General features: G+C 45.8%; 1 protein-coding gene across 1 annotated transcript; it reads right to left on the bottom strand.

Moving 5' to 3' along the window:
- Positions 1-45,793: 45,793 nt before the first annotated feature.
- Positions 45,794-71,123, bottom strand: TRIM29 (tripartite motif containing 29). The gene is made up of 9 exons (XM_058041310.1): positions 70,278-71,123; positions 62,104-62,199; positions 60,732-60,965; positions 60,079-60,277; positions 55,274-55,357; positions 51,833-51,892; positions 49,798-49,899; positions 48,268-48,347; positions 45,794-45,856 (listed from the first exon to the last, which is right to left on the bottom strand). The coding sequence occupies exons 1-9, from the start codon at positions 71,121-71,123 to the stop codon at positions 45,794-45,796; spliced, it is 1,764 nt and encodes a 587-aa protein (XP_057897293.1).
- Between the last annotated feature and the right edge of the window lie 332 nt (positions 71,124-71,455).

Below are 71,455 nucleotides of genomic sequence, written 5' to 3'. Positions count from 1 at the left end.
ATATTGACTCCATGTTTCAGAAGGCTGATTTATTATTTTGTGATATATATTATATTAAAACTATACTGAAAGAATAGAAGAAAAGATTTCATCAGAAAGCTAGAAAAGAAAAGAACGATAATAAAATCTTGTGATTGCTCACAGCCTCGGTACAGGTGGCTGTCATTGGTCATCAACTAAAAACATTTTCACATCATTTCTCCAAATCACATTCCAAAGCAGCAAAACATGGAGAAGCTGAAGCTTCCCAGCTTCTCAGGAGAAAAGATCCTAACAAAAGGATTTTTCATAAAATATGTCCGTGACAGATAGGAGGGCGAGATAATTGATATTCTCATCTCCCAGGCTAAATGATTTAATGCTTTGTTTTTTAAAGAGCACTGAGATTCATAAACTTGCAAGGCCGGGCTGTGCTGGGGTGTAAATTGACAGTGCTATTCGGGTTTGCTCAGCTGTGATTTTGGGTTTTTGGAGCTCATTAATAGGCTCTGCTGCCTGGCATCATTTGCATGAAGCAGGAATTCCCAGCTCCCAGTCCCCACATCTTGAAAGCCATTCCTCACCTGGGGCTGTGTTGATGAAACTGATTAGCAGGAGGCAAGGCAGGCAGGGAGAAATGTGTTCCTGGTGAAAAGGGCACTACATCAAGCTGAAATTCCGGGGAAGTGCTGAGCGCACAGAACAGATCAGCAGTTATTAACCTCTGCATGAGAACCGTGCTGCACAGGGCGAGGAAATTGGTCTGAGCTGAACTTCAGCATCTCTCTGAAGCTGTTTGGAAGTGCTGCAGCAGCGCTGAGATCCTGATTTTCACTCCACAGCTCCATGCAAGGATGTCAAAGCACCTTTGCCTGAATGAATTTATCTGTGCAGCAACGCTTGGCCCTGGGTAAATCCTCACCAGGCGAGGAGCTGTGGGTGAATTTAGGAGGGATTTGCACTCTGGAAATGCTGCTGGACCGGGGTTTGGTTCCTGTTGAATGCTTGGAATTGGAGGCACTAAAACATCTCCTCTCTGATTTACCCTGAGCATCCATCAGTGCAGTGAATAATCCTGAATTTCCTGTCACAACCCTGGACCTCACCCTGGCCAGGGCAGGGTGGAACAGCCCCAGCAGGGAAATCATCAGCTCTGGGAACCTCAGGCTTGTGCAGACCTCAGCTCTGCCATGGAAATCCCACTAAAATAAAATAAAACCAGGACCCGGGCTCCTCTCTGGAGCCAGGGAAAGTTGGGATCCTTTTCAAGTGCAATGCTTTGAATGGCCTGGTTTTGCTTCTCCAGAAAGAATGTGACTTCCTTACTTACATCTTCCCCTGAAGCTGCATGATTTAGTTCAATTAAAACCAAGAAATAATAATAGTAATAGTAATATGAATAGTAATAATAATAAATAAAATATAATAATTTACTATATATAATATACAATATATTATTAATAATAAATACTAAGATAATAATAAATAATCATAGAAGATATGATATGATATAATATGATATAATATGATATAATATGATATAATATGATATAATATATGATATAATATAATATAATATAATATAATATAATATGATATAATATGATATAATATGGTATAATATAATATAATATGATATAATATGGTATAATATAATATAATATAATATAATATAATATAATATAATATAATATAATATAATATAATATAATATAATATAATATAATATATTTAATAATATAATATAATATATAATATATAATATATAATATATAATATATAATATATAATATATAATGTATAATATATAATATATAATATATATTATATAATATATTATTAGTAATTTCTTCTTCTTCTTCCGATGATGATGACGACGACGACTACTACTACTACTATTATTATTATTATTATTATTATTATTATTTAAAAGCCTTTAGAAGAAACACTCTCCCCAAATGCCCTGGAAATGGAATAGCAGCTCGGCAGTGCAGGTTTGATGGATGTTTGGTGGACATGCAGGGTGCAGGCAGCTCCCTTGCTGTGCCACATCTGCCTGAATCAGCTGCTGTCACTTCTCTGAATATCCACTCACCAAAGGTTACATGCTCAGTAAACCAGAGCTTAATTACTCTGCATCACCATCTAGAGAGCAGAGGCAGAGCTGAGGCTGGGAGAAATCAGCATTTTGATGGGGATCTTTTCTGCTTTAGTGCTGTTTGCTCTCCAGAGCAGCCCCTCTCTCTAATTTGTGCTCTGTTGCCACATCTGCTTTGTTGCATGGAAGGAAACTTTCCATTTTTACTCCCATACAGCAAGAGGCGTTTTTTTGGGTGAATTGGGACAAATAATTGAAAATCCTTAGTGACAACCACCCTAGAAATGAGAGATTCTGGCCTGGCCTTTTCCCAGAGGGAGCTGTGATCCCCGTCTGGGCAGGATTTGAATATTTCCAGTGACAGGGCAGGAGCTGTGCTCTGTAATTCCCATTGTCGTGCCTCTCCCCTGGCTCCCTACAAGAAACGAGGATGTAAGTGACAGATGCTGAGCTTTGTTCCCTCTCTCCACCAGAGCTCCTCTGAGCCTGGCAGCAGCAGATCACAAGATTGCTTTTAGCTCCTGGGGTGGAAAGTCCTGTGGGCCAAGATTTCTCTGCAGCCCACTCCTGCCTCTGCCGCGATCGCCCCGTGAATAATGGAACGTTTTCATCTCTTAATCAGATGCAATTTTCCAAATGGTTTTTATGATTTAGCAAGTCCATTAAAAATGACATTTGTTCTGCTCTGACACTCCTAAGGAGCTCCACAGAGCATAAACACTGGAAATTACTTGTAAGGGGAAGGAGATATTAAAATTCCCCGGCCCTCTCGTGCTTGTCTGTGAAACCCGGGAGTCTCGTGCCGTGCCAGCTTGGAGCGGAGCCACTTGATGTGCTCGGAGTTTTGCTGTGATTAGGGGCAGCTCCAGGCTGCTGCAGAGACAAAACGTTGCTGTTCCTCGTGCTGTGCCTCTCAGATGCTCTACAGCACCAGATTTTAGGGCTGGAGAAGAGGCTGAGCTTTGGATGGTGTGGAGTTGTGACGCTGGGGCGTTCAGAGCAATGTCACTGTCACATTTTCTGCAAAAATCCCCTCTTTGTCCAGGATTTCTCTCCTGGGAAGCTGAGAAGGCTCAGAGAGAAAGAAAAACAATAATTATCTGATTTGCTTCTCCTGTGTTTTGCTTCTTTGGAATGTGTTTACCCACAGGTGATTGTTTTATTGGTTTCATGAAAATTATTTTGACTTTTGGCCTATCAGTGCCAAGCTGTGTTGGGACTCTGGAAAGAGTCACGAGTTTTCATTTTTATCTTTTTAGCCTTCTGTCTGTATCCTTTCTGCACTCTTTAGTATAGTATTCTTTAATATAATATAGTATAATAAAAAAATAAATGAGCCTTCTGAGAACATGGAGTCAGATTCATTCCTTCCTGCTACGGGGCACCACAGAAAATACAACATCCTCCAATTTCCAAAGAAATTCCTGGGGTTCAGCTCCCTCCCGTCCCTGCAGGGATGCTCTGCAGGGTGATCACCTGTTACACCACATCTGAGCATCAGCAGGAGGCTACAAATGCCTCTTCAGGAGCTCTGAGGTGATGGATTTATTTATTTATTTAGGGGAGAATCACAGAATCTTTACAGCCTTTCCTCTCCCTCCACCCCAGAGAGGCAGGAGGGCTCTGTCATCCCAAATTTCTGATGGGATCAGGAGTGCCAGGCTGGCTTTGGGCACTTTCTGTGCTGTCTGATCACAGGGTCTGCAGCTGAGGAACCAAAGTCTCTGCAAACCTCCTCTGAGAGGAGCCTTTCAGCTGGAGCTCACGGCTGGACAGCTCTCAGGAAGCTTTTTCCCAGCCTTGCTTCCATATCCTCTTCAGGCACTGATGGGGAACAACTTTCTGGAACTTGATCAAAATTGTCAGCCTTGTTTTGTGGGTTTTTTGTTTGTGGGTTGTTTTTTTTTGGTTTTTTGTTTTTTTCACCTAAATTCTGGATTATTCCAGGCCACACCTCTCTGGGCTGCTCAGGACCTGCAGCTGTCACCATGGGCTCTGCCGGGAAGGGCACCAGAGTGGGTTTTAGGTAATTTAAGCTCCCAGTGATTCCTCTGAAGCCCATTCCAAGCTGGATTTGAGCCTGCATGGACTTCCTTTTATTTTCCTTCCCCTCTGCAGCCACACACTGGGTACCCCTGATGCTACTTCAGATAATTTTTTTTTCCAAAGTTGAAGCTTTTACTTTGCTAAAGTGAAAAACCTCAAATCAAGGACCATCCAGAGGGAGCAGGAGATCCCCCAGGGGAAACCTGTGCAGGGGAAATTGGTCACCACTCGCAAAATTACTGCTCCAGCCCTGATTAGCCATTAATTAGCCAGAGCAAGCCGCTCTTTCCAGCCTGCAGAATGTGTTCCCTGCTGGCCCAGCTTGGGATGTTATTCCCTTTCTCTCCAGCCCTGAATCAGGCATTGATTTAACCCCACAGTTGGCCAGGCAGGAACTTTGCTGTTTGCAGAAATGCTGTGTTCAGTCCAAATGTGAAGCCCAGCCTTTCATCCCGTTTTTATCTCTGACTTCCCCTCTCCCTTATGCAGGAATTAAGGTTTTTTTTTCGCTGTAACAAGTGCCCAATCTTCCTGGGTGTGGAAATAGCTGGAAATCAGATTTTCCCTGCTAGATTCCACCTGTAAGACCAGAGAGTTCTGGCTTTGTCCTCTGGAATATTCAACCACACCCAAAATGATGAAAAGAAATCCCTGATTGCTGCTTGTGGAAGGTTTTGGGGGGAGCAAGAAACACACCTCAGAGCAAAAAGTTCTTTATCCTCTGCCCTGATGTGATTTTCTCTCTGTTTCTGCTGTCACTGGAGGGTTTGTGGGGTTAGGAAACCCAAACAGGGACAAGGGGCTGTGCAGAGGCATTCCCAAGGGATTGGGACGATTTTTCCTCCTGGAACAATTGGAAAAGGGAGAGAAAGTTCAGGAGCTGCAGAGGGAGCTTGCAGTGCCATGAATGAAACATTATAAAAAAATATCTGCAACTGAGGGAATCTGTTATCAGGGAGCTGTCAGTCAGGCAGGGGAGAAGAAACAATTTAAAAGAAGAAAGGCAGAGCACAACTCGTTTTATGAAACCCTTATTTTAAGTAATATTTGCTGAATTACTTGGGTTTTTTTTTTTTTTCCTCTTTCAAGCTCGAAGAAAAAACAACATCGATTCTTCTTTTTTTTCTTTTGATTCTCAGATCTGGAGGATGTTTGTTTGAGGAAGGGAGATGCACCCAAAAGGGTTGGGATCCTAAATCCACAGCGTTCCTTATTCCCTGCCCTGAGCTAATGGACCTGTGGAGTTCAGAGCCTGGCAGGGAAGATAAATATTCAGCTTTTATCTTTAATCCAAAGCCTGTGAGCAGAGCTGATATTTCCTGTGTGTTCTCTGCACGTTCAGCTCTGCTCTGGGTGAGTGTAAACACCAAAAGAGCCTGGGCTGGCACAGAGCTGACCCCACCACCTTCCTTTTTTTTAATCCAGGTTTATTCCAGCCACTGAAATTGCCTGGTTTGAATGTCAGCAGTGCAATAACTTTGATATTAATCATCACAGCTGCTTGGGAAATCAAAGGAGAGATCCTTGCACAGCCCCTCCGTTTCCCCAAACCACCCCAAACCTCAATTTTTAACCCCAAATCAATCTTTAGTCTTCTCCATTTCCCCAAACGACCCTGAATCTCAATTTTTAACCCCAAATCCATCCTTAGTCTTCTCCATTTCCCCAAACGACCCTGAATCTCAATTTTTAACCCCAAATCAATCCTCTGACTTCTCCCTTTCCCCAAAACCTTGATTTTTAACCCCAAATCTATCCTCAGGGAGGCAGAGAATGACTCAGAACATCTCCAGGTGTCACAGGAAGGGTTGGGAATGTTTTTGTCTCTATTTTTCTGGTTTTCCCTTAAATATTTGCAGTATTTTTTGGGGATCTCTGGGCAGGCACTGAGTGTTGATGGATTTGTCCTTCAGCCACTGTGGGATTTATTTCCTGCTCTCTCATCTGTGTCCCCATCCTGAGTGACACTTTTCCATGAATTTTCTTAAAATTTTCCAGTGCTTTTCATAGGAAAATCCTCTGGTGGCCTCTTCTACCTTTGATTTCTGCTTTTTCTTCAGATAAATTCCTGGAAAATGCAGCAAAGCAGAAACTCTTGGGGGTTAGAAGGTGGACTGAGGTGACTTCTACTTCATGCTTTCGTTCCAAAATCTGGGAGGAACGAAGGAAATTGCGAAAGAAAACGCTGTGATTGCTTTTTCAAAGCTCTGTAAAGCTCCAGTTCCCACGTAGGAGCTGGTGAGGAGGTTGGAACATTTCTTTTATTTAATCCAATCCAATCCCATTCATTCTTGGGTGCTGATTTTCTAGCCCAGCATGAAAAGTCTTTGATGACTCTGGCACAGGTTTGTTATTATCTAATTGCTTTTCCAGAAGGCTTTCACCTGATAATTTGGATATTGTTATCCCTGCTGAAGCCTGATCATTCTGCTCTGCCAAAATCTGGGTCTATTTTTCATTAATCGTGGTTTGGGAACAGCTCAGGGCTCCCCAGGTCCACCATAAAGGAAAATTTGGGCAGGAGAAGTGAAGGGAAGGAATTGTGCTGAGGGGAAAAGGAAAATCAGGGGCTCATCAAGGTCACTCCAAAATCCCAGCAGAGTTTAAGGCAGGGCCCTGCTTGCTGCAAAAATCCTAAAAATTCCAGCTGGTGTTTGATCCCAGGCACCACTTTTGGCATTTCTGGTGTTTTTAGGTCCTGTGGAGCTGCCCTGGGTGTCCCAGGGCTTTGTGAGCAGAGGATTTCTGTGCAATCCATGGTGACTTTCTGAAGGATACACCCACGGCTGCTGCAGTTCATTAAAGAATTTGATAATTAAACAGAAGGATCCTGAACTGATTGCTCAGCAAATCCCTTCCATTTCTCTTTGACCTGCAGTTAATTCACATTTTCTGAAGGCAGCTCTGCCTCAGATTTTTTTTTTTTTTCCCTTTGTATCCATGAATGGTGCAGGGATAAAATCCAAAAAAACCCTGAAAGAACAAATGGCAACAGCCACAAAATTCTGGGACAGAGAAGAAAATGAGGCTGAGCCCTTGGGCTGTGCCAGGAGTCAGATTTGGGCAGCAATTTCACAAATCCTGAGTTACAAATGCATGGCACGAGAGTGGCAGCAGCACTGGCTTCATGTTGGCTTTGCAGTGACAGAGATTTGTGCAAACCCTCACATTTAATGCAAATAAATCCTCACATTTAATTCATATAAATCTTCACATTTATTTCATATAAACCCTCACATTTATTTCAAATAAGCCCTCACATTTATTTGATATAAACCCTCACATTTAATTCAAATATCCAACACAGAGCTGTCCTTGGAACCCTGACAGATTTCCCAGGGCAATTTTTAATTTTTGCCCTCCTTCCACAGTGTCCTCTGTGTTCACCCCCAAAAAAATCAGATATTTTTTTTTTTCACTTCACAATCAAAATTTAGCAGCACAAGGCTGGAGGGCAGGCCTGGTGTTCCTGAGACTTGAACAAATTACCCTCCAGAACACGAGCTGGTGTGCCATGAAATATTATCATAATTAATTACAACTCAACTGCAGTTGTCAAATAAATGAACAAAGTACATTTGGTGATGCATTATCCTTGCTCTTTTATTGTTTGTCCTCTTGCTGTTTAAGCCAGGGATAATCACTCATTTGCACTTGAGCTCCTGGCTTGTTACAGTGGAAGTTCCACTGCAGCCATGGAGGGGTTGGTGCTAAAAAAAAATGAAATTATTAATGAGGAAATTTTTTTAGGGTTTTAAAGGATAACAGGCAGCCAGGAGTTGTTAAAAATGTTTGCATTGCTGGAGAATTTTGTGTCTTCTTTTCTCAGAAATAAAAAAAAAAATTAATAAATTAAATTAATAAATTACATTAATAAATTACATTAAAATAAAGAAATAAAATTTAAAATATTTAAAAATAATAATTTATTAAACAAACAAATAAATATAAAATAAATAAATAAATATGAAATAAATATAAATAAATAAAATTAAATAAATAAAAATATATAAAACTATAATAATAAAACATAATGATAAATAATAAAAATATAATAGGAATAAAAGTAAATAAAAATAAATAGAATAACAATACATCAATATAAAATGAATAAAATTTAAAATAAATAAATATTTTGAAATATTAATAGATTATTTAAAATCAATCAATATAAAAATAAATATGGAAAAATTAAAAATTTAAATCTAAAAATAAATATGGAAAATTTAAAAAATTAAATCTAAAAATAAATATGGAAAATTTAAAAAAATAAAAATAAAATTTAAAATAGTAATTAAATTTTTAATTTAAAATTAATTTCATTTAAATTTAAAATTTGAATGTAATTAAAATTAAATTCAAATGAGCAAAGTGGGGGTGGAGTGTGAAGAAAAGCAATAAAATGGAGCCTTTGGGGTACCTCTGGCACCTTTCTCCGGGTAAAGGAACCGAGATCTTTGCAGCTAATGTGGAAATGTCCTTGCCAAGGGCTCTGAGCTGGATCCTCAGCTCCCAAAGATTGGCAAAGCTTCCCTGGAGGGGCCTGGATTGCCCTGATCTCCTCCTCTCCCTCCCTGCTGATTTCCCCACATTGGCCAAAATTTCATCCCTCAGCTCCTGACAACTGCTGGACGAGCCCCAAATCCCTTTTTCCTGCATGGCGCTGAGTTTATCTCATTTAAAAACAAAAATCAATTTTTGCTTTTTAAATAACCCAAACCTACCTGAGCAGGTTTTGTGCAGAAATTTTCAAGCCGGACACCCAAAGCTCTGATTTTTGAGCGTGTGAATGTACTCAGAGCGGGCAAACAGTGGATGTGACCACGCAAAAGTGGAATTTTTGGTATTTTTGCCACGGGGAGCGCTGAGGGAAGGAGCAAGGACACCTGGCTGCTGCTCCATCGAGCATCTCGAGGTGGGCACTGTAATTCTCTGCCTGGCAGATGCTCCTGTCAGTTCTGTTGTTTCCCTGCCAAGATGAATTTTACCTCTGGGAGCCCTCAGGGGCCCATTTAGCAGGGATAATTAATTAAATTAACAGGCTTTTTAGGTTGGTGTAACAAGTGTGCTTTGAAAGGGAAGCTGGATTTCCACAGCCTTGGGTAAACAAGGTGCAGGTCAAAACTCCTGGCAGTGCCTTTCACTGGTATTAATCAGAAAAAAAAAAAATCAAATTTTGCCTTTTGGAACCCTGGTTAAAGTTTAAAATTCAAATTTTAAACTTTACAGAGTATTTTAAACTTTCTGTACTCTCTGCTCTGTAGAAAATGGTACATAATGGGATGAAACTTCCATTAATTAGGGAGCTGCTGAGACAGAGAAATAGCTGAAAAAAAGTTTTGAACTCTCACTTCTTCCTGAGCTTTGAAGAGCTCATTTGGCTGTGGTGCCTTTCTGGAGCAGAAATGATTGCAGGACTTGAGAGCTGTGGTTTATCAAAGCAAATAAAGAGAGTTTCCAATGGAGGATTTGAGCTGGGATGTTGTTCTAAGAGTCCCCCAGATGTTCTAAGTCTCCCCCAGATGTTCTCTCTCAAGTCCAGGTGGCAGGTTGGTGAGAAAAAAAGAAAAATTGAGGAGATTTCAAACCTATGAGAGGTCCCTTTCTGCCTGAGCACTTAATTGGAATGTGTAATTTAATTTAGTTTAATTGGGATGGCAGGGTGGAAAGCCAAGATTGTGAAACACCAGTGGGAATGTTGTCATTGTGGAGATTCCTGAGAGAAATAAATCCTCTCCTTCCTCCCTAAATTCCATCAAATGATGAGCTGCAAACACCTGGGAGCAGAGCTGAAGCAGGATTTTGGTTTTCCAAGGTTCAGGAGCCACAGTTTGGGGCTTTTCAGCATGAAAATTGTGTTCTCAGCATCCCTGTCAGGCCAGGGCTTCCCCAGCTGAGCTCCTTTATTTTGGATTTTCCCTCATTTATTTTCATTAAGGAGTCAAAATTTGATCTCCAAACCATCAATATTTCAGGGCTGAAGCAGGATTTTGGTTTTCCAAGGTTTAGGAGCCATGATTTGATGCTTTTCAGGATGAATGTTGTGTTCTCAGCATCCCTGGGAGATGCTGAGGCTTCTCCAGCTGAGCTCTTCTATTCTGGATTTTCCCTGACAGCCTGTGAGGGATGCTACAGATATGGACTAGGAAAGATGGACCAGCTTAAGGATGGGTTTGTTTTTCCTTTCACCACTTCTTACCCCACTCTCCCCTCTCCACAAGCCTTGATGAAAGGGTAGAAAGTGCAGCTGGGCCCTGTCTGACACGGGGTTCATTTATTTTCATCAAGGAGCCAAATCTTGATCTCCAAACCATCAATATTTCAGGGCCCAGCGTGGGGGAGGAGAGCTCCCTCAGTCTCCAGGCTCTTCTCGTAGTTAAAAGTTCACTGCAGAAAATTTGATGCTTAATAAATTGGAGCCTTCTCTGCTTTAAATCATTTCCACAGCAATTGCAGAAGAAAATATAATTATTACAAACTGGTCGTTTGTTACAGAGAAATCTCATTAAATTGACTCGGCGCTGGAAGGTTTGCTGGGGGTGGAAGGGGAGAAGAGGCAAAAACCTGACAGAGGGGTGGGAGAGGAGTCTCTTAATTACAGATTGATTCTTTCTGGTGATTGAATGTAGAACATAATCAGCTCATCCTTGCTGCTGGGGCAGATGGGAGCTACAGGGACCTTTTTGTCTTCCCTGAGCTGCCAGCACGGCTTGCTAATGGCCTGGGGCTGCAGGGAATAGCCTGGAGAAGGTGGAGAAAGCAAATTTAGCTCTGTCATGGATCAGGGCTGCTCTGCTCTGACTCCTCTGGGAGTCAACCTGGGCCGGGATTTAATTCAGGGCTGTCTCCTCAGCACATCTTCATTTGGCGCTGGAGGAATCCCACAGCCCCTGGGCATGGCGGGCGCTGTCCTGCAGCTCCGAGGGGAGGTTTGGGAGCCCAAATCCAGGCTTGGCTGTGGTCACCAATATTTGGGGTGTTGTGAGGGTCCCCGGGATGAGAGATGAGAATTGAATGCAGGTTCTCAGAAGGCTGATAGTGTATTGTACTGTATTGTACTGTATTGTATTGTATTGTATTGTATTAATAATATAATATTGCATTATATTGCATTATATTATATTATATTGCATTGAATTATATTGTATCATAATTATATTGTATTATATTATATGAAAATAATATACTAAAACTATACTAAAGGAAGGAGACATCAGAAGGCTAAAACAAGAATGAGATTTATATTATATTATATTATATTATATTATATTATATTATATTATATTGTATTGTATTGTATTATATTATATTATATTATATTATATTATATTATATTATATTATATTATATTATATTATATTATATTATATTATATTATATTGTATTGTATTGTATTATATTGTATTATATTGCATTGTATTGTATTATATTGTATTGTATTATATTTTGTATTATATTTTGTATTGTAATTATATTACATTGTATTGTATTATATATTGCATTGTAATTATATTGTATTGTATTATATTTTGTATTATAATTATATTATATTGTACTGTGTTATAGTTATATTGTATGAAAATGACATACTAAAACGATACTAAACAAAGTAGACCTCAGAGGGCTAAAACAAGAATGAATAATAAAATCTCATGACAGACCAGAGTCCCGACACAGCTGGACTGGGATTGGTCATTAATTAAAAAGAATTCACATGCTGGGTAAAGAATTCTCCAAATCACATTCCAGATTAGCAGAACATGGAGAAACTGAGGGTTCTTATCTGGTTCTGGAAAGGGCTCTGAGCTCTCCTTGGAGCCTTTTTCCTCCCAGGATTTTGTGGGATTTTGTGGGAAGTTGGGAAAGCAGCATCTGCTGAAATCTCCCTGTCCAATCTCAGCCAGCTCCCAGCAATGCATGTACATTAAATAAAATATCATCCTTAATATATTAAACAAATAAAAAACTATATCAATATAATTATTTTAAAATCTAGTATAGTAATATAACAGTATAAAATAAGTTAAAAATGTAAAAGTTGCAATAATATATGCAGGATAAATAAATTTACAGGAATGTTCTGAAACGGGCGAGGATTTAAGTTGGAGCCTTTAAAAAAAAAAAATCAAACAACAGAAATTAAAGCTCTGTTATCACTCCCAGGAAAGTTATCCATGACCACAAAGTGCCAGAATCACAGGGGGGAATGATTGCTGCTGAGGGGGATGATTTTTTAGAAAATGTTCTTTCCAAGCAGGAGAATATTGTGTGTTTTGACATCCAAATAGAGCAATTGTTTTTGCGAAATGATTTCTCTCCAGTTTTAGGCCTTTTTAGTGGCTTCTCATCCCAGAGCCTTAAAGGAAGAAATTGCTGAAATCTGACAAATTGATAGACCATAATGATCTAATGGTGTGTGCTGTGATTGTGAGAAAGGAGGGGAAGAGGAGCAGGAGTTTCTGCAAGCATTTTATGGAAACGATTCCTGGACATTTAGATTGTCTTTTCCCAACACTAAGAACAATAGCAAGCACTTACCCAGTGGATTTTCCTCCATAAACTTCCTGCAATGCTGGGTGGAGAAGGTTATCCAAATATTGGAATATTTATTTCAAATGAATCCAAATATTATGGAAATCAGCTTTTTAATTTTTTTTTTTTTTTTTGGTCCAATTACCAATGCACGCTCAGGATCTTGGGCAGCAAAGCCCCAGTAAAAAATTAATAGAGGCTGAAGCACTCAGGCAGCCCCAAGGGAGTTGTTATCTTTCACTCATGGGTTAACACCACATTTGGCTTAAGTTGGAGCAGAATAATAAAAAAAAATATTTAAGAGAAGAAATTAAAAGTGATTGCAGTGACAAAAATAAATAAATTTTTGGCAGTCCTGAATTTTTTACAGATTCTTCTGCTGACTGCAAAGCTTCCCTCAACTCAGCCTGATTTTTGTAGTTGCTTCCTGCTGGTTTCAAACTGTTCCTTTTCTGGTTCTGGATACATTTCACAAGGAAACTGAAATGTCACCCAGCTCCAGCATTGAACTTTTGCTCCCTTTTTACATCTGAAGTCACTGGAATAGAGAAGAGATTTCGGCCAGCAATCTGTGAAATGAGGGAGAAAAAAAAATAATTCCAAAAGAATACAACCCAGCAAAAGCAGAATTTCCCTTATGGATATCAGAGCCTCCAGGATTCCCCCTGATTGTCTGAATTTCTTGGATTCATCACTGAAAGAACTTTAATATTTAGGAGCTGTTCCCCAGCCCACATTCTGCAGCTTGGCAGGAATTCAGCCCCCTCTCCTTGGGTGGGATCAGGCAGGATCAGGCTCAGAATGGGGCTGGAGCTGCTCATTTTGGGGAGAATCCCAGGATTTTCAGGGCAGGGTGAACCCTGGCTGGGCGCAGCCCCAGATTCTTTTGGAAGCAGCTTTTCCCTGCCTCCAGGGGTGGATTTTGGAGGCAGAGCTGCTGCTGGAAGGACACGGTGACACCTGGGCTGTGTCACCACTTTGAGCTGCTTCCAGCTCCCCCTTCTCATCCCTGATGGACCCAAAGCAAAGGAGTGACCCCCGTGCTCTGTAGGCTCTCCCCATCCCAGAACACCACGAAACAAAAAGCCATGATCCCCAGAAAAACCCTTTAACAGGGGAAGAGAAGGTGACAGCCCTGAACACCACAAAACAAAAAGCCATTATCCCCAGAAAAACCCTTTGAGAGGGTAAGAGAAGGTGACAGCCCTTGTTCCACTGAATGACCAAATAAAAATCATCAGCCTCAATGACCAAACCAAGAAATAACCAAAGACATGGAAGACAAAGCCTGGAGAGCACCAATCTTCCAGAAAAACCCTTTGAGAGGGTAAGAGAAGGTGACAGCCCTTGTTCCATTGAATGACCAAATAAAAATCTTCAGCCTTCAATAACCAAACCAAGAAATAACCAAAGACTTGAAAAACAAAGCCTGGAGAGCACCAATCTTCCCAACTATCCAAAAATATCATCAGGCTGGCAGAATTCCTACAGAATAACACAGCAAAGCACCAATAAACATCCAACCCTTCTCCCACCCCCCAAAACATTGGTATTCACGTTGTGCTGGTGCAGCAGCAGTGCAGGGGATGTGTCAAGGCAGTGTCTGTGTGCTCTGGCTCTGTCTGATGTTCAGGTTTCATCTCAGCTGTGACAATCCTATCTGATCATTAATAATACAATAATGAAATAGCGACTGGAGAGACACTTGGATAATCATCTGAGCAAAGGCTCATTAGTGCTGCAGAACAATCACTGCCGTGTAATAACAGATCCCAGGAAATTTCAATTAAAGCTGGAACTCTGTTGCAATTTCATTTTATTTCCAGCCAGCCGGCACATGGTGTAATTGCAATCAGCCCAGGCAACGCAAGCTCCTCAAACTCAACCCTTCCCATGGGAATGGAGGTGGTGTTGGGAAGGAGGAGAGTTTGACAAGAAAGTCTCACAGTTTTGTATGCTTGGCAGAAAGATTTTTAAATGTAGAATCTGAAGAAGGAACAGAAATAAAAGCAAGTTTTGATACAGAAGAAAAGAATTGCTGAGCCAGTCTCACTGGATAACCAAGGAGCCAAAGGGTGTGTTAGTTAGAAGGGGATTTTATGGCTTAGAGCAAAGGATAAACCCACCAGAAACCAGAAGATGTTTTTACCAAGCAGAAAGAGAGCACAGGCAAACAAGGCAGCAAATGTGGCAAGGAGAAAAAAGTCTCAGAATTTTCCAGTGCAAGAAAACTGAAAAACTCTTCTAGTTTAACCTGTAATGTACTGACTTTTAGTGATTGGAGAACAGTAACATGAATATGGTAATTACAGCAGTTATGATAGGCTAGAGGTAAAAGTTAAGGTATAGATTGGTTCTGCTGCGTTAAGATGCTCAGCAAAGAAAAGTATATAATGCATTGTGACCAAAAGAAAAGTCTATAATGCATTGTAACCTAAACTCGGGGTCTCCGGGCCTGCCTGCAGCTGGAGCTGACAGCTGTAGGCACAGCTCTGTCACCCTGGACTGCTGTGACATCTTGGACACAATAAACTGCATTTTGGAGAGCTGCCTGGAGTCCCACATCTCTCATTTCAGCTCGTACAAGGGCTTTTCACCCAGCATTTCATTTCAATTCCACCTTAACAGAGCAGGCAGGAGTAGATATTGCTCCTTGAAATACCAAATGCTCTCCTTGTGCTGCTGGGCTGAGCTGGAATTGGGATAGAATCATAATCCCAGACTGGCTGGGGTTGGAAGAGACTTTAAGGACCATGGCAGGGACCCCTTCCACTCAACTCCAGATGAAATCTCTTGGCTCTCCACAACCCATGGAATAATTGTTTACCTGTTGAGTTCCACGGTACTTGATGGCATTTTGGGATGAAAAAATGGCTCAAAGGGCTCACGGCCTGACCCAATTCAGGGATTTTCATGTTGATGTGGAGCTGGAGGGGTCAGCAAAGGCACCCTCAGGGTTCCCCTGCCCATCCATGAATCTCCTGGAGCTCAGATGGTCAAGAGGCAGCACTGGTGTTTGTAGGGACTCAGGACTGATCTGGGAGAATCTTTCCATGAAGGCGAGCACCAGCACATTCCCTGAATTCCTGGCTTTGCCCTCCTTTCCCTTGCCAAAGTCCCTTGGGGAGGATTCCTTCAGCTGCACCCTCAGATCCCGGGGGCAAAATTCCATCCCATTCCTGGGTGATTCACTCCCGAGCTGCTGGACTCTTCCCAGCTCTTCCCACCCACAGCCTGGAGCACTCAACCCTCCCAAAATGTTGCTCTCAGATGGGTGCAGAGAGAGCAGAACCCATGGGTGCCCCTTTGGAGAGGCTCTGGCCAAGGTTTGGAGAAACTCCAGCCAAGGTTTGGAGATGCTCTGGCCAAGGTTTGGAAAGGCTCTGGCCAAGGTTTGGAGAAGCTCTGGCCAAGGTTTGGAGAGGCTCTGGCCAAGGTTTGGAGAGGCTCCGGCCAAGGTTTGGAGAGGCTCTGGCCAAGGTTTGGAGCTGCTCTGGCTGCAGAGGCAGCAGGAGCACACAGGAATGTGTGATAGCTGAGGAGCAAACACACCTCAGGGCAGGGAGGGATGTGCTGGAGGCAGGAAAGAGCATTCCAGAACAAGGAAAGGTGCTCTTGGCATGGGATACCCAGTGGGTGCCAGGGATGAGGAGAGCAGGGCTCCGCCCCAGCTCAGCCTGGCACAGAGGGTGACTCAGGGCTGCTTTTCCCACTTTTTCTTCCATTTCCCCAATTTTTCTGCCATTTCCCCCTTTTTCTGCCATTTTCCCCTCTTTTTCTCCCATTTTCCCCCTTTTTCTTCCATATCCCGCCTTTTTCTGCCCTTTCCCCCCCTTTTCTACCATTTCCCCAATTTTTCTGCCATTTCCTCAATTTTTCTGCCATTTCCCCCCTTTTTCTGTCATTTCCCCCTTTTTTCTGCCATTTCCCCCCTTTTCTCCCATTTCCCCCCTTTTTCTGCCATTTTCCCCCCTTTTTTGCCATTTTCCCCCATTCCCAAGGCAGGTGAAGGGCTGCACGTTCAGCCTGGCTTGCTGAATCCTATCTCCCCCTGCCAGGTTTCTCCCCTCGTGTTTTGGCAGCGCTTGTAGTGCCTGTCATGTCAATAAAGCCTTTCCCCTCATTTGAATTTCTCTGAGCATTTGTGCAGGTTTATCCATGTGTGAGAGCAGCTGTGAGTGAGATGGATTCATTTCAAGAGGGACGTGCCAGTGTTTGCCAATAGCCAGGAGTTGCAAACACCTTGGAGCAGCCTTGCCCTCATCCTCATCTTGTTCTGCTCATCCTCACACAGCCCCCAGAGTGCTGCAGGGACACAGTGTTCCTTGTCCTGATTTTTTCTGAGGTGGCAGGAGCTGTTTGGCACCTCTGAAAGGACCAAAATTGAACAAATGGCCCTAAAAGCACAATTCCCTTGCAGTGGGGTTCTCCTGGCACATCCCAAATGTCTCTGGAAATGTCTGATCCCAAAGCAGGGATGGGTAAAGCAGCTCTGAGGGCAGGGGAGGCTGAAATTGTGATTATTGGTGGGAATTGGAGCAGCTTTTGGATCTGGAATTGTCACATTTCCTGTTGTCCAAGCTTTTCCTGGTGCAGGATTTAGGATTTAGGGCTTGGTTTAACCTAGGACGGGGTTTAGACTGAGATTTTGTTCTCAGCCCAATGTTTGCTCCCTGCAAATGCTTTGCCCTCTGTGAGCTGGGCTTGGCTCTGTCCCCATCTCTGTCAGGCTTTTGTCTTCTTTCCTGATTTTTATCTCATCTTGGGTCATTTCTTTAATTAGCTGAAGCTTTTTCCTCTCTCTCTTTGATCTTGCTGTGGTCTGAGACCATCAATAACCTTGATGGAGAAAAGGTGCTTTTTTTATTTTAGTTTTGAGATTTTTCCCTTTTTTTTTTTGAGAGAGGAGAAGGACAAGGAGGAAGAGGAGGAGGAGGAGAAGGAGAAGGAGAAGGAGAAGGAGAAGGAGAAGGAGAAGGAGAAGGAGAAGGAGAAGGAGAAGGAGAAGGAGAAGGAGAAGGAGAAGGAGGAGAAGGAGGAGGAGAAGGAGAAGGAGGAAAGAGAAAGAAGGACAAGGAGAGGAATCCTTTCTGCTGGGGGCTGCTGGGTGAGGAGGATGAGGAGAAGGAAGTGGTTTCTCCATGCTTGTTAACTCCAAATCATCCTGCTCTAATTATTATAATTAGGGGCTTGATGAGAATCTGTTGACATAATGTTCCTCAAGGGAGGAGCTTTGCCCAATTCATGAAGCTCCAAAATCTGTTACAAAACAGAATTTTCTCCATCCAGGGGTGAAGGAATGACTGACCATGGGTAGGCTGGGCATTCCTGGCTGGAAAAAATGCAGCCTGGAAGCCAAATGTGCACTGAAATATTAATGATGAGGAGGGTGAAGGAGGATTTTGCATCCTCACCCGCTGAAATTGTCACAGATTCTGTGATTTTTGGAGTTTTACTACAGCTCCAGTGAATGCTGCAACTTCCAGCTCCTGATGTAATTCAATCAAAAAGGAACCGACAGGGAGGTGGGAAAAAAAAGACACAAATCCTTAAATTCCATATAAAAATAGATAAAAGCAACTGGCTTAAAGGATTTGGTTGAGCCTTATTTAAGAACTTTTTTTTTTTTTTAAAGGAGAAGAAAATGAATTTAGCACACACAAACTCTTTTACCTTGCTCATCAAAGGGTCACAAATTTTCGCTCAGATCCAGATCAGAGCAAGATTATAAAAGTCACAGAGGGGAAATAATCTGGGTAGGAGAGGTGGGAAGGAAGGGCAGCTGCACAGTGTCCCCAGCACCCCGTAATTCTGCTTCCCTCTGCTTGCCAGCTCCAAAACAGAAGGCAGCATTTGAAATAATACATCCATTAAGACACCTTCAGTGCCTGTCAGATTTGCTCTAAGAGGATTCTGCCTATTACACACTGGTAATGTTTTTATATTCATAAAATTCCGTCAGAGAGAGCCAAAAACAAGAAAAAAAAAAAAAAAAAAAAAAAAAAAAAAGAAGAGGGAGGGAAAAGGGAAAGCTGCCCTGGAATGGGGCTGGGTTGGCAATTAAAATCCTGCCCTGTGCTGGCAAAAGACACAGGTGTGGACAGGTTGGGCTGGGCCTCTTTGAAGTGAGGTTTTCACCGAGTTTGGGCATATCCAGGGGGAGCCAGGCAACAATCCTGAACAAATCTGGAATTGTAGGGAAGGAACGTGGCCATGCCAGGGGTGTTTGGGGTGTTTGGAGCCATCCAAGGCAGCAGAGCCAGTTTGGTGTCAGAACCTACCACAGATGTTTCCCCCAGATCCTTCAGAGGACGATTCTGTGTCTGGTGCAAATCAAAACCCTGAGCATGCCCTGAAAATCAAAACCCAGAGCAGGCTCTGAGGATGAGCAGCAGTGGGGAAAGGGGGCTGAATTTCTGCTGGGGATGAGTGAAATGCCTTTTCTGTGTGATTAACTCTGTTTTCCCTGCCTCAGAGCTGCACCTCTGTCTCTCTGGACAGACACAGGAGCCACCTCTCCCTTCTCCTTGCTTTGATTGTTTCACTGTGAATCTGTCAACAGAGGAGCATTAGCAGCCTACATGTGCAGCAGTTTTATTTAACATGATGCCTTTTCCTCCTCACCACCGTTTTTCATTTAATCTTTCAAAGCCATAATTATCTAATATTAATGGTCTCATCATCACGACGCTCACAGGAAGACAGTGGGGTTTTTGTCCACAGAGACAAAGATCTCGCAAATTAATATAACGCTTGTACAGGATTGATTTCAACCTCAGAGTTGCCCTCAGCCAGAGGGACCAATCTGGTTAAAAATATCTGCTGCTAATTATCCAAAGAGCCATCATTCAGCTGGAGGATTGAGTGAAATTGTCCTTCACATGTCACATCCACCTACAAACCCTGCCAGCCTTCATTGTTTTTGTGTGGCTCCAAAAAACACATCGTGGTTTAACCCCAGGCAGAAACTCAGCTCGGCCCCCAGGGTGGGATGAGGTGGAGGAGGAGAGGTGAGAAAACTCGTGGGATGAGTTAGAGATGGTTTAATAGGTACAGCAAAAGCCAGGAAAGCAAAGGAAAACAAGGAATTAATTTTGCACATTCCATCGTCAGGTGTTCAGCCAGGATGGGCTCTGAACATCCCCTGTGTAGTTGTTGTTTTCTTCTTCTCCTTCTCCTTTTCCTTCTCCTCTTTTTCCTTCTCTTTCTTCTTCTCCTTTTCTTTCTCCTCTTTCTTCTCCTCCTTTTCCTTCTCCTCCTTCTTCTTCTCCTTCTCCTCCTTCTTCTTCTCCTTCTCCTCCTTTTCCTTCTCCTCCTTCTCCTCCTTTTCCTTCTCCCCCTTCCCCTCCCTCCAGCTCCATGTGTTGAGAGAAAATCAACTCCATTCCAGCCAAAACCAGACCAAAAAATTAAGATATTTTCTCTCTGTTCCAGGAGGGAAGGGAGAACCTGGGAGCTGGGATATGCAGAATGGGATCTATTGTTGCAATGAGGAATCTGCCCCATCCCTGGAGGTGTTCATGGACAGGGTGTGGAGAATCCTGGTTTAGGTGTCCCTGATCACAGCAAGAGGTTTGGAATGAGATAAACTTCCAGGTTCCCTCCAAGCCAAACCATTCTGGGATTTGGGAAAGTGGGAATTGGTTTCATCTCCACCTTCCTTCAGAGCCTTGAGAGAGGGTGGAGGCCACATTTGAAGATAATAACATTAATTAATTAAAGGTACAAAGCGTGGAGCTTTGGGTGTGCAGGGTGAAGTTGCCTTCCTGGTGCAAGTGATGCTCATGACCACAGAGCTTCAGTCTTGGTCTTGTTTTTAACTCTCCTGTGCTCCAAGAGAGTGGGGAAAGCTGGCTGGGACACTGTCACTGTCACGTTTTCTGAAAAATCCCTTGGATTTCCTCCTGGGAAGCTGAGAAGCCTCAGAGAAAAAGGAAAACAATAATTATCTGGTTTGCTTCTCCTGTGTTGTGCTTATATATGGAATGTGTTTGGACATTGTGATTGTTTCAGGTGATTGTTTCATTGGTTTTATGTAAATTGTTTTGACTCTTTGACCAATCAGGGCCAAGCTGTGTCAAGGCTCTGGAAGGAGTCACAAGTTTTCATTATTATCTTTTTAGCGCTGAGTAAGTATCCTTTCTGTATTCTTTAGTATAGTATAGTTTAGTATCCTTTAATATAATATAGTATCATAAAATAATAAATTAGCTGGTGATTGTTTCATTGGTTTCATGTGAATTGTTTTCACTCTTTGGCCAACCAGTGCCAAGCTGTGTCAGGGCTCTGGAAAGAGTAACGAGTTTTCATTATTTTTTTTTAGCCTTCTATAAGTATCCTTTCTGTATTCTTTAGTATGGTTTAGTATAGCATTTGTTTAACATAATAGAAAATCATAAAATAATAAATGAGCCTTTGGAGAACATGGAGTCAGATTCATCATTTCTCCCTTCATCTGGGCACCCCACAAACACAATATTTGTATTTGCCACCACGAGCTGACCCAGGGAAAGATCTGGGGCAGGGAGGGGGAAGGAAGAGGCTGAGTCCTGCTCAGTGCAGCCCTGGGTGGATGTTTGTGCCTGGCTCCATATGGCCCAGCCCACGCAGCCTGGCTGGGAGCTGTGACAGCCCCGGGGATGTGAGGCACGACAGAGGAGCCAGAGCTCCCTCCTGAGCCCTGCCCTGCAGGGGAACAGCTCAGGGACCTGTGTGCTGGAACACAGACCTGCCTGCACCGAGATCTCACTGATCCCCTCCTCTCTGGCCTTGCTGCATCAGCAGCCAAACACTTCCCATCCAACTTCCCCAGACACCCATAAAAATCCAGAGTAACAAACCTCTGGCTTTTATTTTTCACCTCATTCTTTTCTTGTGTTGATGAAAAAGGGTTTTACTGGAGGAAAGCATCTTTGATGGAAAAAATATCGACTTCTGTGCTCTTTCTTGCACATCATCCCTCTTCCCTCTCTCCCTCAAGGTCGTGCATCCACCACAGTCAGTGGGATGAAAACCAAGGGCAGGTAATTCAGGAGATTTACCTGCACAGGTAATTTTAGGGCTGGGTTTTGCATCACCAGCTCTATTTTAGGGCTGGGTTTTGCATCACCAGCTCTGCCCTGAACTTCTGCAGCTCTGCTTAGGTTCATTTTCCAGCTGTGATTTTTTTGGAAGGCTCCTGAGAGCCTTTGCCATGTCCCTCTCAAGTGCTGGTCGCGTCATGCAGCCAAATCTCCATTTCCCTGCCATCCCCCAGCACAGCAGGGTCAATAATTAAAGCCCTTTCTTCTTCTCCCTGACACAGCCCAATCCTGGAAGTCGTTGGAAGCTCCCACAGGCCACAGGGAAGTCTGAAATGGCTGCTGGTCCCATTAATTTCCTTCACGTGTCATCAAGACAGGTGCAGAACGAGCCTAATTAAGCTCAAAGCTTCCAAAAATGAAGGAGCTGGGTTGGGTTTTTTTTAGGAACTCACTCCCAGCAGCATCTGTCTGATACATTTGGAGGGGAGAAAGCTGGGAAATGCTGGATAAGTGGAAATTTCTTGCTAAGGACAGGAGGGAAGGAATGTCCAAGCCCCTGATGCCTGAAAGTCCCACCCAGGTGACATCATGTCTGCTTTTGGGTTTGCAGCCAATTTTACTGCAGAAAAGGAGGGAAAGCAGCAAAAAAATAAAAAAATAAAAAATAAAAAAAAAGCATCCCTGCTGTAGGAGGGAAGGGAGAGATCCCTGACTACCCCAAAATTGCAACTAAAAATCTGATTTTTGTGAGAGGGCTTGGAAAAAAAAAGAGCAGCACTGAGAGGAAAATCTAGGAGCGTGCAGATTTTGGGCTTGGAATTGTGGCAGATGAAGATTTGCCTTGCTCTGGGGATCTATATCTCCAAACCCAGGCTGTAAATGCCCCAGCCTGGTATTTAGGGACTTATTTTTACCTCAGTATATAATCCTAAATGGAGCACCATCACGGAAAATTACCCTTTTTTTGGCCTGAAATGCTCTTTTTAAGGGGATATTTCTGCCTCCCCCTTATTCCTCCCCATCCCCAGCAGCAGAGCTGCCTCTCCCCAGCGTGACTCAGCCTCTGAATGAACCAAACATTCCCAAAAAAACCCCGCAGTGCTCGGAGCTGCTGCTGTTTGATCAATCAGAGGGGAGGGATGGCAGTGAAAAAAGCAGATTTGCTGCAGCACTGTGAGCTGGGACGTGCTGGGGCTGCTCTCCCACATCCCAGCAGCTGCTCATGGCTCTGGGAGCTCAGGAAGAACCCTGGAAAAGCAGCAGCAGCTCTGAACAGCCCGGGCACCATGGGAGAGAGCCACGGGATGCTTTCAGATGAGCCCTTAATTAATGAGCCCATGCAGAGAAGCAGCAAGTCCATGTGGCCTCTCCAGCACTTTGTCTGAGTCAAATCCTGGGAATTCCTGTGGAAATCCAGCTGCTGTCTGTGAATCCCTGGCTTTTGGCAGGCACTTTGTCAAGGCACGGTTGCCACAAAGTCATTTTTTTAGCACAGAGATCCTCCTGGGCTGTACTGGGCCTTGTCCCAGCCCTGAGGAGCTGCCAGGGTGGGATTGGGATCCAGGAGAATCCCAAAGCTGCAGCCAGCCTTCCCTCACCCATCCTCAGTTCCCTGCTGTCCAAACTGGAGGATTTTTGGTGGGATACTGGAGAGGAATCCTTCCATGAGAAGGATTTTGTCTGAGTCAAATCCTGGGAAATCCTCCTGGGCTGAGCTGTGCTGGCAGCAAGGCAAGGCCTTGTCCCCGTCCTGAGGAGCTGCCAGGGTGGGATTGGGATCCAGGAGAACCCTAAAGCTGCAGCCAGCCTTCCCTCACCCATCCTCAGTTCCCCACTGTCTAAACTGGAGGGTTTTAAGTGGAATATTGGGGACGAATCCTTCCCTGAGAGGCTGGGGAGGCCCAGAATGGATTTCCCCCATCCCTGGAAATGTCCAAGGCCAGGTTGGACAGGGTTTGGAGCAGCCTTGGGTAGTGGAAGGTGTCCCTTCAGAAAGGAAATCTCTGAAGTCATTTCCAAGCCAGGCCATTCCCTGACACCAGCAGGGGATAAATGGATGCTTGTGTTTTCCAGAAGAGCTGCTTTGATGGGATTTTTTTTCTTTTTTTTATTTTTTTGGAGATGACATTAGCACAACCAGTCAGCTGTAACCTCTGGGCAGATCAAAACCCTGCTCGAGCAGCTGGCTGGGAAAAAACAACCACTGAGGTGTTGCTAAATGCTTTTATTTCCTGCCACTCTGTTGTTTGGAGATCCTTGTCAGTGAGGAGAGGGAAAAAAAAGTTTAATTTGCTCGAAATCCTTGTTCAATATCTGGGGCCTGGTGTATCTCACCAGCACAGACGTTGCTGCGTTGTTGTCCCTCCCTTGAATGACTTGGTGAATTAAATTGGGAATTGGGTGATTCACAGCGTTTGGAGCCTATTTTGGGAGGGAATGAGCAGGACTGGCTGTGTGGGCTGAATTCACACCTTTGTGTGGCTCCTTCCTGCTGTCCCTTGGAGCATCCCATCTATCCCAATCCCTCTCTAGGATCCCTCACAGACATTCAGGCACTCAACACATAATTTGCTCAATAAATGCCAAAGTTTTGCCTTACTTTTCAAAACCCAGCTCCATTTTTTTTTGTTTCCTCGTTTTCCCAATCCCACTGAGCAGCAGAACAGAGATTTTCTATTCTCTTCCCTAAAAATGATCCTGTTCCCTGATCTCTGCAAGGTTGAAGGTGCTGTCACACAGGGAGGGACATCCAGGACACATCTCTGCACACCTCCACCTTTTAATTTGGATATTCAAGGGCAACAGAGATTTTCCTTTTGGAGTTTATGGCCTGGGAATATTTCCTGGCACTGTTTTGTCACGGTCACATTTTCTGAAAAATCCCTTGGCCCAGGATTTCTTCTCCTGGGAAGCCGAGAAGCCTCAGAGAAAAATGAAAACATTTATCTGATTGCTTCTCCTGTGTTTTGCTGTTTTGGAATGTGGTTTGGACATTGTTTATCAACTGGTCATTGTTTGATTGCTTTCATGTGAATTATTTTGACTTATTGGCTAATCATGGTCAAGCCGTGTTGGGACTCTGGAAGGAGTCATGAATTTTTAATTATCATTCTTTGTAACCTTCTGTCTATCTTTTTTCTATTCTTTAGTATAGTTTTAGTATAGAATAATATAATATAATAATAATATAATATAATATAATATAATATAATATAATATAATATAATATAATAGCCTTCTAAGAACATGGAATCAGATTCTCAATTCCTCCTTCGTTCTGGGCACCCCAAAAATTCCTCACTGTGACACCTCCCAGACAGGCAACACCAATTTTGGGTGGCCACAGATGGCGCCAGGGACAGGAAATGTCACCAGGGACAGGAAATGTCACCAGGCAGGGACTTTTCCCTTCTCCCTGCCCCAGGGGATGAATTCAGAGAGTTGGGATGGGACCAGCCCCAAGCTCTGCTGGGGGAATCGTTCCTGAGCTGCTTCTGCCCTTTCCACATCCCATTTATTTCAGCATTTTTGGCACTTTTCAAGGGTTTTTGATTTTTTTCCTCCCTCTGCACCTTTGAGGGGGCTGTGCATCCCCAGGGCAGGAGGAGGGGAAGGAGAAGCTCAGAAATAAGGGGGGGAAAAGGGAAAAATGGGAGAGTGGGATTCCCAAACCGCAGTTATTTAATACTACAGACTGAGCCGAGTCAGTCCCTTCCCATTTTACTGAAGCATTTGGCCACACTGGCTATTTAGGTCAGGAAAAATAGCATGTTTTTTTAGTGTAAATATCACATTTTGTGGGTTAAAGGCTGTGAAAAGGAGGAACAGCCCAGCACAAGCAAAGCAAACACACGAAGCATCCCTCGAGTTCCACCTCAGTGTTTCAAAGTGGAGGAAGGGAGACGAAGGGAATGAAAGTCCCAAAATATTTAGATTTTGGAAGGAAAATCTCTTTGAGAACCTCTCTCAGGATGGATTCCCCCCTTCAGCCAGCCCTGGTGAGGTGCTGCTCATCCTGCAGATGACTTTTTGCAGGTCCCAGCCCATGTCAGCTCCTTGCAGCTAAAAAAGGAGCCAGCAGATGGGTCCATGCATACATTTAGCTCAGACACGAGGAGGTTTTTATAAGCACTGGTTTAACAGGAGCAGATAAAAAAAAAAAAAAAAAACAACAAACCCTCGACTGTTTTTAGGTAAAAATTGGTCAGCTTTCAAAAGGGAACAGGTTTGCTTCAGTGTTGGTGTTTGTAACCTCTCAGATGATAAATTGCAATTTAAATCATCTCCCAGAGCCGCAGCAGAGAAATTATTCCAAAACTGCCAAAGCAGAACACCTCATCATTGTCAATATTCTTTTATCCCCCTCTGGTCAAAATTAGCACAATTTCACAACATAATTTGCTTGGGGATGAATGACATTTTCAAATGGAAAACAGGCCCCATTCAGCTGCTCATTCATTTGATTGGAAATGAATTTTTTAGTGGCAGTTTCACACACTTTGCTTTCTGTGAATACTCTGTGATTGCAACTTTCTCAGACGTGTGTGTGTTGGCAACAACAGCTTCCAAAAAAGAGTTTCTCCTGATAAATCTTGGCCTAAAGCTTGTCACTTCTGGGTGTCTGGGAAGAGTATTTGGAGCAGCTTTGATTCTTGTTGGTGGCATGTTTTAAATCTCTGATTGGATGAGCATAAATCATTTCCTGTAGAAACTTTTGTGATTTTCAAGCTCAGATTTGGTTTTCTGCTTAAAACGGTGTCAAAGACACTTTTTTTAAAGCAATCAATTTACTTTGATTCTTTACAAAAAAAACCCAAACCAACATGAAGAGCCTCTGGACACTTCTTATCTCGAGAGCTTTCATCCATTTTCTTTCATTGCCTACATTTGTTTGTTACTTATCCCAATCGTGCTTAATTCTGGTCAAGATCACAGAGGCTTTTCAGCAGCATTTATCTCCCCATGTGAACACAAATTTCCAGCATAAAAGGAGCCTGTTCTGCTAATAAGTAGCACTGGAGAAATTAGATTTAGGTGGACATTGCAAAGAAATATTTCAGTGTATTGAGTGAAATATACTGGAATATTTAGGCGGGAGATTGGGAAGAAATGTCCCACCTAAATATTTCAGTATATTTTCAATATAAGAGTGAGGTGGGATTGGCACAGGGTGCCCAGAGATCCCTGGAAGTGTCCAAGGTCAGGTTGGATCAGCCTGGGGTGGTGGAAGGGTTGGAACTGGATGAACTTTAAGGTTTCTCCCACCTCAAACCATTCTGGGACTTTATGAAATTTAAAAAAAAAATTAATTATTATGAAATAATTTTTGTAGGGGATGTGTTGGGGAAGGTTCACCTGATAGCCCAAACTGAGCCTGGCTCTTGCTGCTCCTCAACTTGAAAAAGGTAAAAATACCTTAAATGGTCTTTAATGGTTTTAAATGGTCTTTAATTTTTTATTTTCCTTTTCCTGTAAGGCTGGATCTTTTCATTCCAGAGCAGAGCTGAGGACATTTTTCCCTCTGTTTCTGTCACCACATTGCCACTGATGGGTGGCACAACCCAGGGCTGCAGTTTGAGCTGTCAGTGCCGCTTTGGCCAGGCAAGAAATGATTCCAGGTCATTCCCTTACATCAAAAAGCTGCTGTGGACAAGGAAAAATCCCTCTGGAATAAAAATGAGTCTTCAGAGCAACTTTCCTGAGCTTCTCTCTCCAAGAGTCTGTTTCTTCTCCCTAACATCAGGACTGATATCCTCCAAAAAATTAGGAATAAAAGCAGATTACTGAGCTCTCCCCTTTATATTTAAGTGATTTTTACCTTGAGGCTTAGTGCTAATTGCGCTGCATTTAATTGTCTTGTATTTTTATTTGCAATTCTTTTTTTTTTTTTTTTTACCCAAGGATCAATGCAGTAATTCAGATAAAAGATTGGGAATCAGCTGCTGAGGCACAGAGAATTTATCATTATGTATTGATTCCCATGGCACCAGCAAATGAAACTCTTGTCCATGAAAAAAAAAAATAAAGTCAAGCGAATAAATGAAAAAAAAAAAATAATGGGAATAAATGAAAAAAAAAAAAAGGGAATAAAGGAAAAAAATAATAGGAATAAATGAAAATAATGGGAATGAATAAAAATTGGGAATAAATAAAAAATGGGAATAAATGAAAATAATGGGAATAAATGAAAAGAGTGGGAATTGCAGGGTGGGTTTGAGGAACAGTTGCTCTATTTTTCTGTGGTCTTTGTGACCCAAACAGGGCAGGGAGCAATGAGCTCTTGGTGTGCCCTCAGAAGGCCTCAGAGAGCAGCAAAAACTGAGCTTGGAGGATCATTCGTGGCTCTTAACCATAAATACAGGGTGGGAAAATCCTGGATTTGATCCATGGGTGGTTATTGGATCCCAGGGGCCTTCAGCAGCCGCTTTGGGCACTAATTACACACCAGCTGATTGCTTTAATCAGCCCCCTGTGCGTCCAGCTGAGCTCTCAGCGTGGAGAAGGAGGGAAGAAAATGGAAATATTTCAATATTTCACTGGGATTGCACTCGTGGAAAAGGGGGGAGAAAAAGGAAATATTTTAGTGGGATTTGCACTCGTGAAGGGGCAATAAAAAGGGAAATATTTCAAGAAAATACCACAGTGGCCTTCAAATCCTTGTGTCCAGGTGGGATTGAGACAGAATTTAATTTAGATATTGAGAACATGCTTAACTGATGTTAGGAAAATTAACCCACAAACACCAGGGGTTGATGTCCAAAAAGGAGACAGAGCAGTCCTGGAACTTTATTCCAATCAAAGGAGAGGCCATGGGGCATCCCCTGGGGTCTCCCCCATTTTTGGAGGATGCAGCCTCCTTTTTATCCCAATTTCCAGCCACATTTCCCTTCTCTCTTTCCCCATTTCTGAGGTACTTGAGAGGTTCACACTCCCCAGAACACCTGATCCCAAAGATTCCCCTCTAATGTATAACCCTGCCTTTTAATTTTTAATTCTTACTGAATTTAGGGGTTTTTCTACCCCCTTGTTTCTTTCATCTTTCAATGTCCCCTCTCATTTACCAGCAAACCTAAAATTTATTTATAAAAGCAACTATGTTTTTCCATTCATCAATCAGTGGAATCCTTCCCGTTGTTTCTTTTCTCTCCCAGTGCTGGTTTTATCCACCAGCAGCCCCACAGCTGGTTCGGAAACACAGATCCAAATTCCTCATTCCACTGATGAGGAGAACAACTCTGAGAGAGCTGGAGGTGAGGCCAAGAACCTCCCAGAGCTCAGCCTGAGAACAAAGAGCTGCCAGTCCTTCTCCTCACCTTTAAGCACCTAAAAATCCCTTTTTGGAAAGCAGCCTGACCTTTCCAAGGAGGACAGGCTTAGGCCACAAGTTATTTTTTATCAGAGGAAAAAATAAAAAGATTCCTCCCAGGAAATCTCCCCTCCTGGTCCTGTCTTGCTAGAAAAAAATGACATTTTTAGCCTTCAACACTTGCTGCTGGTGCTGGGAGTGTTGGTGATGATCTTGGCAGTAATGGGCAGCTGAGAAGATTTTTTTTAATCCAGAATTTCTCTGGATTAAACTCAAGGCTTTGTAAACCCAAATAATTTTGGAGGATGAGGATTGAGTGTCCCCGTGACTGAGGATATCCAAGATTGAATCAAGAGTACAGAAATGAAGAATACAAAAATACAGAATGCAGAAATACTGAATACAGAAATACAGAATGCAGAAATACAGAATACAAAAATACAGAATGCAGAAATACAGAATACAAAATGCAGAATGCAAAAATAAAGAATACAAAAATAAAGAATAGAAAAATAAAGACTCAGAAATGTTCTGTGGGCACTGAGGAGGGTGAGCCTGGCAGGCCAAGAAGAGAAGGGGAAATTCAGAATTGGTGGGAAATCAGCGCGTTCCTGCCGAGGGAAGGGCAGATAATGGGGAGAGGCGAGAAATGCTGAGATCAAAGCGGGCATTGATGCTGCAACGGGCCGGGGAGGGATCAAAGGGGAGATAAAAGAGGTTGCCAAGGCATCCGAGGCTTTCTTCAGCTCCCAGCCCTGCCTGCCTTGAAAGGGAGCCTGCAGAAACAGAAACAATGAGTGCAGGGCCAGGGTAAATCAATCCCAGCTGGACCCTGCCCTTCATTTTTGGTGCTTTTTAAGGTGAAATCCAAATTCTCCCATTCTCCTGATGAGCTCTGCCTGCTTCTTGCATGGTTTTGGCCCAACCCTTCCTAAAAATGGGTTATTGAGCTCAATTCCATAATTCTGGACATGAGGAACCATCTGAATCTCATCAGGTTTAAGATGCCCCTGAATTCCTCCCTCCATCCTTCACTGACAGGCTCAGGGAGGTCAGGGATCCAGAATTTCTCTGGATTAAACTCAAGGCAGTGTGGAAACCCAAATTTTGGAGGCTGAGGGTTGTGTGTCCCCATGACTGAGGATATCCAAGGGTTTTTAGGTTTTAGGAAGGGTTTTGGTCCAACCCTTCCTAAAAATGGGTTATTGAGCTCAATTCCATAATTCTGGACGTGAGGAGCCATCTGAACCTCAACAGGGTTAAGATGGCCCTGAATTCCTCCCTCCATCCTTCACTGACAGGCTCAGGGAGGTCAGGGATGGCACCAAGACCATCCAGGGCTCTCCCACCCCATCAGTGCCTCATTAAATCCCAAATAAATAAAATCCAGTTAAAATCCCAAATCCAGGGATCCCAAATCCAGGTTCAGAGATCTGAAGTGGTCTCCAGGACAGGTAATTCATTGTCCAGGGTGAAAATGAAGAAAATCCGAGCTCTAGAGGGAATCTGGTGTGTTCATTGACCTTCAGGGTTTGCTCCTGAGCAATTCTTGCTCTTATCCAGATGGGCCCCGCTCCAAGTGGATGTTTGTGGAACTCCTGAGGGACATCAGCAGCTCTAAATCAGCATTTTAACCTTCCTTCAATTCCTGTTTTCTCATCTGGCCTCTGGGGACCGTCTCGGAGCTTTTAGAACAATTATGGGAGATTAAGGGTTATTAAAATGGGTTATTAAGCTCAATTCCATAATTCTGGACGTGAGGAGCCATCTGAACCTCAACAGGTTTAAGATGCCCCTGAATTCCTCCCTCCATCCTTCACTGACAGGCTCAGGGAGGTCAGGGATGGCACCAAGACCATCCAGGGTGGCTCTCCCACCCCATCAGTGCCTCATTAAATCCCAAATAAATAAAATCCAGATAAAATCCCAAATCCGGGGATCCCAAATCCAGGTTCAGAGATCTGAAGTGGTCTCCAGGACAGGTAATTCATTTTCCAGGGTGAAAATGAAGAAAATCCAAGGTCTAGAGGGAATCTGGTGTGTTAATTAACCTTCAGGGTTTGCTCCTGAGCAATTCTTGCTCTTATCCAGATGGGCCCCGCTCCAAGTGGATGTTTGTGGAACTCCTGAGGGGCATCAGCAGCTCTAAATCAGCATTTTAACCTTCCTTCAGTTCCTGTTTTCTCATCTGGCCTCTGGGGACCGTCTCGGAGCTTTTAGAACAATTATTTGAGATTTAAAGTGAGACAAGGGCGCTGCTGGTGCAGAGCAGGAGGTGCTGACCCCAAAAAATGGGGATTTTCCCCCAAAGTTTGCTGCTGTGAGCTGTGATCACTCTGGTAGAACCTGCCTGGCAACCCAAAATGCAGACACAGCTCAATTTGAGACAAATCCCCCTCCCACAGCTCCCAGCTCTGCAGAAACAAAACCTCCCCCCCCTTCAAAGCAAGCCCCAGGTTTTCCCAAATTGGCAGGAAATGACTCATCCCACAAATATAGACTCAGAAATGTTCAGCTTCTCATCCAGGTATGAGAAAGCACTAAAAAAAAAAAATAAACCTGCCTTAATTAGGGTTTTGTGGGAAGTGTTTCGGAAGTCTCAGGTGCTCTGCTTGTGCTGTGTTGGGTTTTTGAGGCTCCTCAAATGGAAAAGATGCAGGTGAAGCCTCTGCTCTGTGATTCCCACCTGGAAAAGCTTTTCCTGGGACAGCAGAATTGCTGCCCACACATCCTCCCTTGCCACAGCGGTACAGCTAATTAGACAGGCAGTGTCCAAGTGATTAGACAGGTAATTAGACAGGTAATTAAGCAGCCAAACTCTTGACTGACAGGAAATTTGAGCAGCCCTTCCTGGGGTCATAATTTTGTGATGTATTTCCCACTGCCTCAAGAAAAGAGATTTTTACCCAGGGTATTTTAGGCTCAGCTAAAATCTGTTTTTTCCTTGGCAATGCCCAAGAATTCTGTTCCACTTCTATTTTCCGTGGGGGGAAATGGATAGGGAATGACAGAAGAACAAAACAAATCCCAGAATAATCCCCTGGCCTTGCTTTTGTTCCATCCCTGGCTCCCTTTGGACATGCTCCCGTGGGTGTTTATTCACATTGATTATTTTGATATTGCTCTGGAGGGTTTTGCTCTGATTCTTGGGAAAACAGAAGCAAAATAAAACCCTGCTGGACCAGGGTTAGCTGAGGAGTTTGGGGATGTTTTCCACCACAGGTTTTGGGTTCGGGATTTTCTCTGGGGCAGAGATGGAAGCAGAGAGAGTGGAAATATCAAAGTTTGTGGGAGTTATTTTGATTCCAATCCCTTTGCCCCCTTCCCTGCAGCCCTGCTGTAAATTCCAGCACATTCTCATCCTGGTGCTCCCATTCCACAGAGAATTCTCTCCTCAGGGCTGGAAAATGCCTCATTAGGGAGGAAAAACACGCAGGGAAGGCTTTGCTGAGACAGGACCTAGCAGAGAAATATTTATTTATTTTTATTTTTATTTTTTATTTTTGCTCAGCTGTGGATGTGAAACTCAATTTTCACCAAGGATGTTTGGGTTGAATATATGATATATGATATATGATATATGATATATGATATATGATATATGATATAATATGTATAATATATAATATATAATATATAATATATAATATATAATATATAATATATAATATATAATATATAATATATGATATATTATATATTATATATTATACATTATATATTATACATTATATATGATACATTATATATGATACATTATATATGATACATTATATATGATACATTATATATGATACATGATATTTTGGGTATTAAAGATAAGGCAATATAGGATATTAGAGTATTAATAATAGAAATCCCCCAGATTTGAGGGGTTTCTCTTATTGATACCCTAAAAACAATCTGAACTGTTGTCACAACACCAACAAAAAAATCCCAAATAAACAAGCACAGCTCAGTCTCCTCTTCCCCTTTTAGAGTCTCCCTTTTTGGGGATGTGTCAGACACTGAGCTCATCCTTTCAAGCACCGTGCTCATGTAGGGGAGTTGTTCAAAATACCATGTGTAGATGCATTAAAAAAGCTTGATCTGTTTGTCTGGTGGGAGGAAATGTTTTCTCTTAGGAGGTTCCAAGCAAAACTTAGTCCACTTTTCCCCAGTCTTTCCACTGAACTGAAAAAAAAAAAAGATGATTTCATCAGATTTCCTTGATTCTTTTTTTGGGATTTTCTTAAAGCTTCACCTCCATGAATCATGTGTTTATCTTGAAAAAATCAAAAAGAAAAACTCTCTGGCTCCCCCCAGCCTTGCAGTGCCATTAAAAATTCGAAAAGCTCTGTAGCCTTAGAGAATAGCCTTTCCAAAGACATGAAAAAGAATTGCTGATTTATTTATTATTTATAGAGCTCATTATATTTTAACTCCAGGGGGTGGCAAATATAGGAGAGGTTCCTTCAAACAACTTGTGGGCCCTCCAGTGGTGCTCTCCATGCGCTGGAGAAGGGAGGGAAGAGCAATTCCAGAAGAAAAGTGAAATAAGGACAGGTAGAATGGGCAGATTTGGGAGATTTGATGGGCTGGGAGCAGGAATAACTGGGCCAGTTTGGAATTTTCTGGAATGGGATTCAGAAAGTTGGGAGCTGTCGCAAGATCCTCATTGGAGGATTGGAATATTTTCCTTGAGGGTGCTGTGGAACATTGAGAATTTCCAGCTGAAACTCTGGCTCCTGAATTTGTTTTGTGGAATTTGGAACCCAAATCACTTTGATTTTTGAGCTCAGAGATGCCCCAGGGACTGCATTGCCTCAATTTCCACCTTGGAGTCACCACTGGCACGTGAAGTTTGGGCTGCAGCGACCCAGAGCTGGAATTTGGTGAAATCTGCCCAAAAATCTGCTCAGAAAACTCTCAGCCCTGGGGGGGATTGTGGTGGGCAGAGAGATCCTCTCTGCTCCTGCTTTTCCTGCTGGGAATTTCCAGCTCTGCTCCCTCCTCATTTCCCTGCTCCATGAAATTCCTGAGATGGGTCTGAGAGGAGCCCTGGGAGCAGGCAGGAAAATGGCCTCAAAACGGCCTCAAAATGGCCTCAAAATGGCCTTAAAATCCCAGATTTTGAGCCGGAGAATTGTTTGGAAACCCACTCATAATTCTGATGTTTTCCCACCTCACTGGGTACTGTTTTATTTTACTGTGGACAAACTGGGACGAACTGGTTTTGGGAAGGATGGGTTGTGACTGAGCTGATTTTTGGGGCTCCAGACTAAAGGGGAAAAGCCAAAGCCCAAACCAGGAGCTGCTGCTGTTCCTGGCTGTGCCATCATTGTTATAAACCTCAAACCCAAACCTTTATCCTGTCCTGAACTCCCTCCTCCAATGGGCCTGTTTAAAATGACATTTTACTGTTTTAAAATCACACTTTGCTGTTTTAAAATTACATTTTACTGTTTAAAAATCACATTTTACTGCTCTGATGCTGCTGCTGCTGGCAATGCAAATTCAGAATATTTAGAGGAGAAAAGTGCCCTGCCTTAATTTCCAACACTCAACCTTTGAACCTTCTGTTTCTCTCTGTTTTTAGGGGATTTGTAATGACAGAATCCAAAGCTTTTATTTTTTAAATCCAGCACTTTTTTTTTTGCTGTTTGTGACTCCCAGTCACAATTTGGGTTAAACTTTCCCCAAATCCTGCTCGTTAGCATAATTTGTGTGGGTTTTTTCTGCATCTTAGCACTACCTCTAATTATTTATGGAATCACCATCAACAACAAAAAATCTCTCTCTCTTTGCCAATAATTTGTGATGCAGGTGAGTTTGGGGGTGCAAATAAATGCAAGTAGGTCATAAAACATCCTGACTGTGGCATAAAATGAACTAAAATTAAAATTCAGTTTATGCCTGGGCCATCCTGTGCTTCTGTGATCTTCCATCAGGTGTGACAAAATCCCAGGACTTGCACAGACTTGCTGCGAGTCCTTTATCTTTAATCTGTTTTCTTTCTGCTGATTAGAGCTTTCCTAATATTGAGGGGCGCTAATTGATGCAGATTTATGCACCCTGGCAGTATTTATTATGAAAAATGGGGGAAATTGTGTCATTTTCAGAGATGTCCGGAGTGAGGGGAGCATTTGGAGGGGCTCAGCATCCAAGCTAAATTACCTAATTCTGGACATGAGGAACCATCTTAACCTCAACAGGGAGAAAATCAGAGAAACCTTGAATTGTGATAATTCCAAGAGGGTTTTTTGCTGCTCAAATTCCACAGCAAAGGGAGAGGCAGCTCCTCCTGGGAGCTCAGCACAGCACACCCCAAAATCCCAAATTCCCACAGGATTTGGGGATGGTTGTCCCAGAACTAACAGGGCCTGAAGAGCTTTTCCTGATCCCAAACTTTGAAACTCACTCTGTGTCCTCAGCAGCTCCTGGGTTTTTTCTCTCCTTTGGGAAAAATGAGGATTCACATCTTGTTTGTCACTGTTGTCTCATTCCTGCCGCTGACCCGGGGATAAGGATCTGGCACAGAGCATTTTATCAGCTGTAGGAAATGTTCTTCCTTTATTAATTCCATTTGGGATCAATAATTAATGCTGCTGTCTCCTTTGCAATCCCCCTCGGTGGGAGAGGAGGTCAGGATTTCGCTGCTTCGTGTTCCTTGAATCCCACAAAATCCCAAAATACACAAGGATTCCTGTATTACTAAATTTTCCCCTTGTTTAGGGGTCAGCAAGATCCCAATTTGTGGGGACAAGGTGGATAACTGGGAAGAGAATTCCCAGCACAGAGAAAAGGTGGCAAAGATGGAGCAGGGATCATCCCATCCCTCCCTGGTCAGGGAGAATAACAATTCAGAGAGGCTTTGGGGGCAGAAAGTGAGCTTTAAATTGGCAGGAAAAGCAGGAACAGAGAGGATCTCTCTGCCCACCACAATCCCCCCCAGGGCTGAGATTTTCCTGAGCAGATTTTTGGGCAGATTTCCCCAAATTCCAGCTCTGGGTCGCTGCAGCCCAAACTTCACGTGCCAGTGGTGACTCCAAGGTGGAAATTGAGGCAATGCACATGCCTGGGGCATCTCTGAGCTCAAAAATCCAAGTGATTTGGGTTCCAAATTTCACAAAACAAATAGGGCATGGCTCAGGAGCCAGAATTTCTCTGGTTTTTAGCTACCAGCTCCCCTTGGGCCAGTCCACAGCACTTCAGGGCTCTTCCTTGGCTGCTTTCCTGAGGCATTCACCAAGAGCAGCTAAATGCTAAGCTGAAGTTTATTTCTGGAACAGCAAAATGCCAGGGTGGGATTTCTGTGCCAGCAGCACAAATCTCAGCCCCACTGGTGGCTCCTCACCCTGCTGTGGGCAAAAAGGGAATTTCACAAGGTGGCAGAGTAGCTGATAAAGCTCAGGGTAAGAATGGCAGAGAGATTTGCACACTCTGATGAACCAGGAGATGTTATCCTCCTTCCACCTGCCAGGGAAACAGGGGAAATGAGGATAAAATTCCCAATTTCCTGTGTTTGGTGGTAAAATGGGGACTCACCTTTGCTGGGAAATCAATCCAGTGGAGATGCTGCTTCTGCCAAGGGGCAGCCACCTCTGGTGTGTGGTTAAGAGGATTTAAAAGTGCTAAAAGTGGCATTAAAAGTGCTAAAAGTGGCATTAATTAGGGCCACAAGCCAAGTGCTCACTGATGGGACCCTCTCCAGAGGCAGTTCCCCCACATCTGGGGTGTTCAGGAGCAGCTGCTCCTCCAGATGTGCTCTCAAGCAGCTGCCCTTGCTCTGCCTCCCCCCTGCTCTGTTCTTGCACCTCCTGATTGATTTTCACCCTCCAGAATTTTCCCATTTTCCATTTGCAGGGTGTCAGTGGGGACCAATCCACCTGATACACACAGCAGTCATGCTTGGGACTGAGACCATTTCTTCCCTCTAATAAAACTAAAAATCCTAAAAACCCTAAACATTGCTCACCTCTGCCAGCCCAGCTGGGAGATTTTCTAGCCCAGCCAAGTCGTTGGGCTGGAGGGAGGATCTGAGGATGCTGCTCAGTTCCCTTTCCTTGTGGAACCAAACAGGACTCTGGAAAATGTCCTTGCTGATCCCTAAAGCCTGGTGATGGCTTGGGATAAGGAGTTGGATACTTCAGTGACAAACTGGCCCAAACAGAATCACTCAGGTCTGGTAATGGCTTGGGACAAGGAATTGGATACTTCAGTGACAAACTGGTCCAAACAGAATCATCAGAGTCTGGTAATGGCTTGGGACAAGGAATTGTCACTTTCAGTGACAAACTATGGCCCAAATAGAATGGCCCTGGTCACTAAAGTCTGGCAATGGCTTGGGACAAGGAGTTGGACACCCTCAATGACAAACTGGTCCAAACAGAATCATTAAAACCTGGTAATGGCTTGGGACAAGGAGTTGGACACCCTCAATGACAAACTGGTCCAAACAGAATCATTAAAATCTGGTGATAGCTTGGGACAAGGAATTGGACACCCTCAATGACAAACTATGGCTCAAATAGAACGGTTCTGATCACTAAAATCTGGTGATGGCTTGGGACAAGGAATTGGACACTCTCAGTGACAAACTGGATCAAACAGAATGGCCCTGGTCACGAAGTTCTGGGGATATCTTGGGACAAGGAGTTGGATGCCCTCAATGACAAACTGGCCCCCAAAGTGATTGAGCAGAGGGAAATAAAGCCCAGAATTCAGCCCATGCTGCATGGGAGATGGGGCAGGGGCAGGTGAGGTAAAGCAGGGTCAGGCTGCAGGTCTGGCACTGCTGTCCCAGCTCCTGACACTCCTTTGACACTGGTGGCACCAGCCGAGTGTCACACCGGGCAGAGCTGCTGGATTTTAATTAGAGTGAGACTCAGCGAGCCCGTCCTGCTCAGCGCGGCCGGGGGAGAATGAGCACAGGAGCATTTTCAATTTAAGCTTTAGTTAGATAATGCCTGTTGGTGCCAGTAGATTACAGAGTGGATATTAAATCCTGCAGGATTTGCAATGGCAAAGCACTCACAGAATCCACAAGCAGCAGGGAGAGCAGGGCTGTGGAGCTGCCGACCCCTGGAGGAGCCAGGAGGAGGAGATGGGAAGAAAATCTTGCCTAAAGAGCACCGTGGGCAGGCTGTGGCCTTTCAAGGTGCCCCTCTTAAGGAGATTTCCTGCTCCTGACAGGGGCCAAGGGCAGGGAAAAGGTGATGGGGTTGGTCAGAGTGCTGGAGCAGGGCTGGGTGCAGAGTGCCAGAGATCTTGCTGGGGTTTGGGGCCAAGGATCCCACAAAAACACCCCTGGCAGTGACCCTGCATGTGGCAGTCACATCTTCTGGAAAAATCCCTTCGCCCAGGATTTTTCTTCTGGGAAGCTGAGAAGCCTCAGAAAATAAATAAAGAAATAATTATCTGATTGATTCTCCTGTGTTTTGCTGCTTTGGAATGTGTTTGGAGAATGTTTACCCACAGGTGATTGTTTCATTGGGTTCTGCTGTGAGTTGTTTTGACTCTTTGGCCAATCAGGGCCAAGCTGTGTTGGGACTCTGTAAAGAATCACGAGTTTTTAATATTATCTTTTTAGCCTTCTGTAAGTATCCTTTCTGTTTTCTTTAGTATAGTTTAGTATAATATAATATAATATAATATAATATCATATCATATCATATCATATCATATCATATCATATCATATCATATCATATCATATCATATCATATCATATCATATCATAATAAATTAGCTGGTGATTGTTTCATTGGATTCTGTTGTGTTTCGACTCTTTGGCCAATCAGGGCCAAGCTGTGTGTCAGGACTCTAGAAAGAGTCACGAGTTTTCAGTACTATCTTTTTAACCTTCTGTAAGTATCTTTTCTGTATTCTTTAGTATAATGTAGTTTAGTATCCTTTAATATAATATAGTATCATAAAATAATAAATTAGCCAGTGATTGTTTCACTGGATTTCTGATGGAAAGACTGACTGGGATTGGGTCCTATCAGGGTAAACAAACCCTCTGGGGCAGAGTTTGACAGAATTTGCTGCAAATCCTCCCCAGAACACATCCCAGAGCAGGGGGTTCAGGATCAGCACTGCTCCTCTTGGTGCACCTGTGTCCTGATGCTGCCTGGCCTCTCAAGGGGCGGGCATTGAAAATCCCAGTCACAACAGCATTAAATCTCTTATTTACAAAGCACTGAAGACCCGGTAGTAACAAACAGAAAGGACAAAATATTCATCCTTCATTGCTCTCATATATAAGAAGCTTTACTGCTCCAGTTCTAGATACGAAGAGTGTAAGATTATTCGTTTAAAAGCACTAAAATGTGCAAATTAATTACCATAACTACCCAAGCGTGCTTTAGCTGGCTTAAATGCTGGGCTGGTTTTTTCCAGGTTAAGGGAAATATTAACCTGTAGGAAGCTCTAGCCAGGTCTGTAGGCTGAAGAGCTAAAAGCCCAAAGATGTGAGTCCTGGCAATGAAAATGCAGGAGCTATCATAGCCTTTGATTGAACATCCCAATAGTTTCATTAAGGCCTCGTCCCTGCGTTTTATGTTTGCTAATTAGCAAATTCAAACACTTTATCTCCGTGTTATCTTTGTGCAAGAGAGTGGCAAATTTATGGCATTATAAAATATTGCGAGAATTTAAAGGTTTGCAGGCAATTAGATTTTGTAATTCTTGTTTATGCCTCTGAAGGATTGTTCATTTTAAAACTTCATAGTTAATATGTATAGATAAAAGCGTGCCCTGCGTTGCTCTGGTGACTGAAGTCAAGTGGCTGAGTGAGCTGAATGGATTAGGAGAGAAAAAAGCTTTGGAAGTGGCTGCCTTGATCCTCAGCTGGATATTCCAGGGAATTTACCCCGGGCAGGGTCCCTGTGCCCGGGCAGTGACAATTTCCTTGGCATTGTCCCCATCAGGGAGGAGGATGGAGCCGGGGGTTGTTGGTTTTGGGGTAAAAAGCGATGGATGCGGTGCGGGCAGCCGGAATTGGGCACGCAGAGCAGGAGAGCGGTGACACCTGCTGGCAGCAGCGACCTGGGGCAGGGCCACCTCCTGTCCTGAGGTTGTCCCCTGGACCTGAGCCACCTCCTGGCCCCGGGAATGTCCCTGACATTGTCCAGGGACCCAGCACATCCCCAGGATTGTCCCTCCCAACGGTGCTGAGCTGGCTCCAGCCCCAGGATCCACTCTGGGGTCAGCCCCAGGACCCTCCTGTCCCCAGGATTGACCCATGGACCAGCCCTGAGCCACCTGCTGTCCCCAGGGTCCATCCTGGGACTGTCCTTGGAGCCACCTCCTCCTATGGACTGGACCCAGGAATGACCCCAGAACTGCCACCTGCCCCTGGGACCCACCCTGGAATTGTGCATGGAGCCACCTCCTACTCCAGGACCAATCCTGGAGCCACCTCCTGTCCCAAGATCCATCCTGGAGCCACCTCCATCCCCAGGAGCAGCCTCAGAGCCACCTCCTGTCCCCAGGGTGACCTTTAAGGTCCATTCCAGCCCAAACCATGCTGTGATTCCCTGATCCAGGCCCCCAAAGGGCTGTCACAGGTGCTGGTGCCACCCCAAGTCACCCTGTGGGTGTCACTGAGCCCTGCTCTGACAGCCCCTTCATGTGTCCCAGTGTCCCCTGCATATTTTATGCTCCAAAGCATATTTCCATGTTTTGGAGCATAAAAAGGAGGTGGTGCAAGGCTTTACTGGACCTGCTCAATGACAAAACAGTGAGACCTGGAGGGGGCTGATTTTGTCTTTTCACACACATCCTCAAAGCCCTCCGAGCTTTTCCCACTGGGTGGGCCAGGGAAACCCATAACCCATCACCCCTATTCCTTAGGGGATCATGGAATAATCTGGGTGAGAAGAGACCAAAAAACCCCTCATTTAACCCAACCCCCTGCCCTAAAAACATTCATTTCTCCATTCCAGCCCTGCTCCCTGCTCAGGCCAGGAGCTCCATCCTCATTTCCAGCTGTCACCAAGCCCAGGAGCTCAGGGGGTGCTGGAAAATCTCCCTTCTGCTGCTCCACTGGTGGAACTGAGGCGCTGTGCAGCAGCTCCGGGACGGGCAGGAGATTTCTCTTTGATTGCTTTTTAATCACAGCAATAACAGTAACGCAGGCAGTGAGTGGAATTGATGGCAAAGAGCTGAGCTCTCTCCTCTGCTGGCTCCCTCGTGGGGTAAACAAAAAGGATTTGCCAGCTCCTCCAGTGGATTGGTGGCACCCTGGCTCTTCAGCATGAGTGGTGGGGGAAAATAGCTGGTATTTAATGCCTGGGAGTAAAAAATATGCCAGGAATCCTCTGGAAATCTGTGGAAAACCCTTGCCCACACAGAGGGATGTACAATTGCTCCTTTCAGCAGCTATCAGAGCTGCACCTACTTGTGTTTTGCCTTGAATCTGCATTTTCAGCACCCCCACAGGGGTTTTGTCTCTCCTTGAGGGGAAGGAGAAGCTCTGATGGACCCAAGAGCTTTGAGCTGAGCACAACCAGAAGGGCTCAAGAGGGTGGAGGGTCCCAGAACCAACCTCATGGAAAGATCCAGGTCCAGCCCTGGCCAAAATAATCTGATTTTGGCCAATAAATACAGGAACAAGCATTTCCCTCCAGAGGCAGCTGGGGAGGTTCAACTCTGGCACAGGCTGAGGGGTTTTTTCAGAAATGCCCTTGTAGGGAAGGACTTTTGTGGCACCAGTGCTTGGGAGCTGGATCTAACTGGGTAATTTTGGGGTGTGGTACTGGAAATGTACATCAGCTTTTGACCCTCAAGGGTGTGGGACTTTCCTCTGACCTTAAATATCCAAAAAGCAGCAAAACTAGAAATATACATCAGCTTTTGACTCTAAAGAATGTGGGAATTTTCTCTGACCTTAAATATCCAAAAAAGCAGCAAAACTAGAAATGTACCTCAGCTTTTGACTCTAAAGAATGTGGGAATTTCCTTAAATATCCAACAAGCAGCAAAATTAGAAATGTGCATCAGCTTTTGGCCCTCAAGGATGTGGGAATTTCCTAAATATCCAAAAAGCAGCAAAACTAGAAATGCACATCACCTTTTGACTCTCAAGGAGAGTCTCAAGGATGTGGCAATTTCCTCTGACCAAAGGAAATTCCAATATTCAAAATAGAAATTCCAAAGGAAATGCCAATATTCAGATAATTCAAATATCCAAAAAAGCGGCGAAACAGCCTTAGAGAACTGCGAAAATATCTTCTCCAAGCCTGCTGCCCAAGGATAATTTGGATATTCAAGGATCTCAAGGATAATTTGGAGAGGCTCAGCCTCAGCGAGAGCACAGAAAAACCAAAGACAGAGCAGAGCCCGTTGGGTTTGGTCAGACATGGAGCTTTCTCCTTTATTTTTTTATTTCTGCAGTGTGGCGCACACGTGAGGGGCCTCATTTACATCACCTGTCCTGTCTGAGGAGGAATCACCATCATCATCATCATCACCACCATCATCATCATCATCATAATCCCTGGGGCTTTGCTGACCAAGACTGGACACAAACAGCTCCTGCACACCCCAAAGCCTGGCTGGAACCCCTTGAGAAGCACAGGGAAGGTTCCAGAACCCCCCTGAGCCCCATCCTGGGGGGAAATTGGGGTTTCCAGGGGGGTTCTGGTGTCTCCAGGGCCGGGGCAAGCAGGGAGCAGCTCCATTCCTGTGGGAATTTGGGCTGGGAGGGCAAGGGGAGCAAAGAGGGGACAGGGGTGGCCTCAGGAGGGTTCCAGCTGGCACCACACAGGGATGGGGGGATTTAACATCCAAGCTGAGGAGGAAAAGGAAAAATATTTCCATGTTTTGGAGCATAACAAGGAGGTGGTGCAAGGTTTTACTGGACCTGCTCAATGGCAAAACGGTGAGACCTGGAGGGGGCTGATTTAATCTTCTCACATGCATCCTCAAAGCCCTCAGTGCTTCTCCCAGCAATTCCATCCCTTTTTTCACATCCTTTTTGTCACATCCTGCATTACCACGCCTGCCCCTTCCCCCTCTGCTCTTTATGGGGGGAAAAAAAATTAAAAATCATCATAAAGTGACATTTTAAGTGCTCTGGACAACCAACATTCAGCCCCAGGAGCTTTGGGTGAGGTGTTGGGTTAAAAGCCAGGAGTATCTTTGCAAAGGGATGAGCCAGGAAGGAGTTTTGAGGTGGGACCTCCCTCAGCAAGGGGCTGCAAGCAGGAAAAAAGTGGGGGGGAAGCCATTCCAAAGCTGCTTGAATAGAGCAAACCATGAAAAGGAGCTGTTGGGCCTTGGTTTTCAGCATTTGAGGGCTCTTATTTCCATTCCTCTCCCTGCACTGCATGGACTGAACCCCTCAGCTTGTCCATGCAGAGGGAAAATCCCCTCAGGGAGATCATGGAATCGTTCTCCAGCCCTGGATGTGATTCATCTGTCCAGGGGACAAATATAAAAATATTATCCTGAGCAAAAATAAGCTGTAGCAGTAATTCTCACTGCAGGGGAAAAAAATATATATAAAATACATGAACTACAGCATATAAATCAATTTTGGTTTAAGGGAATTAAGAAAAACCACCACAAGCTAGAAAAGCACCCAGCACCTATGGCATCTAATCAATCTTGTATCACTAGGATGGATTTGCTTTTCATTTCTTAATTCCAAGAGGCGGCTGGAGGGGCACTTGAACAGGCTGGGAAACCTCCAGCAGCTCTAGGAAAATCCTGGTGGGGTTTTGGAGAGGTGAGGAGCAAAACTGAGCTTGGGGACATGGGGTGCACCAATTCCCAGCTCTGGGAAAATCCTGGTGGGGTTTTGGGGCAGGTGAGGAGCAGGGCTGAGCTTGGGGACCCTGTGGACATGAGATGCCACCAGGGGATGTGACACAAGCAGGAGATGTGTCCCCAGGGTGGAGAGGGAAGAGCTTTGGGTTATCTGGAAGGGTTTAGGAGCTCTGGGGACAAGGGGACAGCTGCCTAGCAGGGGGTGACACATTCCCCAGCTCTGGAAAAATCCTGATGGAGTTTTTTTTGGGAGGTGAGGAGCAGAGCTGAGTTGATGGAGGAACTCTGGGGACACGAGGTGCCACAATTCCCAGCTCTGGGAAAATCCTGCTGGGGTTTTTGGGCAGGTCAATAGCAGGGCTGAGCTGGGAGGACCTTGGGGACATGAGATGCCACCAGGGGATGTGACACAAGCAGGAACTGGGTGTCCCCAGGGTGGAGAGGGAAAAACTTTGGGGCACTCAGCAGGGTTTGACAGCTCTGGGGACAAGGGGACAGCTGCCTAGCAGGGGTGGTGACACAATTCCCAGCTCTGGGAAAATCCTGCTGGGCTTTTTGGGAGATGAGGAGCAGAGCTGAGCTTGGAGGACTCTGATGCCATCAGGGGATGTGACACAAGGGTGGAGAGGAAATCTGGAGCTTGGGAAGGGTTTTAGGGTGTCCGGCAGGGTTTAAGAGGTCAGGGGACAAGGGGACAGCTGCCTAGCAGGGAGTGACACATTCCACATCTCTAGAAAAATCCTGGTGGGGTTTTTGGGCAGGTGAGGAGCAGAACTGAGCTGATGGAGGACCCTGGGGACATGAGGTGCCACCAGGGGATGTGTCCCCAGGGTGGAGAGAAAAATCTGGAGCTTGGGAAGAGCTTTGGGGCATCCAGCGTTGGGGACAAGGGGACAGCTGCCTAGCAGGGAGTGGTGCCACAATTCCCAGCTCTGGAAAAGTCCTGATGGGGTTTTTTGGGAAGGTGAGGAGCAGAGCTGAGCTTGGAGGACCTTGGGGACATGAGATGCCATCAGGGGATGTGACCCCAGCATGGAGAGGAAATCTGGAGCCTGGGAAGAGCTTTGGAGCACCCAGCAGGATTTAACAGCTCTGGGGACAAGGGGACAGCTGCCTAGCAGGGGGTGCCACATTCTACCTAGGAAATTTCATCTCTAGGAAAATCCTGCTGGGTATTTTTGGGAGGTGAGGAGCAGAGCTGAGTTGCTGGAGGAACTCTGGGGACATGAGGTGCCACAATTCCCAGCTCTGGGAAAATCCTGCTGAGGTTTCTGGGCAGGTGAGGAGCAGGGCTGAGCTGATGGAGGTCCCATCTCACCAGGGAATGTGACCCCACCATGGAAAGGAAAAGCTGGAGCTTGGGAAGAGCTTTGGAGTGTCCAGCTCTGGGGACAGGGGGACAGCTGCCTAGCAGGGGGTGGTGACACAGTTCCAGCTCTAGGTAAATCCTGCTGGGTTTTTTGGGAGATGAGGAGCAGAGCTGAGCTTGAAAGGACCCTGATGCCATCAGGGGATGTGACCCCAGCATGGAGAGGAAATCTGGAGCCTGGGAAGAGCTTTGGAGCACCCAGCAGGGTTTAACAGCTCTGGGGACAAGGGGACAGCTGCCTAGCAGGGGGTGCCACATCCCACATCTCTCGGGAAACCCTGCTGGGTATTTTTGGGAGGTGAGGAGCAGAGCTGAGCTGATAGAGCACCCTGATGCCACCAGGGGATGTGACACAAGGGTGGAGAGGAAATCTGGAGCCTGGCAAGAGCTTTGGGGCACTCAGCAGGGTTTAAGAGCTCTGGGGACAAGGGGACAGCTGCCTAGCAGGGGGTGCCACCCAAGCATCCACAATTCCCAGAGGGGCAGAGCAGCCGGGGGGACAAGGAGGGCACAAGGAGGGCACAAGGAGGGCACAAGGAGGACACAAGGAGGGCACAAGGAGGGAGAAGTCCTGGTGTGCTGAGGGCAGGGCCATGCCTGCCCTGCCCGGGGGAGCAGCAGGGTCGGCAGGAGCGGGGACATCTGTGACAATTCCTCAGCTGAGCTCTCCTCTCACGCCGCAGCTCAGGGCGCCTCGTTGGAGGTGGCTCCGTTGCCTTTGTTGACGTAGAAGGGGCGATAATGGGACTGCAAGGGAAAATTTGGGGCACGTCAGTCTGACCCCTCCTTTTCCCCTCCCATCCACCCTCATCTCTCTAATTCCTGCCTCAGCACCACGAGGAATTGGATTTTTTAATTGTTTTTCATGATGCTATTTATTTTATTTTTATATAGTCTAATCTGTATGTGGTTTATTTATTTTATTTTATTTTATTTTTATATGGTCTAATAATAAATAATTTTATTAATTTATTTTATTTTTATATAGTATGATACGTCTTTTAATAATTTAATTTTAAAAATTTTAAATCAATTTAAATTTTAAATGAATTTAAATTAAATATAATTAATTAATTAAATTCTACTAATTTAACACTACACTTTTAATTATAAGACTTTAAAAATATGTATTAATGAATAAAATACTATATAATAAAATGTTCCTATTTTAGCTTAATTTTTAAAACTTTTTATGATATATATATATAATTTTAATTCATTATATTATAATATATAAATAGTATATATATAAATATATATAATATACATATATAAATATATATAAATAGTATACATATAAATAGATATATATATATAGATAGATATATATATATATAAATATTATCCCTGGCTGCACAATCTCCAGCCTGGCTGTGAATATCCTCCCACCACTGAAGGAATTCAGGAAAAAAAGGGGGTTTTAATGTCCGTTTGGAAATATCCCCCAATCACTGAAGGAATAACCATTCAGGAATTCAGGAAAAATTGATTTTTTTAAGCCCAGTCTGCCTTGGGTTTGTTCCCAGGTGCAGAAGGTGGGAAAACCCCAGAGGCCCCTTTTGGTGCAGCCCCATTGAACAGCAGGAAACAGCAGAGCAAACCCAGCCCATCTCCCTGCTCAGTGTTCCCTTTTGTCGAGATTATTTTCATTTTATGGCTCTAATTTCCAACAGAATTAAGATATGAAAGAGGGGGGCTGCGTTTAAAACAGCTCCCTGCGTGTGAAAAAGACCTTCCTCCTTAAACAGCACAATCCTTTGTGAAAATTCATATTTACAGGCCTTTTAGGGTGTAGATTACTTAAATACACATTTAAAGGCTGGTTTAAAAGCCAGATTATTGGCCCAACAGACCATAAAAGCTCCTGCAGAGATACCGCAGTATGTATTTTCTATTTTGGTGCTTTGAAATGCTTATATTTATCAGCTCAGTTGTTGGGTTCAGGGCTGTGTGGTGAATATTGGCTATAAAAAGGAAATGGTCATTATAAATGTGTAAAAAGGAGAGGAAGGGACACAGGGAAGGGATGGTGGGTGAAGTTACTCAGATTTTCTCAGGGGGATTAAAGAAAAATCCCTGGGAACACAATGGTGATGGTGTTTTAGATCAAACCCAAGGCAGAAGGGATGGCAGAGTTTTGCTGGTTTGCTGCAGCACCTTCAAAGGCTCCAGGCTGGATTTCCAAGGAACATCCCTTGCACAGGAAATCTCCTCCTGGGGAGCCTTGAGAGTGGGGCAGATCCAGCTGCAGCCCCCAATTTCTACCTGCTGTGGTTTCCCTCAGTGTGGGAATGATCTCTGCTCACTTCCACCAAACACTAAATCATCTCTCACAAACGTCAGAATGACAAAAGATTAAATTAAAAAATTGTTTCATTTGTGATGGCAAAAGCTCCACAATCTTAATTCAGATCATGCAAGGCCTTAATGCAGCGCAGTGTGAATAAAACCAGATTAACTGGGTGCTCCTTAGGCAGTGGTTGTGTATGTGAGACTACGAGCCCTGAAATGTCACTGCCCTGTGCCCCTTATCATGGTCAGTGTGAAACCAAGGGCTCAGAGATGCTGTGGGGATTTCTGACCCCTCATCTGGCATCCTGCAGGACATGACAATTTTGCTGTGGTTGTTTCTGGGGTCACTGACACTCTGTGGATGTCATAGAGTGACACAGAGTGGGTGACAGGGAAAAGTGCTATCAGTACCATTTTACAGCATTTGCACTGTCCCTATCTCCTGCATCATATTTTAGACCAAAATATTTTCAAAACATCATTTTTGCAGCATTGATCAGAACTGTGAAAGCTGGGAGGTGTTAATCTGCATCCTGAACAGGAGCAGTGGGGTTGAAACTTTCATTTCCACATTCCCAAAGGACAGGGTGGGTGACAGGGAAAAGTGCTATCAGTACCATTTTACAGCATTTATGCTATCTCTATCTCTGCATCATATTTTAGACCAAAACCTTTTCAAAACATCATTTTTGCAGCATTGATCAGCACTGGGGGGGGGTTAATCTGCATCCTGAACAAGAGCAGTGGCGTTGAAACTTTTATTTCCATGATCCCAAACAGGAGCAGTGGGACTGAAACTTTTATTTCTATGCTCCCATCCTTATTCCTGAAGCTCCCCCAAGAATAAAAATTCTTCTTTTCCTTACCAATACAGACTGCTTGGAGGAGGATTTCCACGTCTGTGGCGTCACCTTCGCGGACTGGTGCCTCACTATGGAAGGGTAGGCTGTGACAACACAAAACACAGTCACACTGGTGGCAGCCCCTGCCACTGCCACCCCCGTGGTGTCCCCAGGAGCAGCAGCAGGACTGGAAGCGCCACCTCATTAGTTTTGCATTGCTCAACGTGGAAACGCAGCCGTGCCCCGGGTGGGACACACAGACAGCCGTCAGACAGATGCCTCTGCCACCACCCCATCAGGCAGGAAAAGGCAGGAGAGGAGGGCTGGCTAATTAAAATGTCTGAGGAATGCAGAGAGGTGGAATGCAATCAGCCCAATTAAATTCAGGCCGAGCCCCAGAGTCAGCGTGGTGGCTCTTGCAGAGAGCGCTGCAGGCTGTTTAATTAGCGCACAGAGCTGAGCCTGGCCCTCCTGCAGCTCCTCTGGCAGCTTGAGATGCCCTGACCCCTCTGCAGCCCCCCAGAAATGCCACAGCCAGTGTCACCATGGCCCAGCATGCCCAGTTAATCACACCTGACTCTGCTTGGCAGGTTCTGGAGCTCCTGGATCCCACCTCTGGTGGGAAGTGACAGCAGGGTGATGAGATGGTGAATGAGGGTTTGGTTCTGGTGAGGCAGCTCCTGCATTTTTTTTTTTTTTTGGTGTTATTTTTCAGCCATGAAACTAGAGGGGCAAATGGTGTCTTCCTCAAGAATCATCTAAAATTTATCCCTGCCCATTAGACACAAAATTTAAAATCCTGGATCCCACCCTTGGCGGGAAGTGACAGCAGGGAGATGACATAGTGAATGAGGGTTTGGTTCTGGTGAAGCAGCTCCTGCATTTATTTTTTTTTTTTTAAGGTTATGCTGTTTGTGTTATTTTTCAGCCATGAAACCAGAGGGGCAAATGGTGTCTTCCTCAAGAATCATCTAAAATTTATCCCTGCCCATTACAAACAGAATTTAAAATCCCTCCACCTGTTCCTCATATAAAACTTGAATGGTTTTTAGCACTCCTTGCTGCCCTGCTTCAGCAGAGTCTCACCTGTGCAGGTGCCTCAGAGATGGGCAGTGAGGCCAAGGTGTGGAACTTCTGCAGGAATGCAGAGCAGGATTAGGGCATTTGGGACCTCAAATGGGGCAGGAAGGCAGATCAGGATGAGGGGGTTTGGCACCTCAAAGGTGTCAAAAGGTGTCCAGTTGGGAATATCCCCCATCACTGAAGGAATAACCATGGAATTCAGGACAAAAACGGGGATTTTATTATCCCCCATCACTGAAGGAATAACCATGGAATTCAGGACAAAAATGGGGATTTTATTGTCCCCCATCACTGAAGGAATAACCATGGAATTCAGGACAAAAATGGGGGTTTAATGTCCAGTTGGGAATATCCTCCTTAGAGGATAAGGACACCCAAGAGGTATTAATACCTCTTATTAGCAGGAAGGCATTTTAGGGGGTTTGGCACCTCGAAGGGACAGGAGGAAGGGGGACAGTCAGTTCCTAGTACCGGTCTTAGTGAAGAGGCTCCCATCAGACTGTTTGCTGAAGTCACCGGGCGGATTCTGTCCCACCGAGGAGAACTGAAAAGGCAGCTTAGTGCCATTGCCTACTGGAAGATAAAGAGGTTTATGTTATTCCACAGGGCTGCGGGGGGACAGTTCCAAACACCCCCGTGACACTGCCACGAGTCCCTTGTGCCTCTTGTCCCTTTTCTCTCGCAGGAACAGAGGCAAGTGAGGGCAGGCAGCTCTGTGCAGCCATGATATTCTCTGAAAAATCCTTTCCTTAGGATTTTTTCCTCCTGAGAAGCTGGGAGGCCTCAGGAACAAAATGTAAACAATGTTTATCTGCTGCTGTGGAATGCAACAGGTGCATCTGGGATTGCTCTCGTGTGGTTGATTCTAATTAATGGCCAATCACAGTCAGCTGGCTCGGACTCTCTGTCCGGGAGCTATTTCATTCCTTTCCTATTCTTAGCCAGACTTCTGATGAAATCCTTTCTTCTATGCTTTCAGTATAGTTTTAATATAATATAATAAATATATATATATAAATATATATGAATAGATATATAAAATGTATATATAACTATATTAAATATAAAAATTATATAAATAGATATAAAATATATAAAATATATATTTATATATAAATATATAAAATATATAAAATATAGATAAGTATATATAAATATATATAAAATAAAATATAAAATATAAATATATATATAAATATATAAAATATATATAAGTGTATATATATAAATATATAAAATATATATAAGTATATATATAAATATATAAAATATAGAAATATAGTATTTATATATAAAATAATAAGTCAAGCCTTCTGAAAGATGGAGTCAGATCCTCATCTCTTCCCTCACCCTGGGACCCCTGTGAGCCCTGTGTGGCTGTGAGGTGATGCCAGCCCCCAGGCAGGGCCCAGCCTTGCTCCTGAGAGCCCCAGAGTGCAGGTGTGGCTGCAGAGCAGCTCCCTGAGGCAGGAGGGATGACTCCAGCACTGCCCTTCCTCCCAGCACTGCAGGTTTCCTCCAAACACCATCAAAGCTTCCCCTGCTGCCCTCCTGAGAGCAGGGAGACGAGAGTGAGCCAGCCCTGACTCAGGTGTGGCTCTGAGTCACCAGAGCTCCCCAGGCTGGGTGGCCCTGGCTGATTCCAGGGAGCGGCAAAGGATGGACCTTGGAGGACCTTGGAGGACCTTGGAGGAACGAAGCAAAGGAGGGAAATGGGAAGGGAAAGGAAGATGGGGATCTGGGAAGAAAAGGCATGAACGTGGGCCAAGCTGTGTCTTTGAGAACACACGATATTCCCGTTGGGAATATCCCACCCATCACTGAAGGAATAACCATGGAATTCAGGAAAAAATGGGGGTTTTAATGTCCCCACATTAGTGAAGGAATAACCATGGAATTCAGGAAAAAATGGGGGTTTTAATGTCCCCACATTAGTGAAGGAATACCCATGGAATTCAGGAAAAAATGGGGGTTTTAATATCCCCCCACGACTGAAGGAATAACCATGGAATTCAGGAAAAAAATGGGAGTTTTAATATCCCCCCATCACTGAAGGAATAACCATGGAATTCAGGGCAAAAAAAATGGGGGTTTAAATGCCCAGTTTGGGAATATCCTCCTTAGAGAAAAAGGATACCTAAGAGGTATTAACACCTTTTATTAATAAAAGGTGTGACAGAAAGAAGCACCTCGTGCTTCTGAGACCGGCTGGGAGTACTTGGAGTCTCCTCCTGCTTCTGCTGCCACCTCCTCGGGGTGCTCTGAGTGCTCTGGGCATCTTTACAAACTGCCTCCTGTGTTTTTGCACCTCATTTTTCTGTGACCAAGCAGAACCAGGGGCGCCTTTCCCTGGCTGGGCAGTGTGTGACAGCCCAGCAGGAGCTGGCTCTGGGGTTTTTAGGTGCCAGGGCAGCTGAGAGGGCAGCAGGAGGGGTGGGTTAGTGAGGCAGAAAGCTGTGGCACGGGGGGTTAGATCCTCTCAGGCTGCAGGCAGAATTACCCGTACCAAGTGTTTCCTCGGTCGCTTGGAAGGAGGAAAATTCCCATGACCGTGGGTTGAAATTGGCTGTAAAAACAAGAGCATCCAGTTCAGCAGTGGGCTCCTGACGAGGCTGTGCCTGGCACTGCTCTAGGAAAGGTGCCCACCGAGCTGGGAGCAGCCCCAGAGCAGAAATCTGGGCCCAGGCAGCAGAGGAGAGCCTGGGTTTTACCAATGGGTGATGGGGAGTGGGGAACAGAGAGAGAAAAACTCTTCTCCTGCAGTGATCAGAGCTGCCAGCGCCACAGAGCTGCAGGTTTGGGTTTGGGGACTCAAATGAGAGCTCTGCAGGCAGAGCTTGGGGTTCGGAGAAACACAGGCACCGGGACAGGAACATTTCCCAGCCCTGTGTCTGTCCCAGGACAGGAACATTTCCCAGCCCTGTGTGTGCACCAGGACATGAACATTTCCCTGCCCTGTGTGTGCACCAGGACAGGAACATTTCCCAGGACAGGAACAATTCCCAGCCCTGTGTTCCCCAGGACAGGAACATTTCCCTGACCTGTGCCAGGTGTGTGTCCCAGGACAGAAACATTTCCCAGCACAGGAACATTTCCCTGCCCTGTGTGTTCCCCAGGACAGGAACATTTCCCAGGACAGGAACATTTCCCAGCCCTGTGCCAGGTGTGTGCTCCAGGGTCCCACCAGGACACAGACTGGTGTGTAGGGAAGGCAGTAAAGCCCTTTGAGCACCCAGTAGAGCAAAAAGAGGGATCCTTGGAGCTGCTCTGCTGCCATCCTGTGGGCTGCTTCTCTATTTAAGATGCGTTTCTGTGTGCACAATTCTGTTTAAGGTGTGTTTCTGTACGCACAATTCTCTCTCTGTGTGCCTGAGTCCCTTCTACTCTTCATTCCAAGATGATATTTCCAGCCTCCTCCTGGTTTTGGCCAAACTGTTTGACACACCAGGAGAAGAAAGCTCAGTGGGAGAGGACAGAAAGGAGCGTGGAGCAGCTGGACAGATTGTCCCTCTGTCTTTGGGGCAGTGTTTGAGGATGGAGCAGCTGGACAGATTGTCCCTCTGTCTTTGGGGCAGTGTTTGAGGATGGAGCAGCTGGACAGATTGTTCCTCTGTCTTTGGGGCAGTGTTTGAGGATGGAGCAGCTGGACAGATTGTCCCTCTCTGTCTTTGGGGCAGTGTTTGAAGTGTTTTATGCCCCTCTGCCTCATCCTGTCATCCCTGCAAGGAAATACTGGAGCATAGAATGGTTTGGGTTGGAAGGGTTGAGATGATTAAAAATCATCTCATTCCAGCCCCTGCCATGGACAGGGACACCTGGTTGCTCCAAGCCCTGTCCAACCTGGCCTTGGGCACTTCCAGGGATCCAGGGGCACCCATATCTGCTCTGTGCCAGGGCCTCACCACCCTCACAGGAAGAATTTCTTCCTAACATCCCATCTAAACCTCCTCTCTTTCAGCTTGAAGCCATTTATTATGAAATTCAGGAGTCTTGAATTTAAGCAGGGTTTAAACCCAGAAGGTTCAGCTGGAATCCAAGCAGTTCCCCAGTCTGGGCTGCTGTAATTAGCACAGAGCATTCCTCAATCCAGCAAACAGAATTTCCACTGTGGCCTGGGGCAGAATCTGCAGTGACCCAGCCTGAGAACAGGGTGTGTAGCAGAGCTGCCATGAGATATTGGAGATTCCAAGGGTGTGACACAATGCAGAGGGTGGTCCTCGGTTTTTTTCCCTCCTGTTTTTTGGGATTCTTGAGCAGAGCTGCAATCAGCTGCACTGCTGGACTTGGCTGCCTCAGGGACAGGGCACAGAGAGCTCAGGAGGGTTCAGTGAGGATGAGGATGGCGCATTATTCATGGGGTGATCCTTGGCCAGCCAGCCTGCAAGCCAAGTGGGTCACGTCTCCTGCTTTGCCTACTGATTCACCCTGCTCCTAAATTCTCTCCTAGAGTGGTTCCAGCAGCTGGATCCTCCCTGAGCCCTGGCCCTGCACAATCTCCATCCAGCACAGGCAATCCTGGATCAGCTGGATCCTCCTGAGCCCTGGCCCTGATGGCCTCTGGGTGCAATCTTTCATCATCTGGATCCTTTCTGAGCCCTTTCTCTGCTCCATCCCCATCCAGCACAGCTCTGAGTGCAATCCTGGATCACCTGGATCCTCTCTGAGCCTTTTCTCTGCTCAATCCCCACCCAGCACAGGCTCTGGGTGCAATCCTGGATCACCTGGATCCCTTCTTTTTCCCTTCCCTTTTACCAGGTTGGGCACTGTCCCCATCCCAGGGGATGACACTGCCTGGTGTTCCTCCCTGTCACACCCCTTTAATGCCTTCGGGGCTGTTTCCACCTGAAAGCTCCAGATTTTGGGTAGAGATAAGCTCAGCTTGTGCTGGGTTAAAATTGATTTTCAGATTTCCCTCAGGGCTGGAAAGTTTTGGGTGCAGGGCTGAGCCTGTGGTCTCAGCAGAGGGCCTGCAAACCCAGAGGAAAGAGAGCAGGAAAACAAACTCAAGTCTAAAAAATCACCACTCTGCCCCTGAACTTGGGAAGAGCCAAGTTGAAATGGGAATGCCAGCCCTGCTCCAAACATCCTCAGGGAGCTGCCAGGCGTGGGCTGAGGGCACAGAAGGGCAAACTGGCAATGCAGACAAAGGGCTCAGTGTTGGGGTCTGGTTATCCTCAGGAAACACCAGCACAGGGCAGGAATGTGCCCTCAGGGACTGTCCCTGCCGCCATGGCCCTGTCCCTGCCCAGAGCAGCAGCTGGAAACACCTGGCAAACCCAGCAGGGCTGAAATTTGGTCACTTGTTTGGTGCCACTCTCCCTGTTCATTTGTTCCTCGCCTTCCCTGGGCTTTCAGCACTCTCAGCTCCTTGCTCTGGATGCCAGTTTGGGAATGCCAGCTGTGAGTTTAGAGCTGGGTGTGTTGGAAATATTGGTTCGCTCCAAATATTTACCCTGCAGTGGCCACACTGCAAGAGGGACATAAAACTAATCACCAGGGCTCTTGTCAGAGCTCACACAGGAGCTCCAAACTCCTGGTTTTGGGGTTTTTTTTAACGACTTCTGACTTCTGTTGTTCCTGACTTCTTCTGTCCCTTCACTGTTAGGAAAAATTATGTTTGGTAGTGAAAGTAAAATCTGAGTGCAGCTGTCACTTGATAGCACAGAGAGATAAGTTTTGGGTGGAGAAAAACACTGATTTTTTCCTGGAAACTCATTTCAAAACTCCCCCGTGTTCACTCTTGGATAGAGTTCAGCCACTCCAGCTCTTCCCCATAAAATTGAGAACCTTTTCTGCCTGCTTTGAGGCAAAAGCTCTGTAACTGGAGAGAAAATGTGCGGAGGGATGGATCTGAGATATGGAAAATAGCAAATTTTGGGCTGGATCATGTGAACTTGCTTTCCTGAGGTGGAAGGAAGCCTGCCCAGCTGTGGGATGCCATCCTTACCTTTGGGAGACAGGAACATGGAGAATCTCTTCAGGTTGTCAGGCTGGTTCCACTCGTAGTTGTTCATCATGAACCGGTGATCCCCTGCGGAGGGAGAGCAGGGCATGAATCACAGAATTAATCACAGAATTAATCACAGAATTAATCACAGAATCACAGAGTCACAGTGTCACTGAATCACAGAATTGCAGAATCACAGAGTCACAGAATTGCAGAATCATAGAACTTCAGAATCACAGAATTGCAGAATCACAGAGTCACTGAATCTCAGAGACACAGAATCACAGAATCGCAGAATCTCTGAGTCACAGAGTCACAGAATTGCAGAATCACAGAATCTCAGAGACACAGAAATTTCACATAATCACAGAATCATAGAATCACAGAATGATGAGGTTGGAAGAGACCTCCAAGATCATCAAGTCCATAACACCTCAACCATAGTACCAAGTTTCATGTCCAGTCTTTGTTAAACACACCCAGAGATGGTGATTCCACCACCTCCATGGGAAGAGCATTCCAGTGCTTTATTATTCTTCCGGTGAAAATTTTTTTCCTAATATCCAACCTGTCCCTTCCCTGATGTAGCTTGAGCCTGTGTCCTCTGCTTCTGCCAGAGACCAACCCCAGCTGTCTGCAGCCTCCCTTCAGGAAGGTTTAGAGAGCAATAAGGTCACCCCTGAGCCTCCTTTTCTCCAGGCTAAAGAAACCCAGTTCCTTCAAAAGTTCTTCACAGGGTTTGTGTTCCAAGCCCCTCTCCAGCCTTGTGTTTGAGCATCTCAACACCCTTCCCAAGCTGAGGGACCAGAACTGGCCAGAACAGCATTCAGGGTTTGCCCTCACCAGTGCCAGGTACGGGGGCACAATGAGCTCCTGCTGGCCCCACCATTCCTGACCCAGGCAGAGCCATTGGCCTCCTTGGCCACCAGGGCACTCTGCTGGCTCATGTTCAACCAGCTGTCACCAGCACCCCCAGGTCCAGGGAGCACAGGATGCACTTTGGGGGTCTTAAATCCCCCTGGGGCATCTCTGTCTGGGAGCCAAAGCAGTTCTGGAGCTGGCCAGGGTCTAAGATAAAAGATTCCTTCAGAGGCAAAGCCCAGGTGAAGCATTCAACCTCACAGCAAACTCAGTATCTTTTAAATCCGTAGGGACCTGAGAGTTGAGGCATTTTTACCAAAATGATGATGTGAGGCTAAAAATGACTCCAAAAGTTTGAGTTTGGCTCCTTTACTGCATTCACCTGAGCACAGCGTGGCTGATGGAGAATTGCCACTCTTGAAAGCCCCAGAAATCACTTCTGGGGGGGGTTACATGGGTTGGCTTCTCCAGTTTTCAGAGAGAGATGCTAAAGCTGAGCTGCAAACAGCTCTAAACCCTTGGGCAAGGGTGGCTGGTTCAGGTTTCATGGATGAAACAGCCGGGGTTTGGGTTTCTGACACTGATTCACAGGCAATGAGGCTTTATCACTACACTTGCTCGTGAAAACATTCTTTGGAAGCCTCCACAAACCTATTGTTCTCTGCAAGGAAGTAAATTCAGTTTTTGTGTTTAAATAGCTCCATTCTTTGATTCTCAAGTCACTGAACAAACTTTTCTTTTATTTCTCCCATTTCTTTCAGTGCTATTTAAGCTCCCTGATTATTTGTCTCCTCACCACACAGGTACCTGTTATGACAACTAAAAGGACATGGATTCCCTTTGGAGTCTGCTATTAAGCAGCTTTCATTCCATTAATATAATATTTCTTCCTGGGAAGGTTTTTTTTACAGTGGAAGATCAAGCCAGCTGCAAATGAATTTGTTGCAGTGACTCAGGGGGAGTCTGAGTTAATAACTCCACAGTTCCTTAATGGATTTAATTCCCTGGCAGCCACTGGATGCAGAGTGCTGCCCTCTTTCATCTGCAACCATGGCTTGGAGAATGGAGAGCTCTGAAGCTCCTGGGACTCGCCATAAATAACTTTTCCCAACTTTTCATTAGGGCAGAATCCAAGCTGAGTCCCTGGTAAAGCACCTGGAAGCACCCAGGTTTCTGGCAGGAGTTAAAAACAATTTTGGCACTTGGATTTTATGAATTTCAAATAAAAACGAGGGCTTCGGGCATCAGTAACATGGGAGAGACCCCAATTAAAATAATCAAGAAGTAATCAGGCTTTATCCTGAGCTACCAGAACTGAGCAGCTGCAGAACCTTGTTGGGTTTTAAAAATGCCCAAGGAAAATGCAAAACCCAGCAGATGGAAATTCTGCGCAGCTTCAGGTGAACAAAGAAAGAAAAATGCACAGAAGTGATTTTTGCATCTGTTTGTCATCTATTGATATTGAGTTGTTGTCAAATTTCTCAGTAATTCTGGAGCATGTGGAGGGTTGGGAATTTTAATAGGAATGTTACAGTGATGGAAGATGAGTAATATTCAATTTCTGGTGCTACTTTAAAGGCAGGGAGAGTTTTGAAACCTGCATCTAGCTGTGCATCCTGAGCCTTCTGGGATCCCTGACCTTCCTGAAAGGTTGGTCCAGAAGGATCTGGTCCATTTAATTCATGTCTGATGGAGAATGATGGCTCTGTAATTATTGACACAGGAGGGGTCTCCAGTAAATACTGTGAATTTGAGTGAATTATCAACAATTTTGCAGATCTGCAGCAGAGTTCCTCAGCTCCTGAGTTGCATGAGCTGTCCTTGAGGTTATTCCTGCACCTTTTGGCCTCCCACATCCTCCTGGAAGAGCAGGGTGCCACTTATCCTGATATCACCCACTGCTGCCCTGGTATTGGGCTTCCTCAGTGGCTGGGAGATTACATCCAGGTGAGATAACCAGGTGAGATCACCACTCATTGCCATCCCTGCTGTCCCTGGACAACCACCCAGGTGAGGTAACCACTCATTGGCATCTTTGCACTCCCTGGAGAGCCATCCAGGTGAGGTAACCACTGACTCCCATCCCTGGAGAACCATCCAGGTGAGGTAACCACTCATTCCTATCGCTGCTCTCCTGATAACCATCCAGGTGAGATCACCACTCATTCCTGCTCTCCCTGGGTAACCTTCCAGGTGAGATAACCAGTGATTTCCATCCCTGCTCTCCTGGAGAACCATCCAGGTGAGATCACCACTCATCCCTGCTCTCCTGGAGAACCATCCAGGTGAGATAAACCCTCACTCCCATCCCTGCTCTCCCTCTATAACCATCCAGGTGAGATAACCACTCATCCCTGCTCTCCTGGAGAACCATCCAGGTGAGATAGCGGTGATTTCCATCCCTGTTCTCCTGCATAACCATCCAGGTGAGATAACCAGTGATTTCCATCCCTGTTCTCCTGGAGAACCGTCCAGGTGAGATAACCACTCATCCCTGCTCTCCTGGACAACCATCCAGCTGAGATAACCACTGATTCCCATCCCTGCTCTCCTGGACAACCATCCAGGTGAGATAACCAGTGATTCCCATCCCTGCTCTCCCTCTATAACCATCCAGGTGAGGTCACCACTCATCCCTGCTCTCCTGGAGAACCATCCAGGTGAGATAACCAGTGATTTCCATCCCTGTTCTCCTGCATAACCATCCAAATGGGATCACCACTGATTCCCATCCCTGCTATCCCTGGATAACCATCCAGGTGAGGTCACCACTGATTCCCATCCCTGCTGCCAGAGGTCATTCCCTGGGATTAGGCAATGTGCCCAGGGTTACAAAGGTCTGGGAAGTGCAGACAGCACAGCCCTGTTGTGGTGCCCTGTCCTGATCTCAGGTGTGAGTGAGCAGGATGTCCTGATCCCAGGTGTGATGCAAGACAAGTCCTTTATTCACAGCTAATTGTGAGGAAGTGGGCTATAAAGTTAAAAGATTGGTTTTGCTGATGTGGTGGTGGCTGTGACCTCTCTGTTCACCCTAAACACCACTGAGGTGTGGGGAACAGCCTGGGTCAGGGCAGGCAGGAAAGCTGTCCCAGTGGAACAGGGAATATGATCAGAATCATTCCAGCTCAAGTTGTGGCTGAACACCCAAATTGAGCCATTTTTTACTTGGAAAATTACATTTTCAAATATTTCCTTCTCAGTGGCAGGTGCTTGCAGGGTATTCCAGTGCTGAAACCCTGCACTTGTAATATTTGATGTCACACCAGCACCCTCCATGTGCTAACTGGGTGTACAAATGGGGTTCCAAACTTGCCATCCCACATTCCTCCTGTGTGAATTCACCCTTCACTGAGCTGCCTCGGCAGATCTGTGGAGTTTCCCCTCCTGGAAAATGTCCTGCTAAATTTCCAGGGGATTGCTGGAGCCTAGCACAGGGCAGGAGGGAAGGATGGCTGCTCTTGACTCCACACGTTAAATCCTAAACATGAAACCCTAAAATGAACCAAAAATCAGGGGAGTGGGGCCAGTTTGGTGTCCTGTATGGGATACCCTAAATCTGGCAGTTCAGCTGATTCCATCCCCCTCTGATATTCCAGAATTCACATTCTTCTAACTCTCATCTTCCAGAATTCATTCCAGCTACAGGAGTTGCTTCTCCCACTTCCCCCCCAGGTCTTTGCTTGCTTTCTTACTCACCAGGAGTGCTCACTATCCTCACCACCCCTGACCCTGCCTTCCAGGGGAGCAGGGAGGGGAATTTTGGGGATGTTTTACCACTCTCCATGTGGCTCCTTCCAGAATTAATTCCAGCTACAGGAGTTGCTACTCCCACCTTCCCCCAGTCTTTGCTTGCTTTCTTCTTGACCAGGAGTGCTCACCATCCTCACCAGCCCTGAGCCTGCCCTCTGGGGAAGCAGGGAGGGGAATTTTTGGGGATGTTTTACCGTTCTCCATGTGGTTCCTCTCGATGAAGTTGCGGCCCAGGTCTGCCTTGCAGATCTTCTCCACGTGCCTCATGCAGACATTGAGGAGATCATCCCTGAGCAGCCCCATGGATGGGCTCATGCTCTCCCCTTCCAGCAGCACGCTGTAGGTTGGGAGGGATGGAGGGGGCACATAATTCCTCATCAGAGCCCCAAATTCCTGCCAGAGAAAGGGATGGCATTAATGAGGAGCATAAAGGTGTGGAGGGAGGGAATTGGAGGGAGCTGGTTGGTGTTGGAATCCAAAAGTGGAAAGGTGTCACAGACATGTTTTATGAAAAATCCTTTCCTTAGGATTTTTCCTCCTGAGAAGCTGGGAGGCCTCAGGAACAAAATGTAAACAATGGTTATCTGCTGCTGTGGAATGCAACAGTGGATCTGTGATTGGCCTCATGTGATTGTTTCTAATTAATGGCCAATCACAGTCAGCTGGCTCAGACTGTCTGAGAGTCACAGGATTTTATTATCATTCCATTCCACTCTTTCCTTACAAGCCTTCTTGATGCCGGCAGTTTATTTACAGAGTTCACACATCTCACACTTTTTTGGGCTTGTCTTTGGGACAAATCTTGTCCTCACAAGGACAAAGGGAAAGGAAATGAGGTCTGTGTCACCTGCAGGAAGAGCACGGAGTCGCTGATCTGGTGGATCTGCTCCCTGTTCTCCTTGTCCTCTCTCAGCAGCTTCGCCCTCTCCTCCAGCTCATCCACAATTTCCTTCACGTTCTCCGAGGCAATTTTCTCCCTCTGGTCCAGGGCAGCCTTCACCTCATCCCTCTGCCTCTCCAGGTCACGGATCAGCTCCTTGAAGTGCTGGTCCACTGTGGCTTTCTCGTTGGTGGTGTAATTCTGGGTGGGGAAGGGGCACAGAGAGGAGGCAGCGGGAAAGAGGAGCAAGAAAATATTAAAATTTCACTGAGTTCTTTGCTAGCAGAGAGACACAGAGGGGGATAAATCCAAGGATTCAGCATTTAGGGTATGGAAACTCCAGCTAGGCATGTCTCAGCTGCAGGAAAGTTGTGCCAAGAGAAGCAATACCTGTTCCTGCAATATTCACATGGATGCAATCCAAAAGGGCCACTGCCTTCCCAGAGGTAAGAGCACATCTCCCATTTCAATTCATGCACTCACAGGTGACATTTAAAAACACTCTGTCACCTTCTAAATCAGGGCTCTGGCTCCTGGATTATTTGAGGACCAAATTCCCACCATTTCAAAGGATGAAAGGTGCTGAAACTCTTTTTACAAGCCTGACCTCGAGGTGCCTCTGAAATATTCCTCAGAAGGACTGGGGATGTAACTATATTGAGAGTCAGAATTTCTAGGTCAGGTTTCCAACAATAATAATAATAATAGTAATAATAGTAATAATAAAGCAGATGAAAAGCAGAGCTGGTGAGCCAATGTGCTTGCACCACATAAAAGGGAGAAGAATGGCTTTGCCTGTTAATATTATGCAAATTTTCTGGGGTGTCTCCAACTTGTGCTTTCACTGCTTTATTCAGTTAGGCTATAAATGAAAAAAATAATACCATGACTCTATTCCAACCCTTACCACGGTGCAAGAATTACAAAGGAGCCCTCTCTCAGCATGGAAATAAGCCGTTCCACCATAAATAAGATGTTTGTGTGGGTAAATTCATCTGCTCCTGCTGTCTTATCTCAGTTTGGGCGACCCAGAGCCCTCCTGCAGGTTATTTGTGGATTTTGTTTCTAAATCTGCCTGGCTACTGGTGATGGAAGGGCCACAAAGGACCTACAAAAGGAGCCAGAGCAGGGAGGTGCCTCGGTTTTGTATCAGGGCTGCATCTCCCCGCAGGGAATGTCGCAAGATGACTTCAGTGGGAGTTGTTGTTTCCAAGATTTGGCTGGGAGTTTGGGGATGAGATAAGGGCTGGGGAAGGGATGGAGTGAGGAAGGGACGGAGGGATGAGGGAGAGGAGGGGAGCAGGAATTGGGGCTGACAGGAGGGGCCCCTCGAACGCACCTTGATGCGGTCCCTCTCCTTCTGCCACTTGTCCACCTCATCCTCCACCTCGATGATCTTCAGCTGCAGCTGCTCCTTCTGCAGGGACAGCTCCGTCTGCGGGGAGAGCAGAGGAGAGGAGATGAGAGGGCAGGGGAGGGAGCCTGGTGAGCTGGTGGTCCCTTCCACCAGCCCCAGCCTGTGCTGCTGTGTCACTCTTGCACAGAGAATGACGCAGGTGAGAGGCAGGATTGTAAAAAGAGCAAAAGAAGGTTTTATTCAAGAGAACCACGTGGTTTTTATAGAGTGATAGGATAGATTCTGTTTGATTGGCCGCTTAACAAAAGCACCTTCCTCACACACCGTCCTTGAGAAGAACAGAAAGACAAAGTAGAATAACACCACCTGCAAATTGATTGTGCTTAACAAGTTCTCACATCCTCACAACTCCCTGAAAGTTTTCACAAGCCACTGTGACAAACCCTTGCTGTTTCTCTCTCTGTCCCACATCACCCTGTCCCAGGGTGACATTGTGAGGCTTGTACCCCCATTTGTGTGTGCTGTCCATGCTGAATATCATGTTCTGTGCCTTCAAGACTGGCTCTGAAAAGTGAAGCTTTGTTTTGGTTTTGCTCTCAGCCGCTCCCCCATGGCTGGCGGGACACAGAGACAGGGCAGTACATAGTGCTGCTTTTGCTTTTTGCTTGGCTTTTTGCTTTGCTCTTGCTTCTGCTCATTAGTTGGTTTAGCTAAGCAGTCTGAATTTTCTCTGGACTGTTTCTCCTCTCCCTTTTTTGGACCAACTCGAACCTGCTCCAGACTGGGACCTGGGAACACCGAGAATTTGCACCTTGCGGCTGCAGCAGCTTCCCCAGTGGTCGAGGGATTGATAACACAGTGAGCACCCACAGGAGAGACTTTCTGAATTTGTCATCTTTTTCATAGCGGTGACAGAGTGGTGTCACCTGGTATTGCTCATTTTGTGTGCTGGGGGGTGTTTTCCTATCAAATAAACAGGTTCTTTCCACTTCTCTCTGAGGAATGCCTCCCAGACTGGTTGGTGAGGGTTTGCTTTCTGGAGGGGCCCCCTTTTGGAGGTTTTCTCCCCAGTTTGCCCTAAACCAGGACACAAATCCACGCTGCTGTGCTGAGCAGAGCAGCAGGGAGGTCCAGCTGGCATCACGTGCTGCCAGCGGGCACCGACCCAGCAGATTCAGCAAAGCAGCAGCACCCACCTCCCAGGCTGCCTTTAATCACATGGGAGTCATGAGCTGCAGGGGAAGGGAGCTGTTTCAAAATTCAGCTGTGTGTGCAGAGCAGGGCCCAGCCCAGGGTGTGCCTGTGCAGCAATAACAGTTTTCGTGCAATTACGGAATGACGTTGGACGAGTGTTGCAACAAGAGGACGATGCCTCCGGCAGGAATTCTGTTTAGACAGGATTGTGGATTAATTTGCTCTGAATTGAGAGCTTTCATGTAGCGATGGAGCTGGGGAATGCTTGGAAAAAAAAAATTGAAAAGGAAAAAAAGAAAAAGCCACAAAAGGAGGAGGGAAGAGGTGTAGTCAACCTGCTGGGCTGAGATCAGCAATTTCACTGGGATTATTTGCATTTTGTTGTGCAGTGGATTCCCAGAGAAGCTCAGAGCTGGGACCTGCACAGGAATTTGTGGCAGTGCAGACCATGCACTGTTTCCCTGGGTCATTTTTCCCCTGGATCATTTTTTCCTTGGATCAGCCCTGGACCTGAACGTTGTCAAAACCCCATTAACTCCAGCAATCCCTCCCTGGGTTGTTCCCATTCTCCATCCCTGTCCCACCCTTTGCTGGGACATTTCTGCATTTCACGTGTGTGCAGGTTGGTCTCAGCCATGGCTGGAGGCAATCTGGCTGCGGGACACCCAGCCCAGAGCTGTTGAGGAATTCCAGAGCTGGCAGAAATTCCATGTTCTGCCATGTCAGGAGAGTCCTGAGAACCTGCTGGTCGTGTGGGATCTTCTGCAAAATCATTAAATTCACCCAAAACCACTGAAATCCAGGCCAACAATTAGAGGCACGGATGGATAAATGCACTCTCACACTCCAGCTGTCCATCCAAGAATGTGGTGGAACATGAAAATCTGGGGTTTTATTGATCAGGGGTTCGAGGGTTTTCAGTTCTGCACTGGAAATGAAGAGCGGGGAAGGAGCCGTGAACCAGCCCAGACAGGAGCTGTTGTCCTGATGCCAGCCAAGTGTCTGAGCAGCCTCTGGAGCTGGAATCCAGCACAGCTGCTCTGAGAGCCAACAGCCCCAGCTGCTCCAACCCAGAAAATCTCTGTTAGTGGAGGGACAAGGACTGGATGGTGGTTTTGTTGACGTGTAAAACACAGGAAAAGTGGGCAGAAAAAAGGGAAGCGTGGTCAGAGGGGTCTCAGTGCATCCTCAGATTGTTTTTAGGAGTTAGGAGAGCACTGGATTTCTAAATATCACCCACACACCCTCAGCAATGGCCCGAACACTGCCATGAGCTGATTCTCACCCTCTGCAGGGATTCAGGGCACACAGGGAAGGATTTTGTGGCACAGCTTCACCAGGGAGCCCACACTGGCTTCCAGATGAGAAAATCTGCCCTGCTACTGATGGAAAGAACAAAGAGAGGAGTTTGATCCCACAATTTTCACATTTTCAAGACAGCGGCTTGGAGGAATTCCTGCTGGTTTCCACTGCCACGTGCAGGGGGAGATGTCCTGTGCATGGGGACTCTGCACAGCAGGGAAATGCAATGAGATGAAAACGGTTTAGGTCCTTTTATCCACTGCATTAACCAACGTGAGAAATTACACCCAAATTCCAGGGATTTCCTTGAGCCACAGAGCTGCATCCAGCAGGCACTGATTGCTTAGGAAGTGAAAAGCTCATCTCCAGAGCAATTATTTCCATCCTCATCCCCAAAAATCAGGACATCCTTTTAAAAAAAAGGATGTAAAATCCTTTTTTAAGGATGTTAAGTCCTACAGAGAAGGATTGGAAGGAATTTTTGGGGAAGAGCAGAACTTTCACATAGACACTCCCAAACTCAAGGGATTTACAGAGAAAATGACAGGAAAAAAATAATCAGGTGATGGCTGGAAGGTGGTGATAACAATATTATGCTTTTATGGTTCCTTTTTAATTAAGATGGGTCTCCAAGGAATTTTGGGAACTATTATTTGTAAAAGTGCTCGTGACTCCCAGCAGTTCAAACACCCCCCAGAAAGGTGGTGTGGGGTGGAACAGCCACTTAGGAGCAGAGGCACACAACAATTTGGAGCAGGTTTATGACTTGCAAATGGAAATTACAGAGATGCTCCCAATGGCCAGGATGCAAATCCCACACTCAGCCAGTCCTGGCAAAGGGGAAACACCAGCACAGAGTGCAGCAGGGGCAGGGGAGGTGAGGGGAGGTGGGACTGTGGGGTGCTGCAAGAAATTAAATAAATACTACAAAGAAATACCCTAAACATAGGAAAACATGTTAAAGAGGTTCAGGGAGAGTCTGGAATAGGGGAAGCACTGGTGGCATGGGCAGAAGGGTTCTCTGGAGGTGAAGCACAACACCAAGGGTTCAATAGGTAATTTCCTGATGGTTTTAATGCCTTTTTTCTGTCTGGAAGGCTGCTTTGGCTGCCCATGCGTATGACAGAAATATAATCACAATATGGGGGCCACAGGGGTTAGAGACAGGCAGTGCCTCAAGAGAAAACTCCCATCTGTCTTCACATTCCTCAGATTTTCCAGGCTCAGAAATCCTTGATGGACCCTCTAGAAGAAATCCATTGGAGGATTTGGGGTTCAGAAGATCCTAACGAGAGCTAAAACAGCAACACCCCCATGGTGGGGGTCCCCCAGAGCAGAAATAACAGGAATAGTGTGGGAAAAGCCAGGAAATTCACATTTAGACAAATTTTTGAGCAGAGCAGGCTGAGAACCGAAGGCGCTGAGAACCTCCATGCTCAGATTGGATCCCCTATTAGAGCCTCAGCTAATTAGGGCAGCTAAGAGGCTTCAGTGAAAGTTCAGAGTGTACATCCAAGGAGCTGAACCCAGCCCTGGTGCTGTGGAGGAGCTGCAGATGGGAGATTACAGAGCCCTGCGCGATGATGCAAGCGCTTTGTGCAAGGAGGCAGCGGCAGCACAAGCAGCATCATGCCCTGAACACCCTGGGAACAGCCCTGTGTCCCCAGCTCTGCTCATTAACCAAGGGAAAGCTGCACAAAGTGCTGCTCCAGCTCGTTGTCCCAGTGCAGGGCCAGGCTGGAAAGTCAGGGGGGGTGTTTGGGACATGATTCCTGCTGGGCGCACAACTGCATTTTCCCATCTCAGTTTCTGCTAAGCAGAAACCCCTGAAAACTCTGCCAGCATCCCATAAAATGCCACTGGAAAAGCTGAGTCCTTGGAGAGAATTCCTTGCTTTAAAACAAGTGGATTTGTTAGAATTAAATAGAATTAAACCTTCCAAAGTTTAATTTTTTTTGCTCCCTGCTCAGTGACAGTGATGCAGGGATGGGAACCCCTCTGGATCCATCTCTGGGTGCACAACTGCATTTTCCCATCCCAGTTTCTGTTAAGCAGGGAGGGCTGAAACCCCTGAAAACTCTGCCAGCATCCCACAAAATGCCACTGGAAAAACTGATTCCTTGGAGAGAATTCCATGCTTGCAAACAAGTGGAATTTGTTGGAATTCCACTTGTTTGAAAGCAAGGAATTCTCTCCAAGACTGGAATTCCTTGCTTTCAGAACAAGTGGATTTTGCCTGGATTCTGTCCTCGGTGTGGAGGATTAATGCAGAATTCAGGCAAACAGACAAATTTATTTTGAGCTGTGCCCACAGGGCAGCCACAGCTGGTGTGGGTAAAACCTCCCAGCCATGCTGCAGCACTGAGAAATGCCCCCAAACCCTTCCAAAATTTAATTTTGTTTGCTCTCTGCTCAATGCCATTGATGCAGGGATGGGAACCCCTCTGGATCCATCTCTGTGGATGGTTTCCTTCTAAGCCTTTGTAAAAAAACCCCTTTTCAAAGCAGCTCTGTGGGAAGGAGGAACACCCAGCTCCCCTTCCTGTACCCACAGCGAACTTTGCTTTAAAAGATGAAGAATTAGAGCAAAACACAACCAGATCAAAGTGGTTTTCAGCAGAGCTGACCTGGCATGCTGAGCACCAGGGCTGGAGCTGGAAGGCAATGCCAGGTTGTTTCCAGCTCTGGGACTGGCAGGCAGAGGTGAAGTTGTCTCCTTTGGAGAGCAGCTCTGTAAAACAGGTTTGGGATGAAGGATCCCCTTTCAGGATGAAGGATGCTGGCTCCAAGGGGGGGCTCTGCTGATAAATCAGGGTTTTATTGGCCTGGACAAGCTGCTGTGGAGCATTCTCACTTTGCAGGTGGGAGTTGTTATTCCCCAGCCTCACAGTTTTTTTGGTTTTTTTTTCCTGGCTGGTTTTTTGTGCCGGTTCTGGTGCAAACTGTTACTTTTCCTCTAAAGCTGCAGCAGGAAATGAATGCAAAGTGGATCTGGGGAGAGCATTAAAGGTTTGCTGGGTAAAATAGGCAAATGGCACTGGGTGGGAAGTCAGGCAAATGTCTGTGTCTGAGTCCCTGTGCCTTTCCTTCACTTGTGTCTGCTCAGCAGGAACAGGGGGTGAGTGACTCTCACCCCAGGCTGCTGAAAAGTGGAAGATGGGGCTGTGCTCTCTGTCTGGGACAGAGATATCAGGTTTGCACTGCCCTAACTATAGGTGTCTGTTCTGGCTTGTTTGCATTCCTCTGCTCCGTCTGCTCCGTGAGGAGACAAGCAGCGTTTCCTAATTCCTTTCTCCACAGCACAGCCCCTCTCCTCCCCGCAGCAAAGCCAGGCTGAAATCTGCATTAATTCTGCAGGTCTGAAGGGCAGATGCACCCAAACCAAGCTCATTCTGTGACACTTTTTGTGCCACCAAATCGCTGAGCTCCCAGGTTGGCAGCGCAGCAAAGCAAACCCCAGCTCTGGAACCCTCCCCAGTCCTGGAGCCACACAGCAGCCAGGGGTGAGGAAATCCCTGCAGATAAATCCTGGACACCCAGCAAGGTGTGAAAGGCTCTGTCAGGACACAGCTTTGTGCTGGTCACCACTCCAATGGCACAAGATTTGGAGGTTTCAAAGTGAAAAGCTCTGTCAGGACACAGCTTTATTCCAGTGGCAGGATGGATTTTTGAGGTTTTAAAGTGAAAAGCTCTGCCAGGACACAGCTTTATTCCAGCGGCAGGATGGATCTGAAGGTTTTAAAGGCCCTCTGCAGCTGCTGGGATGCCAAGCTAGGAGAACTGGGCAGGGATAGGGTGACCTGGTGTGAGGTTGTGATTTATCCCTTCCAAAAGGGCAGCAGCACCAGGCACCCTCCCAGTCTGTGGTCACAAATTCCAGCTGGGCTGATGTGATAAGGAGAGGTGTTAAACACCAGGGGCTTGGAAATATTCATTGCTCTTTGTGGCTCCTGCTGAGGCTCCACCTCTGGAGAATAAATCAGGGGTGGGAACAAGCATTTGTAGGCAACAGCTTTGCTGCTAATTGTTTTTGTCTGAGTGAATGCTCGCTCGAGTTACAACACGATCAAACTCTGTCAGGAGAAACTCACACATGGGCATGATTCATGTTGATAAATCCTAAATCCTCTAGGCTGAGTAGCAGCAGAGCTGAAGGTGGCAAAAAGACTCAGAGACAGGAATCAAACAGCATTTAAACCCCATTCTCTGCTCATCCACGGCTGTGCCTTTAAAACCAAGGTGCTGGAGGTGTCTCCAGCACAGGAGGAAGGATCTGAGCAGCTTTGCTTCCTCAGGAAGCAGCTGCTCACCTCGTTGCAGGCAGGAATTGGACACCTTGGCAGACACCAGGCAGGGCTTTATGTCAGGGCTGACATCAAAACCACGAGTTCAGGCAATTATGGAACAAACAGCAAGGCTGGCAAGCCCTGCAGGAATTTGGGAAAGGCTGTCTGAGACGTGGAAAAGGCTTTGTCTGGTTTCAGCAGGGCTGCAAACTGGAGATGACACGGCAAGAAAAGACCAGAGCAGCCAGAGATAAGCTCTGCACAAGATGCTCTCTCAGCCTGATGAGCTGAATCTTCCGAGCTCCTTGGGAAGAGTAAAATTGTCCTTCCCATGAAGGGAACTCAAGGGAACCTGTGTCTGCCTGGTCACCACATCACAGCACTGGTTTGGGGTTTAGGAGATCTTAGTGCCCTTCCTGCTCCTGACTGTGACTCCAGGCACCTTGTTTTATATAATTAAAATTTTACAGCTCTCTTTATTGGCATCTCTCCTGTCCTGTCTGCTTAGAAAGTTTCTTCCTTTTACCACGGGGATGTGCAGCAACAGACATGGTGAGAGCCTGATTTTTTTGCTAGAACAAGTGAAATCCTCCTCATCCACCCAGAAAGCAAACAACAGGAGGCTTTGAGCAAACAAAAGTGAAATCTCCCTGGATGTTCATCCTCTGAACGTGTTGTAGTAACACTTCAGGGGAAATTATCAGGTTTCGTGCTTGCACCAGGGTTTGTTTGTTTTGGTTTTGTTTTTTTTTTTTCCATCTAAACTTCAAAAGATTTTTTCCATAGGTGTGGCTCAACAGAAAAGAAAAAAAAAAAAAAAAAAAAAAACAAAAAAAAAAAAAAAAAAAAAAAAACAAAACCTAATCTCACTCTAATGAGCTGAGATAGCAATTTTCAATAGTCATAAGCACCCATGAGTAACTTTAGCAGCCACTGATTTGACAATTTGTATTCTGGAGGTGCTGATCCTGACTTTCTGTGGGCAACACCACACAACCACTGTCAAAACTCAAGAAAATGTTTAAAAACTTGGCATTTAGGGCTTTGATTCAGCCACTGCTGGAAGTCAGGTGTGCTGGCAGCCAGGTTCTCCATCCCTAAATGCAGCTTGCAGAGCTGTGCTGCTGCAGGCAGGATCAGGAGAACACCAATCCCATGGAAACAGCAGCCAGGACATATCAGTTTCTACTAATACTTCCCACCAGCAGCCAGGAAATATCAGTTTCCACTAAACACTTCCCACTAGCACCACTGCATCCAGGATTCCACCCCAAAAATCACCTGGGAGCAGGGGAGCAAAGGCTGTGCCGTGACATCTGCCGGCTGCTAGGAACTTAAGGAATGAAAGGAGGAATGAGAGGAGAATAAAGTTACCTCTTTGCCCGCCTTCTCGATCTCCACTGTCACCGTGCTGTGGTTCTTGTGCTCCTGGAACATGCAGAGGTAGCAGATGCACATCTGGTCCGTCTGGCAGAACAGCTCCATGGTCTTGCCATGCACGGGGCACTTTCTGGCCTCGAAGTCCCTGATGGGGTCCAGCAGCTGGTGGTCCCGGAATGCCGCTCCCTCCAGGTGGGGCTTGAGGTGCAGCTCGCAGAAGGAGGCCTGGCACACCAGGCAGGACTTGACAGCCTTCTGCTTGTTGTCGATGCAGGAGTCGCAGAGAACGTCCTCCAGCTTCACGCGGGGCCGCGAGCCCGCCGCGCGCTCGGCCTTGTTGAAGGGTCTCCTCAGGTCCCCCGTCTCCACCAGGGGCAGGGAGGATTTCTTCAGGTCCCCCGCAGAGAACAGGGACTTCCTCCCTTCCCCATCAGCGGGCAGGAAGCTCTTTTTGGAATCCAAGGAGAACAGGGATTTCCTGAGGTCGCCCTTCTCCGGGAAGTTGAGGCCTGGTCTCCTCATGTCTCCGATCTGGCCGCTGTTGAACTGCATCTTCTTGGAGTCGGCCGAGTCCATGCTGAAGTAGGTTGACCTCTTCTCGTCGGATGACTCCACAAACTGAATGATGGGCCTCTTCCAGTCACTCCCAGAGAAGAGGGAGCTCTTGATCTGCCCTGTCTCCAACGCAGCGCCGCCCGTGCCTTTTATAGCTTCTTTCTCGCCTCCGCCAGGGCTCGTGGCCTTCTTGGCCTCCTCTTCTTTTTTGGGGGTAGTTGGGCTCTTCACGTCCTCGGGCTTGCTGGCGGTGCCGTTTGTCCTGGCTGCACTCCCCGTTTCCATGGCCTAAACAGGGGTTTGTAGGGGTTTCTCTGCTCGCTCTCTGCTCCAGCTCCCGGCTCTCAGCCCCCTCCAAGGCAGGCAGGCTCTGCCTGGTGCTGCTCCCAGCCAGGAAGGGCTCTGGAATGCAGAATTCAGGGAACCTTCCTGCCCCAGTGACGCTCCCCGAGGAGGAGCAGCGCGCCCGGATCGCGCCCAGGTGGATGCAAGGGGGAAAGAAAGGAAGGAGGAAAGGAAGGAGCAGACGTGGAGGGATCAGAAGAGCTCCAGCTGTGCAGTTAATTATACAAGGCAGTCCACACCCAGGAACATTCTTGTCTAACCAGGTTGGGGAG

The sequence above is a fragment of the Melospiza georgiana genome, chromosome 27, assembly GCF_028018845.1.
Source record: "Melospiza georgiana isolate bMelGeo1 chromosome 27, bMelGeo1.pri, whole genome shotgun sequence".
NCBI classification, from domain to species: domain Eukaryota; kingdom Metazoa; phylum Chordata; class Aves; order Passeriformes; family Passerellidae; genus Melospiza; species Melospiza georgiana.
Note: the sequence above shows the minus strand (reverse complement) of the source record. Positions and strands in the feature narration are given on the sequence as shown.

Bases quoted from the DNA above. Each gene is read 5' to 3' on its own strand.
- TRIM29 (XM_058041310.1), bottom strand. From the start codon at position 71,123: ATGGAAACGGGGAGTGCAGCCAGGACAAACGGCACCGCCAGCAAGCCC. The intron at 62,200-70,277 runs GTAACTTTATTC...CTCTCCCCGCAG, and splicing joins TCGAGAAGGCGGGCAAAGAG to ACGGAGCTGTCCCTGCAGAA. The intron at 55,358-60,078 runs GTAAAACATCCC...CTCCCTCCGCAG, and splicing joins GAGGAACCACATGGAGAACG to GGGATCACCGGTTCATGATG.